This window comes from Haemaphysalis longicornis, unplaced genomic scaffold, assembly GCF_048455015.1.
Source record: "Haemaphysalis longicornis isolate Haplotype H1 unplaced genomic scaffold, Haemaphysalis longicornis Haplotype H1 scaffold_10, whole genome shotgun sequence".
In the NCBI taxonomy this organism is placed as follows: domain Eukaryota; kingdom Metazoa; phylum Arthropoda; class Arachnida; order Ixodida; family Ixodidae; genus Haemaphysalis; species Haemaphysalis longicornis.
Window position 1 is genome coordinate 58,253,529 of NW_027526204.1, and position 72,089 is coordinate 58,325,617.

The 72,089-nt window shown below is 45.9% G+C and overlaps 1 protein-coding gene across 2 annotated transcripts; it reads right to left on the reverse strand.

Moving 5' to 3' along the window:
- Nucleotides 1-14,577: 14,577 nt before the first annotated feature.
- On the reverse strand, nt 14,578-55,997 carry LOC144157747 (chorion peroxidase-like). Of its 2 annotated transcripts, XM_077688520.1 has the most exons (11): nt 55,809-55,997; nt 53,600-53,740; nt 41,310-41,411; nt 39,591-39,701; nt 37,187-37,322; nt 27,969-28,178; nt 25,459-25,593; nt 21,509-21,727; nt 18,233-18,402; nt 15,663-15,774; nt 14,578-15,109 (listed from the first exon to the last, which is right to left on the reverse strand). In XM_077688520.1, the coding sequence occupies exons 1-11, from the start codon at nt 55,891-55,893 to the stop codon at nt 15,019-15,021; spliced, it is 1,512 nt and encodes a 503-aa protein (XP_077544646.1). In that variant the 5' UTR covers nt 55,894-55,997; the 3' UTR covers nt 14,578-15,018. The 2 variants fall into 2 exon arrangements, with proteins under 2 accessions (XP_077544646.1, XP_077544645.1); XM_077688519.1 differs by lacking the exon at nt 18,233-18,402.
- Nucleotides 55,998-72,089: the final 16,092 nt, after the last annotated feature.

Sequence of the window (72,089 nt, forward strand, 5' to 3'; positions counted from 1 at the left end):
TTCAGTCAGCCACTATCTCGTCGATTGTGCAAAAACAGTTCCCCTTGTCCCCGATTAGCACACGTCGTTCGCCTCCACTAAAACCTCCGTATTTGGGTCAGGCACTATACAATACTGAAGCGGTGAAAATTTTATAGGGCTAGTGGAGTTCGTCGGCAATAGCATGCTGGACATTTTGCGGCAGTGAATCTGGCCTTCAAGCAGCGGGTGCTGTATGCTCTGCATATGGCATCTTCCTTCCCCTACTACCTTTTCACGAAGCATGGAGGGGAAGCCTGTGCTGATGAGTGAACTTATGTTCATCGACAAGTTTTGTGACGTTCGTGGGGATGCCCTGCCTGTACAGAAATCCGGTGCGTGGTTCTTCTGGGCGCTGATCATCAGTGCTGTGCTCCTGCTGCCTTGTGGACCAGCAGTGTGTGCCATTCCCGGTTTGAAAGTGGCGTTCCCATGCATTCTCGTAGGCAAGGCACGATCGGTGACCCTCTCGTGTTCTAGTGGGATACTTTAAGGTATTTTTGCACGGTGCACGCTCATGGGAGTTTTCCGTACGCGTGTGGACGGGCATGTGGACGGCGTGGCCATGCGGGTAAGAACTGACCGAGCAGCTATGAATAGACAGAAAACAAACCAATATGGGGGGTATGTATTTTTGCGTTCTAAAAAGTGGCTTTTTCAGAAAAAAAAGTGTGTTTGGGGTGTAACACCTGCTCATTTTTTTATTGGCCTCAAACTTGCCATAGCGGTGCTGGAGCGGGTGTTGTTCCCCAAGTTATTCTTAAGCAAAATGGAGAAACGAGATAGTTGGTGAACATCCATGAGTCAAACTTAAGCGCAAACAGACACAGGGACGAGAAAGGGGAAAAACACCAGCGCTTACTATCAACTGAAAGATTTATTAAAATTGAAAGCAGATATATACCTTGCCAAGAGCCAACCATGAGGCACGTCTGACCGTCGCACATACGTACGGCGGTACATGAGGAGAACCGCCCCCTTTCCTTCTCTTCTTTTTCTTTCTTTTATCCTCTGAAAGAAAGAAAAAGAAAGGAAAACAAACTTTTCATTCCGGTGTGGATAAAAGAAAGAAATAGAAGCGAAGAAAATGGGCGGTTGTCCTCATGTACCACCGTACGCATCTGCGACGGTTAGACGTGCCTGATTGTTGGGTCTTGGAAAGGTATATATCTGCTTTCGACTTTAATAAATCTTTCAGTTGATAGTAAGCGCTGGTGTTGTTCCCTTTTCTCGTCCCTGTGTCTGTTTGCGCACCTTCGCTCATGCAGGTTATATATTTTTTTATTTTTGGAAGAGTGGAACATGAAAAATGAATTGAAGAATTGGTACTCTCTGTTAGGCGCTTAGGTTTTGCAACAAGTACGATTGCGGATTTCTCTAGGTGTAATATTCTGGACATGTAAAGCCGTTACAGTTCTGTAGTTGGATTGAAATGGCCTCGCAATACATTCTTCGTGTCGAAGCATTATTTCATTTTAGAAGGGCTGCTAAATAAACTGCCTCAGAAAGAAATAAAAATATTCTCTTTTAGTAGCCTAAGAAACGCTAATGTTTCTAATAAGCCAGACGTTTCACTCCTCGTGCTTGAAAAATCGGCACTGCTGAATGGCATGGTAACGCCCTTCACGAACTCCGGCGCTCATCGGTTGGGTACGTCGATTTTGCTGGAGCATTTGCAATGGTGAATTCGATGTTTTGTATTTTGCGGAGCTTCTTTACTGGCAAATATCAGCAGGCCTGACGTAAACTGTGGCTGGCGCAAATACACTCTGACTAGTTCATTAGGCATAATATTTACCCTAACGAGGCAAAGAATACGACACAGAGAGTATTTTTCACCCACCTAATGACTATCCCAAGAGCTCCCAATCAAAGGAGATCCACTATTTTTTTCATGCTGAAGAATACAAAAATTGTAGATCAAGAGAACATTTGACATCCTGTATATGAAGTAAGTTTTCTGTATCAGCTTTAAAAAAGCTCGGAGGTAGGAGCGACGCATACACGGTTACAGTATCGTGTGCGCGACGGTAACGGGAAGAGACTGCAACGTTTTATGATCCCAAAACAGAATAAAAACTGATGCCCATTCGCCTGCCTTCCAAATGAGTCACACGATGATCCGGTACCAAAGTACGCAGGTACAAATGAAGGCGACCTGTCAGGGCTCAGTGACGTGAGCTTGACGCCGGGCATGGTGGAAAACCCATATACCATATAAATGTCGTGAAAACAATTTCCGTTTGTAGAGGGCAGCCGTAGTCACTTATTTTATTTTGAACTCATAAAACCCGCAATGCACACGCCTGTGGTGAGCCTGAAAATTGAGGAGTTTGAATAGAGCGTATTTACCAGCTCTGATGCCGCCATGACGGCTTCATGCCCTATGACTTTTCTATCAAGAAACCCTTAGTTGTATTAGTTACCGTTGTACTCAAAAATAAACAAATTAATAACTGAATTGCTTTATATAGCAATAACCACAACAAACTTCAATATTCTACAAATATACATTTATTTTTCGAAATTATCATCACACGGCGGCTGAACAGTGAAAACACATATATACTGATAATACAGCCATTATATTGTATAAGAGGCGTAGGGGTACCACGGCAAAAATAATAAGTGAGCAAGTAAAAGGGACTATTACAAAATGTATGCCACAACTTTTAAGCTATCAATTGTAATTTTCCCGCCAAGCGCTCCAAGCTATGGAGGAAGCCTTCAGAGTAGATGATAAGCCTCAAGGTATTTCTACTAAGAAGTTCTTCATTTTGCTCAACATCTGTGTTTGTCAGTGAAATTACCTCCGATTGCTCATAAACATGTATTTTCCCACATATCCATAGAAGTTCAGGAACAACTGATATCGCTGGTGTAACAATATGGACAGCTAGTTGTCATGTGTATTCAAGAATCGATACGAGATTTGTTCAAAGCTCTTTAGTGGACGAAAGCTGAAGCAATGCTTCAGCCAATTGTTTTCGTTGTAAAATGTGTGCACCAGCCACCTGGCAAGAACCCCTAGTAGCTATAACCCTAAGACATCCCTGTTATATTCCTTTCCCCAACAAACTGGTTATATCACAGTGCAAGTATCTACAAATGTTTGGCTGCAGAAATTTAAAACATATCTTGACTGAACCCCCCCCATTGAGAGGTTTATTAACAATATGCGCAAACGTTAGCACATTCTGAACTATAGCTTGCCAACACGTTCGTAATGCATAGCGATCTGTAATCTACCTTTAAACACTCAAAGTGCATGCGAGGTGGTGGCGTCCAAATAAATGCGACACAGAAGGAATATCACTTCGTCATGGCTTAGATTTTTGGTGTCCTCCACAGGGTAATGCGTCAGGTCTCGCAATTAAATTTTGAACTCTTCAAGGAAAGCATACGCTAGAGCAATGAAAGCAAAATACTTTTGATGATAAGCTGTTGGCCACAACGCTTGTATTCATGTGCGCTTGCGTTTCCAGGGAGTGTACCAAGCACTAAAATGTCCGCGAAGGGAAATTGTGGTATAAAGAAAAGGAGAATCTGATAAGCGTTCATACCACGAGGCGTTCCCGTGTGCATGCTCTCATGTACTCCGAGGAGGGGAGACCCTAATGGGGAAACGTCCGCGAAAAGTAACCGTGGTAGAGGGAATTGACGGTTTTTATTATGCCCGTACTTTCATAACGCCAGCATAAACGCGAATAACAAAGAGCCAGCCATCGACTCCAGTACTCTACATGCGAAGGGAGTCTGCAGTGGACTCTGAAGGAAATCTTAAATGGAATCTGATAGGATGAATAAAGCAGATATCAAGGACAAGCAAGCTTTACGCCAAACCGAGTGTTTTCCCGCGATTTAGTGAATATCCAAGAATTCTCTTTTGAAGGGATCTCCAGATTTTTTCCTTCCCCTAACTGTCCTCGCAATCTGATGTAAAAATACGATTTTAGATACTAATGAGGCAATACGTTTACTATATTATCACTGAAATAGCAAGCAGATTGGTCAGACAACACGTGGTTCACTATCGTTTGCACAATACTACGGATATTACGGTACAACATTTCAAACTTCTGAAGAGGAGAAAAACTACGGAACGTCACACAGTCCGCTTCCTTTCACCTGAGCCCGTTACACGCTGATCCGGTGATAAAGTACGTACATGCAGTTAAACGGGCACTGTCAGAGTTGAATGAAATGTGCTTGACGTCCCGGTATTTTCAAAACATATATATCATAGAAAGGTCCTCAAAACAATTTTCGTCTGCACACGGCCGCTGCAGTCTCTTATTTCGTACTGACGTTACACAATCCACTAAGTTTACCTTGTGGCGGTCAGCATGTGATGCGGGGAGTTTGAATATAGAACATTTCCAGCCCCCTGGTCAAGAAACCTGTTTCCTTCATTACGACTTTGTCTGTGAAGACGACCTTGCCGCTGTGTTTCTTGATGGGTGGCTCAAAAATGTAAACAAATAACTCAATCGTTTTATAAAAAATATCAGAACTAATGTAAATGTTTATATGGTGAAATATATTTTATAACCACTACGTAAAATGACCCTGTACAGAATTAAAACACAGAATTATTCGCATGAAAACGGCTGAAATGTTTCCAACACTTACCAAACATCGCAGTTTTACATCGGGCTAAAAGTACAGCTCAAATTAGACACAAAAGAAAAAATAATTTGCGGGGAAAAGCACTCGTCTGACAAACTTCTATATTTCGTTAAATAACGCAAGTGTGAACCCTCCCTCTCAACTCTCCTATTAACCAGCTGAGCAATCATACCCCAATGTCGGAAGAATGGGGGCGGAGTAATAGTTTGCGGACAGGTAAAGCGCCAAAAATCACTGGGAAACAAAAAAAACGGAAACAGCACAGTCCGTAGCCCGCTACTTTTATCATTAAAGTCATGCACATTCAATGACTATAATCACAAGAAACATGTCTGGTGTCTTGATGAAGTAACCCGAAGAAAAAGCATTACGATATTTTACACTTCCTACGGTCACATCAGAGCCAACTAGAAGATAACATGGCGTGAGCAGTATATGGAGTATTTCGAAAAAATGTTCGCGTCGAATTGTCAGCAAGCGAAAAACTCGCGGCTATCTCACAGGACAGGGAGCCGTAGAAGAATCAGAACAAAGAGTAGAGTTCGGGAGGAGATCATCCTTCGCAACTCTGGAGACGCTGCACGCCACCTCGGCGTGTTCCTGTGACTCCCGCCACCGCCGTTATGTGTTCCAGAAGCTCGCCTCCAGAGAGTGCAGAGCGGCGGGATGGAAGAACCGGAACGAGCGACAGTGGTGCAAAAACCATGTTAAATGCAGCCACTGTAACTGCTAACGCGAACGAACGTGACCGTTAGATTGAAGCCCAAATCAAAGTTGACACGCTGCATGAAGCACGTGGGACAAACGCCGCGTAGGCCCCTCCTAGAGAATGAGCACGGCGGGTGCATCCATTCGAAGGCTAATCTTACCATGTAGAGAAGCGAGACGCTCACGCATTCCTAAAGACCCGCCAATGGTCGCCTACCTTTTTCTGAGAGATCAAACGGCTATCAGTACACTCACTACCGTGTGGTGGGTGTAGAAGTTTGATTCGATAAAAAACCATTCGGCTTGGCAGTGATTCCCTGTGCTTTGCTCATTGTATTTCCAAGCGTTATTTGGAAGCGTTCTGTTTGCTTGATGCATTTGGTAGCCCACAGCACATGCTGCAACGTTTAGGGAATATGCATGCTCGTGGTCTCAATAAAATGACGGTTTGAGTTAAGCGGCGTAAAGTTCAGGATTTTAATACAGTGTTCGCATTTTGTGCACATCTACACTGGCGCGACCACTATGACAAATCTTCTTTTTTGGAATCGATGGATCCTCTGGCATTCGCATACAAAACCAATCAGAAGTACTTTTGGTCTCTAGAGGCTAGAAACAGCCGATACATCTTTATTATATCTTTCCACAAGGTTTATGCGTTAGTATGTCAACGGAGAAATGAAAAGATCGGTTTAGCACACCAATGACATATATTAGAAACCATTTGAGGTTTTATGGCACAAATATCGAAGTGATCGCAGTGTCAGTAAGCCTAACACTCGAAATATAACTTTTTTTAGCGTTTAGGGCGGCCCTGGAGTCATAACTTCTTCTTTAATACTTTCCGAACATTGATTGCGGTGCAGAAAATTTCTCCATGAGGAGTCGATTTTTCTAGCTCCTTGCAAAAACTGTGTAACGCGTAAATCCTATTTAGTGCTCCTTTAGGCTAAAGCTGATCGAGTTAGATCGACCATCCGAGAAGTCATGAAAATGCGAGGCTACAAAGGAGGCTTGGTATAAGCGATGAGTTTTGTACCTGTGTGAGCGGTGAACTTTGCTTCAAGAACTCATTGCCCTTTACATTGTATTTGTAATATGTTAACTGTAAAACGAAGCCACGTCCGCTTAAAAGGGGCTGCTCGGAGATATCATAAAAAGGAGACCGGCCTATCGTAGAGTACAGCCTCCCCGGCAAAAGCTGGGGGCGACTCCAGCACGACCCTGTTTGAGTCTGGGGGGCCCGATGTTTGCTGAACCGATTTGATAAAGCCTGTTCCGTGTATATTTGTAGCGCTTTGAACGCACATATTGAACCTCGGTGATGTTGCAACCGCAGGTGTGCGTTTGTTGGGGCTCATAGAGTCTGGTGTCCTGCTCTAATTCCACACGCTGTTTCTCTACTTTCGTGTCAAATCCGAGCTCCTGTAAGAGGCTTTCTATTAGGGACAAATACAGAGATGGAAGGAGCTGCGGGAAAAAATTGGCGCTTTTCTGCAGCTGTAAACAAAACGTAGAAATGGCCGCGGAATTTCTGCCAGGCTTTTTTTTTGTTCGTTTACAGCGTAATCTTTCTCCCGTGTTCTTTTGTTCAAAGTCAGCGAATAAGCTCTCCCGCTAATTTTTACGTCCGACTTTGCAAAGGCTTGTAATAAAATGCAGGAGATATCTCGAACTATTTTGACATTCCGGGATGTGTATGCCTTTTTTCAAAATATTTTGTGCTTACTTACTGTGCCAATTGTACATTCACTGTATTACTGTGGTATGGTAGCAAAGAACTTGCTGCATACCCTAAACTGAGCCGAAGTTAACGTGTAGCTTTATTTTGTGAGGGTAATGCGGTAAGCTTAACGACACACAACTGCATATTTTATTTTCCCGGAACACAATTGACCACGAAACTTCAAAGAAACGCAGAATATTGTTTGAGTTTTTATAAGAACCAGTAACTTCCAGTTCAAAATTGCACAGTGATTACGTATAAGCGACTGTTTGTGGCTAAATTTGTAACTTTTTGCTTAACGCCATTGTGTTAAATCGCGGGAAAGTTTTGTTTACGAAACTATAAATCAGAAGCCCACGTAAAGTTGCCCTTATCACCTCGTGTTCCCGTAATGATGTTTGAAATAGATCACTACCAGACGCCAAGTACATCCCGCAGTGGACTAATAACTCAGCCAGCGTTCAATAATAGCGTTCATACTACCCTTCTTTTGAAGAAGATGAAAGTTCCAAGATTGAAGTAATGATGTAACGAAGAAGTGCATAACCAATGCTATGTATGTATTAGTACGGGCGCGTTATTATATTAGTTTAACTACAAGGGGGCTTTAGAAGAATAAAGGAGTGTTTCCGTAGAGCAGCTGCTTGTTCCTGGTTGTCAAGACAGGTAGCCGGAGTCTAGCTGCCCATGGTAATCTAGATAAGCCCAAACGTGAGTGTGCCATTACGGTCCCTGCTTTATTGTCAAACGTGCTGGCCCGTGCCGTGACATATGAAGCCCGTGAATCGTTTCTTTTATTGCCTCTTGCTTCGGCTGCAAGATTAGGGATACTTAGGCTGCTCTTTTTTGTTACGCCGGGAGTACTATCCCGCGTTAGTAGAAGGAAGCAAAAATAAAAGAACCGTTTCAAGCCCCGGCCGTCTGAATACCATCACAAGAGCAAGCGGTTTTCGACAAGCGCAGTCTGGCAGGATCATGCTTGCGCACGTACTCAAGTGAACAACCGTGTTTCGTATCTGGGGCTGTGGTTTTCAAAATAACTGCCCATCAATTTCTCTCAGAATTGTGAAACAAGAAACGTGCCCAGTTTTTGTAGGCGCCTTGTATTTACTTCCAGGTCTCACACTAGCTCCCATAAACTTCCTTTGTCAAAGGAAGAATGTCAACAATTAGAGTTTATATACGAAGCACTGGCATCAAAAACGGTCAAGAACGCTTCTACAGATTTAATGACAAGTTCATCACAGTCGTTAACGGCACCAGCTAAGAATATTTTTAAAAACATCACAAAAACTATTCATTCAATGACCGTGAAACTATGCATCCCTGATGCAGAACTAAGCTGCTTCAAACTCCCAGGAGTGCTGGCATTATTATGCTTATATTGATTGCCTTCTCTCTGGATGCGTGTTTTAAGTGCGCGAGAGCTGACGTGAAGCATTGATTATGCCGAAGCAGGGAGGTTTTTCTGGGCCTTTTAATTTACAAAGTTCTTGAGTTGGTGAGTTCGTGAGGGCAGTTTGATGCATCCAGCTTGCCTTGCGAAAAAATGGCAGCCGTTTCTTTCTTACAGAAAGGATGCAGTAAAATTCACAGGCGTTCCAATCTGAAGAAGAAAGCCAGAAAAGCTGCGGCTATGCGGTGTTTCGCTATGGTAAAATATTGCTCTAGCAAATTTATATCTCATCATTATTGGCTCACGTAGGCGTCGTAAAGCGGGCAAGTTGCTGTTTGTCCGGGAGGTATTCGCAGCAACTCGACGAGGTGGAACTTTAAGCGTCGAATACGATGGCTGCACATCCTGCGGGAGCGGGTTTTTATGGTTCTCGCCCTCTTCCGTGCTTCTGTGTGCGCCGGCGTACCATCAATTCCAATATTTTTCAAGGTTTCAAGGTTTCAAGGTTTATTCAGTAAATGTTTGGTTTACAAAATGCGTTAGTGATGTTAGTACAGAAGGAGGTCCCGAAGTAAAAACTGTCAGGGGGACCTCCTGGCTCAAAATTCACACAATACAAAGTTAATATAATGGCAGAACGGAATGCACACGAAGTAATAAAAACCATTAGCATGTCAGGGTAAGGCGAAGAAAATCAATTCTTTAAATAACATTTGATAATTTTGCGAGAGTTTGAGGCACAAAGATTAGGAAGTATACAATACTACACGAATAAACAAGGAATGCAAATCAAAATGTATATTCAGGTTGCGAACATCAAGAAATCAGGATCACGTGATAGTACAATAACCCATAAATATCTAAGCAATCATCGGTATAAAAAACGCCAAAAATCCGAAGGTAAATTCGGAAAGAAGTATACAACCAAAAGATAAAAGGTACACAGAAAAAACAATTTTAAGAGTCACCTAAGTACATTTCGAGTAGGTATGTTTTCAGACACTTGGAAAAAGTATGTTGAGAAGGCGATGACTTAATTGATACCGGCAAAGAATTCCAGAGTGCTATGGCTGAAAAAAGGGCAGTTTGCTTACCGTAGTTGGTGTTAGCTTTCGGCAGTAATAAGTTATGTTGTTCAGAGAACCGGGTAATATTTGTATTAGTAAGGGAAGATGGGGCGAAAGCACCAGCAACGACACTGTTTTGGCGGGCACGGTAAATTAGGAGACCTAATGTCAGCTGCAAAGAACATGTCAGAGGTAGGACCTTCAGGCTATCATAAATGCCTGTAGCCGAGGCCCTGAAGTGGCTGAAAGTTAATGCACGAACTGCTTGATTTTGTAGACGTTGTAGGCAAGACAAATGGGTGAAGTATGTATTGCCCCATGACGACAAACAGTAAGTGAGATGACTATGAATAAATGCGTGATACAGTGACCGAAGAATATGTGGCTGGAAGTAATGCCGTGTTCTAATTAATACACGTATCCCGAATGCTATATAAGGGGAACGTTCTTCTATAAGGGAACGACACGCTTCCGTCCCAAAAAGAACTTAATTGCACAACTGCTGATAATGGTGCTAGCGCCGTTCTGACCTTCTGAAAGAGGCGTAGGCGGTGGCAACGGGGAGCGGGGAAGCGGTGCGGAGTAAATAGTCACCTCCATTGGAGAAACCAGATATCACAGCTATACACAACAAACGTTTCTGTCACAAATAAGAAAAGCCACCAAAGCACGCCATCTTGAGCTGTTTCTTAAAATTTTTGAAGCAAACGGATGACATCCTCTCCTACAATTTATAGTTACCATGAATATAAAACGTTATATGTTGAAACATGTAAGCCCCTGTCTGAATCCGGACAGTTCAACAAAGTTCATTTGACAATACAGGCCCGCGTTTCTATTTTTTCGAAGAAGGATACGATCTTTGTTAGGCCGCTATTCAGAGCACTCAGCAGGATGAGGTTTTCAAGGGTATCCACGAACAAGCCTTTTGTACTTCTGCAGTTTCGGACGCCGGCAGTTTTTCTAAGCAGCTGCACAGTTTACTGGTCAAATATTTCTTCGTTTTATCCGATAGCGCGCGTGGCTGTAACAGTTTCACTTGCTGTATAAAAGAACAAGGGACATTTACATAAAACGACCCGAACAAAAGTGTCTATTTGGTTCTCGATAGCCGACATTTCGCTATATCAGTGTTCACTAAAACGAGGTTTAACGGTAGTATATTGGGCTAGGCTTATTACCCGGCAGGCTAATTCAATCAGCGACTGAATAACTTCTGCTATGCTAACCCTGTAGGCTTTTTGCAAGAACCGGTGAGAGCGCCCTGTTCACCGCTAAAGCACCGTATGCAAGAAGTAAGTCAGCCGAATCCTTAGTCAAAGCCTTCAAAAACCGTAGTTGGCGACCATGTTCTGTTTGGTGCCACCATAGCTTGCCCTCAGATGCTTGGCTCCCTTAAACTAAATCTACGTCACACATGTCTCTCTCTCACACACACACATATGTTACGCACTCACACTTGCTGACTGGATCTTCAAGACCCCTATGTAGCAGGTGTGGGGATAGCTTATGGGTAGTTAAAATCGAAATTAAATGCAAGGCACTTGACCCAACACTACAGAAACAGTTCTCTGCACTGTACAGATGACACTTTCTATTGCATCAGTTTTTTTAGCAGACGATGAAATGTTTTCTATTAAAAGTTTTGTTAAATGTATAGGACAGATCAAATTTTTACAGCTCCTTTCATATCCCGGGCAACCATCGTGGCCTTACAGGACTGCCATCTTCATTGTGTTTTCTTTCGTGTAAGTTTTCTTCGTACCTATTATCTTATCCTTTTCTTGACATCACTGTCTTTAAATGTGTTTTTCTTTGGCCTTCTTTGCCCTAGCTGCCCTAGCGCTATTGAACACAATCATTATCTGTCGAACGGTCGCCAGCATTGTGGGCGCGAGAAGGGACATGCACACGCACTACCAACAGTTAGGCGGAGCATGTGTGTGACCTGCTAAAGAGGGCGACGTGCTTACCAGCGCCGCCAATTAATGCAGAGACTAGAGACTTGACATCGGACCCTAAAAAATGGTCGTTAAAGCGTACAAAGACGAGGACACAAAGAAGACACCACAAAGCAGTCTTAGTTCTTCTGCTGAGAGTGGGTAAGGTTGTAGCCTCTACATTTTTTACAAGCCCAACACCTTATAGTTGGCAGTGTATCTGCTCGCTACGCCGTAAATTCCGTCGAGAAACGTTAGTATTCTACCGCCTATGCCACGTAAATACTGCTCTTATATTTCCCCCAACTTTCACCCTGTTGTCCTCCCGTCTCGCTCCTGCCACAATAAACACAAGAGAAGTTTGCTCAAGTCAAATAAAGTTTTCAGCATTTTCACTACTCGGGCCATCCAAAGGAACCTTTCGATAATGTTGGACTTTGTGTCCGGCGCAAGCGCTTTTTGTGTTTCTGCATCAAAACAATGTTTTCAACGCTTATTATTTTATTGACACTCGCGGAAATCAAGCAGCCTTATATTTAAAAAAGGAATACTTCGAACACCTCTTCTTTGTTGACATTTTCTTTTAGCTATACCAAATGTTACTATTTCTTTTTTAGCAAAGCAACGTTGACAAGTGTAAAGTGTGCTTCCACATATAGTGGCCTGGACAATTTGTGCCTATGTAGACTTCTCGTGCAGGAATCTGTTTTACTTTTCTTGGCCGGACGGCTGTATCGATGAACGAACGGACAGACAGACCGAAATGGTCGCGTTTAAGTATCCAGACAAAGAGTAACGTCTTTAAAATCCCCGGCTTGGGCTTGCTGGCTGCCGCATGTTAGGCTAACATGCCTTGGTGCATTTGCTGTACATTATCCAGGACTGTCCTTTCCGCTGGGAGTATATGAACCAGTGGATATCATGCCGACAACGACGCTATAGTGACGGTCGTGAATGAGTGGCAATGGCCGTATAACTCACCTTGTCTTTCATATTCGCAGGTCGGAGCGGCCTTTCATTTTCTTCTAAGTTCGCTGAAAATTTCTCACGTAGGTGTGTGACACTTGAATCGGAAACACTTGGCCCACCGCCATTAGTAGCTAAAAGCCCTTAGTGCAACAACTTATGTGTCCAACCATCACATTCGTTTTGGAACCACGTGGCAAAACTCATTATTTCTTCGGTGTCTGCGCATGTCACCATCGTTTGGGCTTAGGGCTTTCGTGAGACGGTGCTTTCCAACACACTTTTTGTACCATGGACGAATATTTAGGTGCACCATGTAGAAACAAAAGGTTGTCCAATATTCTTGCTATCCATCACGCTTTTCTTGAAAACATTTTACTTCGAAACAGTATATATCTAACCCACTTTCTCAGAGGTTTTCATTCGGAGAAGCCGCTTTACCTGGCGCAGCTGCGGCGCTCTCTGCGCGTCCACCGACCCCTCTTTTGCAACTGCTGTTCCCCTCGCCACCCCCTATGCCACCTTACAAGTTTCGCAATCCGCTGGTAACGACCGGAAGGCCCTTTCCGCTACCAGAGTAACTTGGCCGCTTGAAACGCTGACGGGAGTCCATAATTTTTCTTGAGCATAGAAGTCTTTCCGCGCGACATTTTTCACGGTGCATTTCACGCCTACGCATCCGCCCATCACCGGTTTCTGGCTTATGTGTGCACGGGTTGGGACTGGAAGGAGGGAGGCATGCATGCACAGCTAGGCTTCATGCCACTACCAATGACATGCCCGCTGTGCTGCTGGGAGATTTAAAAGTGGAAGCCTCACGGCTCAATGTGAGCTGTCAGCTGTTATCCGTTGTCGAGCGGTTACAGTTGGTGGGTTACAGATACAGTAAGATGGCTACGACGCTGGAGGGAAATGGACAGCCATATGTTTGTCCGCTAGAGAAAAGCTCTCGAGTCCTGCAGGATTTAACTTCCTATGAGACGGACGCATGTCATCCGCCCGGAAGAACAGCTAGAGTAGAAGGAGCATATGACGGCGCACAAGCGCAAACGGGAGTGGAAACAACGGAACGCCGCTACAGTCGCCGTTCCCTCCACAAATTACAGCTCCTCGAGTAGCTGCGAATCCCTCCCAGATGAACAGACACTTGCTCGCTTGCGACACAGATGTGAGTTAATATTTCTTGCTCAGATTGAAGACCTTTCAGAGCGACATTTTTTTATGGTTCCTTTCACCGCTCAGCACACGCATTATTTCGATTGCCGGTTTGTGCCTGCACGGGTTGGGAATGGAGAGAATGTTTGGGGAAGGGTGGCGTGCGCGCGCAGCCATAGGTTTTAAGGCATGACTAATAACATGTCCATTGTGTTGTCGGGAGGATTAATCGTGCAGGTCAAATGCCCAATGCAAACTGTTTGGTGACCTGAGTGGTCGAGAGGATTGGGTTGGTATGTTACACCGAAAGTAAGATCTCTAAAATGCGAAGGGAAACAGACCACCACACGTTTGTCCACTAAAACAAAGCTCGACTCCTTCCATGTTTCTTGGGCGTAATTAGATAGAAGGCATGCTTAACCGCAAATTTCCAACAAACCTGGTGTACTTCGGCATACCGTGGACTGCTTCCAGCTTTGCAGGTCATCTTCAGAGAGTGGAATGGCACTAATTTTTGTATGACCATTAATTTTTAAGAGAAAAATGTTGCGCAGTTTTAGGTATTAGTTGCGTGTAACCGACAGACTCCATAAGTTTTTATACAGTTTGCCAAACTCCATTGCTTTGATTGAATGTCGCAACGCACAATGCCGTTGACTTTATACAGTCTCGCGGGGCAATCGTTGACTACGCCGCTGTTTGTTTTATTTTCCATCCAGAAATTCACTCAGTCGTGTGTTGTTTTAAGTAGAAATTTCTAAAATTCTTTTCTGACAAAGAGAAAAATAAATGCATCCGTGGTTTCGCCCATATTGGCTAGACTTACGACAGCCAGTGTAAGCACCGACAGCGCCGTTCCTAAATGAGTCCTATCAAAACACCGTGCTTCACTGCCCGCGCTTTGACAAAGTACGAGGTTACCGCACATTGAAGCATTATCCATCACCAGCAATTTTCTTTGCAGGGGTCGCATCGAAACAATACGCTTTAATTTATCTTCCTAATTCATGCAATCAGCCCGACTTTATTGCCAAACCAACAGCATGACTATTATGTCGAGACATATTTTTGGCTCAATCTTCATGTCGCTTGTTTATTTTTGCATAACGCCGTGAAAAAAATGTGGCAAAAGCAGTGTGCATGGTGCTGAGAGCGTTACATACCGGAATATAAAATGGTATATGTTCTCTATAATCATGTTCAACTGTACAGGTCTCAATACGTGAAAACGCCTTGAGAATGCACTTCCCTGGACAAGTGCTGCTTGCTTGAGATTTTTATGATCTTGGTGATATTCATCTACACTGTTGGCAATCCCCGAATTCTTTCGCAGCACCTAAACCTCGGTGGAAACTCCATTAAATCCTGTCTTTAGCTTTACGAGTAGTGGTGCAGTGCCCCACACCATAACGCTCAGTCGTATTTATCTTCTCGTTGGTCATTGTCCTCTAGCCATTTACTCAAGTCGATATCAGGAAGCTCCTCGCACGTCACGGTGTCGGCCCTGAAAAATATATTAAGAAAAGGGGATGATTACAGGAAATAAGGAAATCTTTCGCGGGTGACAGTGTGCAAAAAAGGCTGTCAATTTATTTAGGGCGCATTGGGAATCCGCTTAGAAAAAAGATTAAGATTTATTTACCTGTCATTTACGCCACCAATGCGGTAACATCATAGTACTTCAACATGCAGTCTCGCCTAGACTCATCGCATATCTAGTTTTGTCTTTTTTCTATAGTTCAGGTACACCCCAAACAGGCGGTAAAGTTTGAAGGGGTGTACTGATTGTGAGAGCGCAAAACAAAGTTCACATCGTTATTGTTGCCCTAAAAATATATGTTGATGGTATGACTTCCCATGTACAAGCGAAGTTTTGTATTCAGCCACTATGATTTCGGAACTACCGAAATTTATGCTTAATCACCGGACTGCTCAACCACCGCAAGCATTGCACTGTTACGCTTGACCCGAAAAACCTAGCTGTACCGTCTGCAAGCATGATTGGTCAGGTAAACAACGTCCAGTTGACCGCACAAGCAAAGTAAGCCTTCGCTCACTCGTTCTGAGGTCGAAGGAAGGCGTTCCGGCTGATCGGCGCAGCGTCGACGCCGTGAACATTTTCGCAGAGCATCTTCGTCAATGTCGTCTGCCTGATCGTTGCCAGTTGCTCTGCGCCACGTAAAACAAATAGCGCTCAAAAAGTTTGTTAAGTCAATCTTTCCGTTCAGTGTTTAGGTAGCACGAAAAGCCAGAATCTTTTCCATTCGTTTTTAGGGTGATTAAGACTGTTTCCAAGTAAACTTGAATTCTGCTTCTAAACTATTCGGACCAATTTATTACAGTTTGATCCAAGCGCTTGTAAAATTTGTAACTCTTCCTTACTCTTTTTAGGAAACTGAACACTATAACTCCCAAGCAAAGATTTCGGGCTGCTTTGGAAGGACACAAATGAAGCTATAAGCCGAACGAACTGAAGTTCAAATTGTTTATTAGGCATTACCGCTTCATTACTTACAAGAAGGCTAAACAAATTATGTAACGCACAACATTCCCAAATCACCTTTTGAAACACAGCCGGCAAGGGTATACTAGTCCTTTCCCGTTTTTGGACACAAAAATAATTCCGGTAAAAACAACCTGCATAAAGAGTAGACAGCTCTATCAATCCTAAAAAGCCCCACCCCCCGACATCAAGGGTAGCTCCTGAGTAGTAAAGTCACATTCCAGAGTTTTACGCGGAGAGCTGTTTTAAAACGAACCTGTTTTCATGTTTCATACTGCATTGCTCTAAGTACGTAGACGAATAGCCCCTTCTACGTCCTTTTGAGCTTTTTCATGTGCTATTCCCGTTAGAGGTTAACTTTAGGTGATCGCGGTGACCATTAAAAAAAGGAGCTTTAGTAGATTTTCAGCGGGTTCAAATACCTTCTCCGATTAAAAAAACACACATTTTGGGAGATTTTATGACTTGTACTGCTTATTTCACAAAGGCATGCGGAATGGTACAGAACCGCGTTTAGAAATTTTTATTCGTAAACTGCGGCACACACTCATCAAACATGCCCCCGAATGTAGCGATCCAAAAATCAACTGCGCGAGTTCTGGTCGACTCAAACTGGATGATGAAAGACAGTTTAAAGGGGCATGTAACGCAAATAAGCTCATGGTTTGTGTCTCATGAACATATTTCAGGCGGTGAATGACAATGACAAATATTCAACGCTGGGCTATTGAGAAAACACCGCTGTGCAATAATTTTTTCTATACTGACTGATAACCAGACATTACTTAGCTGATCCTTGTACTTGTTTTCATTTATTGATTTTTTGCTTGCTGCTTTACCGAAGATTCAAGGTTTTTTTTGTTTGTTAGTAAGGGAAACGTTTGCTGTCGTTTTGAATAGAAACGTAATCCCAATGTGATGCGCAAAGCATTCCAAAGGCTTTTCGGAAACCCCTATACTGAGGAGAAATATTTCGACATAATGATAGGGACGAAGATTTGATGTTCAGAAGTACATGTTTCTGTAAAAGATGGGGCATATAAAACAGGTTATATACGGACTACATGGCAGAATACTTGGGCGTAAAAATAACAGGTGTATCGTTGGGATTCTGATACAGCGCAAGAAACGCTAGCCCCACGGTACACGCCATTAGTGGTTTTGAAAAATTGTCACGAAAGTGCTTTATATCTGCGTTCTGCAAATCTGAAATAAAAATTGGCCGAATCGGTAACCTTTGTGCTTGGCAAAAAAATCCCAATCCTTTAATACCACTTCACTGTTTTGCAATGTTATTATGCAACCATTCTGCTCTTCGTAATAGGTTGTCACTCGTAAATAATAGGGCGCTGCGTTTGAGATAGCAAAAATGCGCGCTTCCGTAAGTGTAGTTAGAAATTAGGGATCTTACTTTTGGGGCGCATTATTATGGATTTTATATTTTAACCAGACTGTCACAACAGAGTGGATGGGTGTGCCTGCATTACACTATTAATGCTTTCAATACTTTAAATTTTACTTTAGGCTCAGTTCTGACCTCTTTTTTTCCACCTTAGGGTTTCTCAACAATTCAGTGGAGGCGACTCAACATTTTATGCATGACGTTTATGTACCCGTATTACCTCATCAGGGTATTTCAAGTACAAAAGAGTAAAAAAAAATTACATCATTACAAACTATGCAGCATACGTGCGATACAAAAAGTTCACTTCTTAACAAACCACGACCACAAATCCATGCATTTCAACAAACTGTTATCAGTCGACCATTGCCACACTCGTGGCGCTTTCATATTCATATCATATCATTCATATTCATCTTGAACGCGATTAGAGCCACGCCGCTGCTTTCTTTAGAAATGGCAGGGAGGGATTTGACTCCCATCACAAAATGGTGTCTCCGTTGCTCAGTAAAATGTTCGTGATGAGAAAACACGTTAGCCAGGTGTAAAATAACGTATATTTTCTACAGGGACCACTACAAAGCCGACAGTCGAAAATCAGCACCTATCAAGAAATGCAAAAAACAAGGACCAAACGCCGTTCGGGGAACGGAAGTTCTGCGGCTATGGTTAAATGCACTTGAGCTAATTAGGAAAAGAAGATTATTAAAAAAATGACTTGCCATCAGTAAAAGACCCCGACTGGTTGGCATGCTCGTAGTAGAACCTGTCGGCAAACTTGAAATACCGAAACTGACGAGCCACGCCACATGCAAAAGTCGCACCCAACTGCGCCCCTTCAATCTTCGGCTCAGAAAGGGCGCCAGAGAAGTAGTCGATGTCCCGAACATCCCTGTTGAGAGGAGCCCAGGATTAGGAGTAGTAGCATGTATAGCTTATTCTGACCACCACGATTTATATCGATTGATTGATTGTAGGGTTTAACGCGCACACGCTTCACAGGCGATGAGGCGCGCCGATGTGGAGTGCTCCGAAATAAATTTAACGACCTGGGTATCTTAACATGCGCCGCAATTTCGAACACACAGGCGTTTTTGCTTTTCGCCTCCATCAGAAAAGCGGCCGCCGCGGCCTGTAATCGAACCCGCGTCCTCGTGCTCAGAAGCACAATGCCTGAGCCACTAAGCCACGGCTGCGAGTTTGACCAACACGAATATTTTCAAGGGCTCCGGATAACCTTCGCAAGCTTTCGTCTGCAGGAACGTCGATACATAACGCTAGCACTAAATAAAGTAACATAACCGCTGCTACAAAAGGCCCTGCAATCATAATATTTACAATGTCTAAGCAAATTGCTAAACGTAAAGCTTGTAGGGACGCAGCCCCTACGAGCGTCCGCGTAAGGTGATGATGGTGCGGTGAGCGCGCCACGAATGATGATAGTGACGTCAGTGCGCCATGTGCCCGTGCGTGCGCGTGCGACAACAGTGAGCCGCAACAAACACGTGAAGTGCGCGTAAAACGAGGAATATGCGCACAACCAATACAGTGGCTTAAAAGCGCCGCTGACAAGAGTAGTGGGGGAGTTAGTGGGGGAGTTGCACGACGGAGCCCGGCCGTGGCGGATCGCCGGGATGGGGCCGGAACGAGGCCGTGAACTGCAACCATGGCCCTCGGCAATCCGGGACTAAACAGCGAATCTGGTGAGCGTGGACAAAGGACCTTTGTGAGTGTTGGGGGAGCGCCGTCTTATTTTTTGCACAGTGGAGGCACCTGGCTTTCTTAAGTCGCGATGCTCCCATGACTATTCGATTCTATGCGGATGTTTTTGCCGCATGTCTTTCTGTTGCACTGAATAAACCGGTGATTTCTGTTCCTTGTGTGTCGGCGGCGCTTCGTCGAGCAGGGTAAAGCTCACACCCTTCACACTGGAAGGAGGGTCCTTCAAGCTGAAGAAAACATAGTGCCCTTATAAAACGGTGTGCTTATCTTCTGTGAAGTTTCTTGGTGTGCTAAATACTATCGTTTGATAAAGCTTGAGAAGACTAAAAAGTAAAACAAAAATGCCATTTACATCCACAAACCTTCGTATTATAACTAACATTTTATACCTTCAACACGCTTGCTTAGAGCAATCAACTTCAATCAGGACCCCTTTTAACATTTAGCTGTCTCCTTACGTCTTTAATAATAGACGCATTAAGTTATGAGTATTGTGTCACAAAATCCGCAACTAAGTATACGATTCTAATTACTAAATCCTCTCATGGTATTCAGAACGTATTTGAGGTCCCAAGCTACACAATCACTAGAATATTTACAAATTTTAGCACACACAAAGTTATTGTGGTTTCCTGTCCCTTTTCATTAGAAAGCTCAAATGGAAGAGGATAACTTTTCGCAGCATTACCCGAACAATTTCTAGTGACCTACAGTCCTGAGCGTTAAAATAAGGTGTAGAACAACTGATGTCTCCACAAGGCTTTCATGCTTGACGAAGTGTTTTCATGCAATATTAGTTTTCTGACAGGGCAAAAACCCATTCACGAAACATTTTCTAGACTCGTTAAATTACCTGTAATGTGCCCAGTAAGAGAGGCAGAGGCTGAAAACGAGAGCCTTTAGGAGATTCTGAACAGTCATGAACAAATGAATTGTGAAGTCAAAGATACGAACCAGAACGCACAAATAGCGCAATTTCTTTCCGTACAAATGAAATTGGTGCTACGCGCCGTGGTGGCTGAGTGGCTAAGGCGTTGTGCTGCTGAGCACGAGGTCGCGGGTTCGATTACCGGACGCGGGGGTTTGTCTTCTTATGGAGGTGAAAAACAAAAACAGCCGTGTGTACGAGATTTCAACGCACGTTAAATTTCCCCAGGTGGTTAAAATTAATCCATAGCCCTTCACTACGACCCGCCTCATCACCGGCGTTGCGTCGGCGCGTTAAACCCTAAAATGAATCAGTGAAATTGTTGCATACCGGTATCACAGCAACAAAGATAGGAAAGGCGTCTTTCCAAATATACCGCTAGCGAGCCGCTCTTTTCTATTCACTATCCATATTCTTTGATTTTGCGTGTTCACAATCGAATTTTTCCGTTCTCAGTTTATTTTCCATGGCTGCACAAGAGCGCTTGCACCAAAATTTTGTTGCTGTGGCGGCAGGGAAAAACTCCACAAAGCATTTTATACAGACACGGTTTAAAGAGAAGCTTCCGAAACTTCACTGGGGCGTGATTCGTGTGAGCAAAACGCACTGCTGGATAGCGAACATTAAACGACGACGACAAAATAAAATGCAATATTGTCAACTTCAAACACACCGCATGATAGTAATGATGACGATGATAAAATACGTTATCTAAGTATGATTGGACTTCGATTTGGACTGAGCTAAATTCACTTTGATTGTTACTTTGGGAGTTTAAATTCCTATGACCTTTTTAAGAGCGAATTTTGAACTTTGGTTTTTACGCAGGTTCAATAGGAGAAAGCTTTGTTTCTAAACCATCGTTCTCTTAAGCAAATGGTTTGATTTTGCTGCAATCGTGATACACTTTGATACACGGATGTTTGCAGGAGTTATTGAGGGAATGGTATGTAAGCAGGTTAAACTGTCAGGAGAGCTAACGTTAACAATTCGTAGTCTGCGTAATCACTGCTCATTGTAAAGTTCTATCTTCCACGTAAGGAAGTCATTAGACAATTTGACTTGCACTTAAAAAGCACAGCGCAACGTTGCTGATTGGATCGTCGACGTGAAAGAGACGAGTGGTTGCTAGAAAACTTTAGCTTCAGCGGTAAATGCTAAGCAATGTTATGCTCAGCGTCATTGAAATGTAGCCCAGCCTTATAACCAAAAATATTTGCGCAATCACTTTATATCGCAAACGAGGGAACTGTAAAAATATTTTGCTTCTTGTCTCCTTTCTACATACGATTTCTGTGACGAGCCCGTGAATATGATTGCAGAAATTCTTACAATGAAGCATTCTTACTCGTACAGTTCCTCGTACAGCGCTGCCACCTCTTCGGGCATGACCTGCTTGAGTTCTGCGAAGTCGGATATTGTGATGTTCCTGCAGTTTCGAACCCAGTCCACATAGGGTCGCACACCGTGGTCACGTCCCCTTTGCATGTCAACGGCGAATAGGTCGCCCCCGAACGGAGTGGGTGGCATCCGGAACGTGTATCGCGTCACCGCGTGGTCTCCAAACCTGCGTAAGGTAACAAGAGCATTCTAAAAGGCAATTCGCTATGTGGTGCGTTGCATAGGTGGATGAAGACTCATAGTGACAAATAAACAAAATTGAAACCACTAGTTTTATTAAACGATCGAAAGTTTCCCAGAAAATACGCTTTATATTGTCCAGCGTAGGAGAACAGAAATCACCTCAAAACTGGGTTTAGAAAAAACGTAAACCTTTCAAAGGAAAGACTGTAGCTCCACACATCATGTTTGGGCACTGCTACCAAAGCCTGCGACAGCTTAAGATAGTATGGTTTTGAGTTGCGACTAAAGAATTTATAGAATTATGACATGAAACTCTTAACGGCATTTTGATTTCTATGTACTCTTTTTATTGGGCCATTTTCGTTATGGGTCAATGTTGTCATCCAACTGGTTTTCCGTTCCCTACGCTCTAATTGTATTGGCTAAATCGGGCAGCAGGACCTGCTAAAAAATGGTATATCAATAAATAATTGCGGGTAGAGACGCAAGCCCTTTCTAGCAGGAGATTCTAGTGCTGAGGAACATGCATGTTTGTGAATTCCCAAAGAAAGCGATGTTCGTTTGTTTGGCGGTCTCTTGGCGGCAGCATCATTTAAACACTTGCACACAGGGTGGAGGAAGTTGTGAGTTCAACAAATGCGCCAGCGTATTTCATCCGACAGCGGTAGCAATTTTTCATTTTAGTTACTTTGTTAGGGGCTCATGTCCCCTCCTGTCGCAACAAATGGTGATATGAATGCATCGAAAAGTTCCCTCCAGCTCCGCGGAACGTTACCTGAGGCACCGTTTCGCACGGGGGGTAGGGACCGCATGGTGACCTATAGGGAGATAATCGACCATTACAGATTAGGGAGGGCCAGATATCCCGCAGCTCATCGCACCTTGGGAAAGTGGCAGTCAGTAGCATGGCGTCTACTTCAGTCCTACACTTTTCCGAACCCGGTGACGTACAGTCATTGTTACCCCGGTCTATACGAAAATAAGTGTAAATTATGTTCAGCAAGGGCCGACCTTGAACACATTTTATGGGCCTGCCCCCTTAAGGTGAACACCACACCTCAAGCACTAGACATCACATCCTCAGAGCAGTGGGAGACCGTGCTGCTCAGTTCAGACCCGGGCGTTCAACTCCGGGCCGTCCAGATGGCCGAAGACGCCGCCAGGGAGCAAGGACTCCTGGCCGCCGTCTGAGGGGGGAAGAATGAAGGGGACTCCCATCTCACTTCTTCCCTTACCCCCGTCTCGGGCTCAATAAAGTTATGCACTCACTCACTCCCTACAGTGCTGTATGACCAATAGCCAGTGATCTTTTGTAAATGTTTTTACATGTTTTTAGTGATCCGGAAGTTACCGGCGAGCTAAACTGAGCGCCCGTGACAGATGGCATTTTTAGTAGTGCTATGTGTTCCCGTGAAAAATACCATCACCGGATACCAAGCATAATACCCTAGAAAGGAAAACCATGTGATAACACATCCAGGATAAAAAGACCCGTACTTCGCCATAGACAGAGGAACTTAAAAAAGAAAGTGCTACAAAGGACGCTGAAAATCGATTCATCGTGTGTCATCAAAGTTGAAAAAATAAAGAAATCTGATGATTGACGGTTAAAGTGACGGGACAATTTATAAAACAATAATAATAGAACGGAGTGTAAAGGGCAAAAACAAATTTGATGATGGCAGAGGTAAAATGTAAATACTCAATCAAAACTGGCAATCTGATGAACAGGACGTAGAAACGGGCGCCGCCAAAGGTTCTTTGCACCCGGGTACGCTGAGAAGGTTAGGCTTGGAAAGTAATTCAAAGCATATCTTGGCTCGGAAAGTTTCAGAAGCAAGAAATGATGGGGGTGTCGAACTTCATAAGGGAAGAGAGGGAATATAATGGCCATAGAACGAACGAATAACTTTTATGTTCCGGAAATAATTATCATATTCTCGTAGAAAACATTGTAAAACATTCTCCCAATGCCCGAGGTCTTTAAAACCCCGCAGTATTCGAAAACGCCAATTTATTTCTGATTTAGAAGCACGCTGGCGCCCAATAGCTTGATCAGAAAGAATCCGTGGGTTGCTCACCGTTCTGAAAAAGATTTCAACCAGCGTAATCGGAAACCAAATAATCAACAACATAAATTTCTAGGAACAGGGAAGACTCTCCGAGTTTATCATACTCTAATCAGCCAATATTTCATATTGTAATCCGCACACCCAAATAGAAATTCCTTGTTAACTCGAACGTGGATATCTCGATATATAATTTTAGCCAGAACTTTTTCTCGCATTGCATTCACCCCCCTTAGGTAGTATATTTCACACCCCAAACCTCTTTCTCTAGAAACGTTTCTTCGGGAGACCACGAATATCTCGAACTTTTCCCAGAGAGGAAACGAGGAAAAGTCCTCTGCGGGGAGCTGATAAGCTATCCGTCCAAACACTTAGCACCCACTACAAACCGAACGCAGCCGCCGTGAACGGCAAACTTACGCGGAGTACGCCTTGTACGCGGCTGATGTCTTTTGCCAGAATGCTGTCCGACGGCTACATAATCGAAGCGGCTGTGGATGACGCAGCTGACCATGTGGACAACCGGGAGCCTCGATAAGTGCACGCAGTGGTAGAAACAAGAAATATGCTTCGCCTGCTTCGCAACGCGGTAGAATGTCGCGGTGGAAAGGTATGATTGACGCGATGCAATCAGCAGCTCCAGAACTCTTTTCTAGGACAACATGCAAACCCGGAACAGAAAAGAATCATGCAGCACTTTCTTCTGCAATAATAAAATTTGTTTTTATGTGAATTACTTCGCCTTTACTGCGAAATTGTCCCCTGTGCAGTGGAGTTTTCGTCACCAGCGCGACTTGCTATACCAATGACGTGGCCACAAACTTTCGGCATTGAGCTTAACTCGAAACTCCACTTATCTGGAAATTCGCAGTGAATTTTATGACTTCGAGGTGACGAGGGATTACTATATATAGCAAAACACGATAACAAACCGTTTTACCTGCTATTTAAAGTTACACACATTCGACTCACTAACCCCCCCCCCCCCCCCGCAACATAGAAACCATTGGGAGACCAGGGGTGTGAGGAGACTGACGCAAGGCTTTTAAACAGATGCACGAACTAGTAAGTTTGCTATAATTGTTCACACAAGTATTCAAAAGTTCCCAATGTGGATGGGCCTCATAGAAGAGCACACGAAGCCTTTAATTAAAATCGCGCTCTATCCAGAGAGCATATTGAGGAAGCAAGATTTGCAGAAGTTGGCGGTACGCATTACTGTAGAGTTCCTTGGCCATTTTAGATTAGCAGATGTAAGTTGTTTTTCAATCCAAGGAAGGCAAGAATAAAATAAACAAATAATCCTACTTACAATGTTCGGTGTGAAGTTTAGGTGTTTCAGCGACGCAACTGCTCATGGACTACAAAACCCACCCTGACGGAGGGGTACAGAATTTCTTTGCCATATAGGATCCTTATCAGAATTTCAGAATTCATTTCATCAACCCATACCGCAACTGGTGTATCAATGCACAAACGGTTTTTCCTCATTTACCTGGGAATTTCCGAAATTGGTGCGACATTTATTGCGAAATTTAGTAAGCAGGACTCCCGGAAACACAGCTTGTCCCATATAAAACAAACAGTGGATAAAAGCTCTTACATATATTATATTTAAACATGGTGCTTCCGGGCCCATTTATACCTGTTGAAAGGTTTCAGAGGCTGTTGAATAGATCCTCGAAGCACGCTGTCAAGAGGCCTGTAGGTGTCGTTTAATGGCTGAAAGTAGTCGTCGATCAGTTCGATGGAGGTTAAGTTGGTGCCGTCTTCGTCAACCCTGATGGGAGAGAAAAAGCTTTGAAGGGCATGGCCAAAGAGGGGTCATATTTTTAAGTCAGTGCAGTGCATGTGAATCTAGGCTCAGCTATTCTAAAATGTATTCAAGCCCTCACTCATTAGGGGTAACCACAGTTTAGAGCATTCAATGAAGACTTCCTAAATAAATTCAACCTTGTTGGCCAGAATCAGATAACAGGTTAAAAACTTGGGCATCAAGCATTGTAGCGGCTTTAAGTTGTGCAAGAAAGCCTCAAGTTCGCCTCGCAAACCTTTACAACTAACGCCTTTCGCGGTATTTACCCTGGGTTTATTACTGCAACATTTCTTTCCTATTCAAGTAAAGCAAATAGTTGTGAGGACGTGGTGGGGCAGAGTAAAGGCGCCCAAAGCAGCAAACTTGGTCATCTCTCAGGGAGGCGAAACTCGGAATACCAGCCAAACTTTGCCTTATATGAGCGGTTGGCAACACGCCCTCTTTAGGTCTGTCAAGCACGACTTCTAGAGTGCTTGGCTTTGTTTCGTATCTATCTTAAACAAACTATTTACGGTATCAGCGTAAAACAGAGTACTTAATTTAAATGTTCGCTGAGGATCATCTTTGAAGCTATGTTGCGTATGTCTAAAAATATTACAAAAAAAAACGGAATACTAATAGGCCTAACGGATGGCGTGGTTTGCTTCCTTAAAGCCGTGCATGTCGTGATTGCTCAGCTCTTGGCGTTACAATGCTTAGTCGGAAAGGGCTCTCTACAGTGTAACACTTCGCCAGAGGAAGCCTAGGATTCGGTATGGCCAAGGTTTGAGTGAGCGTGTTGTGGCTCTCCTTACAAAATGTTCATAACATCTTTCAGCACAGAAACATATTTTTCATGCCATCAGTAAATAAAATATCACGCTCGTATAATACCATCTATGTTTCCGAACTATATATGCGCAGGTAAAAAAGCATATATGGCTTGGCAAGAAAACGTATCTCTAGATACCGATTGTTACACCTTTGACCAGAACCGTTCCTCCGAACGCGGCGTCGCGCTCATCAACGTTTTCCTCCGCGTTTTCTTTTTAATTGAAGCTTAAATCATATGTCTCTCGATGTTTTTGTTGTAGGCTCTGGCACTTTATTGGGGGAACGCTCGCCCAGTTTTGAGGAAAGTTTTTTATACCCCCTTCCGATTGTTTATTGTAATGTGGCAACTAATCATTTCAAAGAACACATTGCAATTGTGTTAGGTAAAAATTCTGTGGAAAGTGCTAAAGAAAGACAAAATAGTGCGGACATGCTTCCGCGAGAATATTTTCTGATCATTCGCAGAAATGCAAGTGGGAGTAGTAAGCTCAGACATAATGTACCAAACCAGAAAATCACATTAGACGTTTTATAGCTAAATGAGTTACATAATTGTGTTATTTAATTACTTAGAGGGTCCGTTTCCGGCCTCCAGATTCTTTTTATTGCTCTCAAAGACCTGTATTTGACCTTTTCAACAATTTTCTTGCAGGGGCACCAATGAGTAAAGCTAATTGATACGGTTAGAGATGGGCACGTAAAAAATGTAAGCGCGAGGTTGTAATCAAGAGCATTCCCCAAAAAAGAGCTCTTAACAATACCCTGCTATCTCACACAAGAAGGCGAAAGTGTGCTCTTCTGTTCCAAGAGAAAGGGACGACGTGGAAGCGCATTGTAACCCACGTTATCTGTAGAAAGCTGCATAGCACAGGCACTGCCCAGGATGCTCCATGCACATGACGCACGAAACTAGACAATGACCTTGTGCCCATTGAGCTCGAAATGACCGCTGATGTATTCTGGCAATGGCGGTCGTGTGAAGCTCTATGGGTTCAATAAAATTTTTATTTTTGTTGCGTCACGCGTGTAGAGCATCGGAGGCAATGCATAAGATGCAGCTTTCTGCAGGTAACGCGGGAACCCGCTTCTGCGGGTTTCTTTTCTCCCCTCCCACCCCTCGAGAAGCGGGAGGCAGCGCTGTGCAGCTTGGACGCTGAAGACCAGCGGCAGTTGCTGGACCGGGCACCCATAACAGCAGCCGTAGCAGAAGCCCTGGAATGAGGGCTATCCCCCTTGCGATCGTGCACCTCCTGTCACAAGAAATAATTGTTTTACCGGTGCCACCAGCACCGCCACCTGCAAACGACCGTTTACTCTGCATGATGATGTCTCCTAGGTTTGCACTTGCAACAAGGCAATCTTGGAATGCATATAAAGCGAAAAACGTTTTGAACACGAAGGGCAAAACTCAGTCCTTTTGGTATCACGATTTGAAAGCGAAAATTTCGTTCGTTCAATAGACGACGAAAATTTCCATTGCAGCTCAGGTTAGCACAGCTAGCAGGCAGCACAGACAGAACCCTGACCTCCAAAAATGGTGGTCTACGTTCGCGTGCGCGTATCGAAAGTGGGCGGCCGCGAACTCGTTGTGCAGCGTGCCATCGAGAGTCTCGTCGTAGGTAGTGCGGCCAGTCTCCATCACCCAGAGGTCATAGTCGTGCATGGCCTTCGGACCCAGCTGCCAAGGAAGCCACTCGGCGTAGACGATGTGCTGGTAGCGACCCTCCTGAATGCGCCTGCGCCCCGATACACCGAGAGGGAAAAACCGTTAAATAACTAAACTCCGTGACGGGAGCGCCGCCAAGGCAGACTTCCAAGAACCCAGTACAACTGCTCGTCTCGTTATTGCAGAACTCCTGTGTTCTCTTTCCAAGTTTGTTTAAAAACACACTCCGCGTTTTATGAGTTCTCTATATTAACCTTCTTGAATAAAAATATCTTTCATTTTATTGGCTGAAAACACAATACTAAGTGCCATTATCATCATTGCTTCAAATAAAACAAGGCTTCGCGTAGGTATTTACCATAGCTGCATAATGAGAGATTAACATAGTTTGTGAACAACACTCACAAAAGAGGGTACAGTCGAGTTTACTTATAACGATACTGTTTATAACAATATATCAGATGTAACGACGAACAGCTATGGCACCATCCGCTTTTGTGAGTTTTTCATGCGAAAATAAACCGCTTATTGCAATGCTCCAGCGCCGCGATATCGGAAATAACGATTAAATCCGGTTACAACAAGCACCGAAAATGCCAGCTGCCGTCGGCTCTGCACGCCAACCACGCCGACAGCATGCGCCATGATGCGCCTTGCATCCCGTCCATCCCTCAGAAAACGAGTCAACTGCGCCGCTTGTGAGGAAGCGGGAGGCGGAGGGGAACAGTTTTCCTTCGAAAAACCCTTCTGATGCCGTCGCTTTGGCCCCGTCCTGCTGCTTTGAATTTGACTGGGTGCCTCTTCCACTACATCCGTTTTTCCGTGCATAAGACGTCAGGGCCGATGTTTTGAAAACGTCTGAGTGCCTCACTGAAGAGGCCATCGTTGCGCAGATACTTGCTGCGGACAGCGGTGGCAGGGACAACTCCGGCAACGCAGTTGCACAGCCTTCTCGGGTAGCACCTTCGCAGGAGGCCCAACGCATGATAGTCTCTCAGGGAATTCGTTTCCACCAAGTACTCTTCGCTAAGCTAGGTGAAGCACCTATAGATTCTCTTGAAAAAGGTGTGCGCCATCTTAAAATGCAGCAACCAAAGCTGACCGAGCGTGGCTTCTTTTCTACAAATAGGTAGCAGTGCAACCTTGCTTGCCTGCAAATTAAATGTTTCGGTCTCTGCTCCGTCTTTTTACTTAGCAACCCGCGTATAACAACCATCGGCTATAACGATGGGATTTCCTTGGCACTTCGATATTGTTATAAGTGGACTACACTGTATAAGAGGGAATCACAAGAAATGAGGCTGAGTTGCATTTACTCATTTATTGAAAAACACGGTAATATATTGCCGCGAACCATACATTGGGTTTGTTTATTTGTGTTTTGCTTTTACCGCCCGGCTGCTCCGGTCTGAGTTATCTCGGCGCCAAGGGAAGCGCGTGTTCCATTCTTTCTTTCTGTGCCGCATGTGTTATCTGTTGTGATAGGGAGAGCATTCCGATCTAACGTGAACAGCCCAGAATAATCTTCTTGGATCTACTATGTTCTCGATGCGAATCGACGTTTCGAGAACCACGCGCGCCGAAAGATAAAAAGCCTGCAGTGCGGACGCCGGGGCATTCGATTCGACGACACTCGCCTGTGCAAGTCACTTTGTTGACCGCTGCTTCGCCGCCTCTGTATTCTTTTGAGTTGTTAGAGGAGCACAAGTTCGCTCCAATAAACGTATTTCTCATTCACGACAACTGCTTCGTCCTTGTCTTCGTGACATCTGGTGGAGGTGCGGGGTACGCACCCTTCATGCCCACTACAACCTCTGGAAGCCGCCAAGCCAGTCCAACAAGAGCCAGCCTCCGCGTGCAAGATTGACCACCCGAGTTCGGTCTACTACCGGAGAAGACGAAAAAGAAAGACGTCGCAACCAGCACCATGCTCAACCAAGCCAATCCTCCTGTCGTTCTGCAGCAGCCACGGGAACCGCCATCATTCCGAGGAGCCCCCGCAGAAGACCCGGAAGAATGGTTGGAAAAACTGGAGCGCGTCCGGAAATTCAACAGGTGGGACGACGCAGAAACGTTCCGGCACGTTTTCTTTTACTTGGAAGATTCGGCTCGCACTTGGTTCGAGAACCACGAGAGCTCCTTGGCAAACTGGGCTCAGTTCAAAAGAAGTTCACTAAGACCTTCACTACCGTGGTCAGAAAAGAACGCGCAGCGCTTTTACTCGAAACTCGAACGCAGCACCCCAACGAAGGGGTAGTTATCTTTGTTGAGGAAATGAAGAGGTTGTTTCGACGTGCGGATCTGGAGATGACAGAAGAAAAGAAACTAAGGTTTCTCATGCGAGGGGTAAAGCAGGAACTTTTTGCTTGCCTTGTCCGCAATCCTCCCAAGACGGTGGCCGAATTCGCGTCTGAGGCGGCCGCGATGGAGAAGACGCTGGAAGTTCGAACGAGGCAGTACGATCGCCCGGTCAACGTGATGGTTTCCGAGACGATCGGTGCCGGGGCTTCAAGCTCCGACACACTGCGTGAGACCATCCGAGCAGTGGTCAGGGAGGAGCTTCGGAAGCTTTTTCCGACGACGCCGCAACCTCAAGTGGCTTCTCTGACTGACGTCATCCACGAAGAGGTTCAACACGCTTTGGGCACTTCTATGCCATCCGAGGCACCCCGCGAGCCACAGGCGATGACCTATTCTGCGGCTGTTCGTCGACCCCGCCCTGCTCCAACCCGTCTACAAGAAGCTCCACCGTACCGCCGTCCACTCTCGCCGCCGTCACCACTCTCGCCGCCGTCGACCGTACCGCCGTACACAGCCCAAACCCAGACGCCGAGGAAGACTGACGTTTGGCGAACGCCAGATCATCGTCCGCTGTGCTACCATTGCGGGGAGGCCGATCACATCTATCGTCGCTGCCCGTACAGGAGACTCGGACTGCGTGGTTTCTCCGTCGACGCCCCACGCCCCCGACCCGGCCAGCGCCCTACTGAGATCGACGAATACCTGTCCAACACCAACCGAGGACCAGCCCGCTCACACCGATCGCCATCGCCCTACCCATACCAGTCGCCTAACCGCCGTAGCAATGCTGATTTCGCACGTGGAAGGTCCCCCAGCCCACGCGGGGGAAACTAAAAAGCAGCAACTTCTGGAGGTGAAGTTGCTCTACGGCGAAATACTGGAAACCCTCCAACGACGCAAGGACGCGCCGAAAACAGTGATTCACGACATGCCCTCATCCCGACGACCCGACCCAGCCCTGACGAGACTCCTGAACACGACGACAGCTACACGGCGCGACGCGTACCCGACCTGACCGAGACGTCCGTTGAGAAGACGACGACAACGACGATGCACAGTGCCCGACCGTCAACACGTACAAGCAGAGATACGACGCCCCGACGAACCCGGAACTCGAGGAAGACTGCATCTGACGTCAAGGTGTCCATCGACGGCTTTGACGTAGTCGCCCTCGTACACACGGGAGCTGACTATTGGTAATGAGCGGACCATTTGCGTCTAAACTGAAGAAAGTTATGACCAGATGGGACGGTCCGCATATACGCACAGCAGGAGGCCACCTCGTGACGCCAAGTGGAACGTGCACATCGCGCGTCACCATAGACGGCACGACGTACCCTGCCGCGTTCGTCATCTTGCCTAACTGCTCCCGCAACGTAATTCTCGGAATGGACTTTTTGACGGACAACGGCGCAATAATTGATCTGCAGACCAAGTCGATAACTTTTTCCTCCGATCACTCCATGACGCCGGAACCGAACCCCGAACACCGTGCAGCTGTAAGGATAGCCGATGATCATGTCACCCTGCCACCCCGCGCAAGTTTGATGATCACCGTCTACTGTGAAGGTGCTGCTCCTGACGTTGACGCTATCGTGGAGAGTGACCAAAGGTTGCTTCTCGACCGCGGTTTGTCTGTCGCAAGAGGCATTGCGCGCTTCAAGGAACACCAATCCCACATTTTCGTTACTAATTTCACCGAGGAGTACCAGCATTTAAACAAGGGCGCGGCAATTGCATTCCTCGAAGAAACGCAAGAAGCAAGTGACGTGATCGCGGTCGCCGACTTTGAACGCACCCCCGTAGAAACCTTCAAGCTCCCGCAGCCCTTCGACGTGAATCCGGCGCTACCGCAAGAACAACGGAACAAATTATTGGGTTTGCTGCGTCGCTATAGCGAATGTTTTTCGTCGAGCGCAAAACTACGTCAGACCCCTGTAGCGAAGCACCGAATAATAACCGAAGATGGAGCCCGACCTACACGACAGTCACCGTAGCGCGTCTCTTCACACGAACGGGAAGCCATCCGGACTCAAGTCGACGACATGCTCAGCGACGACATTAAACAGCCATCGAAAAGCCCCTGGGCTGCGCCCGTCGTACTCGTAAAGAAAAAAGACGGCACATTAAGGTTTTGTGTTGACTACCGGCGACTGAACAAAATCACGAAAAAGGACGTGTACCCCCTCCCCCGTATCGACGACGCCCTCGACCACCTCTGCCACGCGAAGTACTTCTCATCGATGGACCTGAAGACCGGCTACTGGCAAATTGAAGTGGACGAGAGAGACCGAGAGAAGACTGCATTTATAACCCCAGACGGCCTATACGAGTTCAAGGTGATGCCGTTTGGGCTGTGCACAGCGCCAGCGACGTTTCAAAGAGTCATGGAGACTGTGCTAGCTGGCCTTAAGTGGCACACCTGCCTCGTATACCTCGACGATGTAGTGGTATTCGCCCGGACTTTCGACGAACACCTTGCAAGGTTGGAGTCTGTACTCGAGGCCATTCGTATTTCGGGGTTGACGCTGAAGCCTGAAAAGTGCCGTTTCGCATACGAGGAACTCAAGTTCTTGGGCCACGTCGTCAACGCCGCGGGAGTCCTACCTGACCCGGCAAAAACTTCAGCTATCGCGAACTTCCTTAGGCCGAAAGACAAGAAGGGCGTGCGAAGATTTCTCGGGCTGTGCGCATACTACCGCCGCTTCGTCGCAAACTTCGCACGCCTTGCAGAGCCACTCACGCGCTTGACGAAAGACAGCACCCCTTTCAGCTGGGAAAACGACCAAGAAAAAGCATTCTGCGAGCTGCAAAAACGCCTGCAAAGCCCGCCCGTGCTCGCTCATTTCGACGAAAATGCCGAAACGGAAATGCACACGGACGCCAGTGATATAGGCTTGGGTGCCGTCCTTGTCCAAAAGCAAAGCGGCTGCGAAAGGGTAATCGCCTATGCCCGCCGTGGTCTGTCGAAGGAGGAGAAAAACTATTCTGCCTCTGAGAAAGAGTGCCTGGCTATGATATGGGCGATTTCAAAATTTCGCCCATACGTGTATGGAAGGCCATTCAAGGTTGTAACAGACCACCATGCGCTGTGTTGGCTCGCCAATTTGAAGGACCCCTCTGGCCGTCTTGGGCGGTGGAGCTTGCGCCTGCAGGAGTTCGACGTTACAGTCGTTTATAAATCCGGCAGGAAACACTCCGACGCCGACTGCCTGTCCCGCGCCCCCGTCGACCCACCACCACAAGACTCTGATGAAGGCAGCGCGTTCTTCGGGATCGTGGCGGAGAGCGACCTAGCCGCCCAGCAGCGTGCCGACCCCGACTTACGCGTCATAAGCGAGTACCTCGAGGGATGCAACGTTGCCGTTCCTAGGACCTTCAAACGCAGCTTACCAGCATTCAGCCTGAGAAACTCCGTCCTCGTGAAGAAGAATTTCAGCCACGGAACAAGAGCGAATTACCTTCTCGTCATCCCCGCGGACCTTCGTGACGAAATTTTGGAAGCGTGCCACGACGACCCGTCTTCCGGACATCTCGGCACAGCCCGCACTATTGGAAAAATCAAGGCGAGGTACTACTGGCCCGGCCTTACCTCTGACGTCACCCACTACGTCCGGAGCTGCCGTGACTGCCAGCGACGAAAAACGCCGCCGACAAGACCCGCCGGACTTCTGCAACCAATCGCCGTCCCATCGAGACCATTTCAACAGATTGGAATGGACCTTTTAGGCCCGTTCCCTACGTCACGATCACAGAACAAGGGGATTGTCGTAGCGACAGACTACATGACGCGCTACGCAGAGACCGCCGCTCTTCCGAGGGAGACTGCACAAGAAGTGGCAAAGTTCTTTATAAGCCAAGTTGTGCTGCGACATGGAGCCCCGGAAGTCCTAATCACAGACCGCGGAACGGCATTCACTGCGGAGCTGATGCAAGGAGTAATACGCTACAGCAACACGGATCACCGAAGAACGACGGCGTACCACCCCCAAACGAACGGACTAACAGAACGTCTGAACAAGACAATCGCAGATATGCTGTCAATGTACGTTGACGTTGAACATAAGACTTGGGACGAAGTGCTCCCGTATGTCACGTTTGCGTACAACACGGCTATGCAGGAGACGACGCAGCTGACGCCGTTCGAGCTTGTCTACGGTAGAAGGCCGACTACGATGCTCGACGCCATGCTTCCGCACGTAGAAGACGACGACCTCAACGCCGACGTCCACGGATATCTTCAACGTCCGGAGGAGGCCCGCCAGCTCGCTCGAGTTTGTATAACGGAGCAGCAGCTGGTGGATGCCGGCCGCTACAACCTCCGACGCCAAGACGCCGAGTACCAACCAGGAGATCGTGTGTGGGTTTGGACTCCCATCCGACGACGCGGACTCAGTGAGAAGCTCCTGCGACGCTATTTCGGACCCTACCAGATTCTACGACGTGTTGGCCAACTTACCTACGAAGTGATCCCTGATGGTGACTCCGGCACATCACGACAACGCAGGCGGCCTGAAGTCGTCCACGTGGTTCGCCTAAAACCTTTCTACGGACGATGACGAACTTTTATTTTCATTTGTTCAGACTGTCGCTTATATTAGCATCGGGTCGATGCACTCTTAGAGGGGGGGTAATGCCGCGAACCATACATTGGGTTTGTTTATTTGTGTTTTGCTTTTACCGCCCGGCTGCGCCGGTCTGCGTTATCTCGGCGCCAAGGGAAGCGCGTGTTCCATTCTTTCTTTCTGTGCCGCATGTGTTATCTGTTGTGACAGGGAGAGCATTCCGATCTAACGTGAACAGCCCAGAATAATCTTCTTGGATCTACTATGTTCTCGATGCGAATCGACGTTTCGAGAACCACGCGCGCCGAAAGATAAAAAGCCTGCAGTGCGGACGCCGGGGCATTCGATTCGACGACACTCGCCTGTGCAAGTCACTTTGTTGACCGCTGCTTCGCCGCCTCTGTATTCTTTTGAGTTGTTAGAGGAGCACAAGTTCGCTCCAATAAACGTATTTCTCATTCAAGACAACTGCTTCGTCCTTGTCTTCGTGACAATATGATGGCCAAACATCATGTTCAAGGGTTCCCTCACCCATTAATAAAAGTGTTTCTAGGGTTTATGGCCTTTCAAAGTGAATATACCCAGGTAAACGAACATGTGGCAAACTGAGGGGATGATTTTTTAAATAGAAAAAAAAATAATAAATTAGTTCCATTTAGCGTAAACAGTGTCAAATGCAGATCCGTCATCCGCCAAAAAGGCTGTGCGCCCTCCCTTGACTAGTTTCAGTACCAGCCAGGCGTTGCTACCGGAAGTAGTGAAAAAAGGGTGCAGCAGCCCCTGAAAATGCCCACAAAAAACGCTTGATTGACTTTGGGATATTTAAGGCAATTAATGCACTAAATCAGGGTATTTTACTGTTTATTATCGTGAAATATTTTGCGGCCTAGCAACGCCACCCTCCGTAGCAACAGCGCAGTGCAAAGATCAACCCCCAAAATTTTGCTTGCGAATAACATTCGTCTGTGTAGCGGAATTCGATTAACATATGCTTCGTAACCCCGACTTCGATTCCGACTAGGCGCAGCGGTGACCTTTTCAAAGCCTCTGCTTAGGTGTGTGAGGGTGCGAGACTGCGTTGGCCAGAAACGCTTACCCGGAAACGAGATACAACAAGCCTCACCCTTAAATTTCTCTGCACTCAAAAACACACTAAGACAAAACCCATTCTGCGCCACACTGCATAAGTAGTGGAGTGGCTTTTGAGGTCTTGTTTTTCTCGCCTTTAATGCAGGTCTCCTTTTGTTTGTCGACTGTGCCTCTGACAATGCGCACAGCCTCCAAAAAGTCCTTTCACGATTTTATCAAGGAACCTATCTCATGAGTTTTAAACATGGGATATGTGCATGTTTATTTCTAAACCAGTAGGCGCTAGTTGGCATCATTTCGTCTCTTTCTTCTTTTCTCCATATTAAGTGAGCGCTATAACCACAAAGATCTCTGACTGTGGCTTTTTCTAAAGGAAGGGCCCAGTAAAAAGACAGAGACCTACCATTGCTGTAGCATCAGTACTGTTCTCCGCATGCAAAAGCCAAATAGTAAAGCTGCCTCAAAATCTTAAATATGCAAAACACAACACTGAAAGAGACACCTGCTTTAACTGTATTTACCATAAATGTATTTACCTGATGGAAGTCAAATACGTTATTTGTGTGGCGCAGCCCATTCTCTATCCGAAACACTACCCTAAAAAGCGCACCTACTGCCAGCAAAAACCTTTCTTTTACATTTACGTTCTTCAGAGAGAGGCTCTGCGTCACAGCATAGGTAATTTTTCAAAGTACAATTTATGTTACCGGAGCATAGAAGTAGCACGTCGAATGTTCACTTGTTAGATGGTCAACACAGAAGGCACAGAAAAATATTTTCTTTCGCGGGAAGTAAGGAGCATTGCTGCCTCCTCAAATACCGCCAGTAGTGCACCTTACAGTGACGCGCGTCAAGAAACTGCGGCAGAAAGGAGCGTTTCAGAAACAACAAAAAACTCCTACCAATTCAAACCGGAATGACAACATGTGTCCAGGGTTATGATGTATTTACTTCGCGAATCCTCCGCCAACAAAATTCCAAGTATGTTATATTCCATTGAGAGTTTTTCTTGCTTATTAGCCTACGAAAGGGAGGTCAAGTTGTGTTCGACGACACAAATTTTCCGCCATTTTTTCAGACCAAAATAAACTGCGGCGTAATGTTCAGAAGCCACAGTTCTTACTTGGTGACTTGGAAGAGCATCTCGTCGTTCCAGTGAGGGTTGATGTAAGCCAGCTTTTTCGCGATGCGGTTGTGTTCTCTTACCCATAGCATTGTCAGGGCAAGCATGCCTTTCTGCTGATTGACGCGGCTGTCACCTTGTCAAAGAAATGAATAAAAAACTGTGGTTCATTCCTCTGTCGTAGGGGTTAGTAAAGCGCGAAATGGAAATTTGCAGCGAAATCTAAAGCTGCGCATGATATACGGGTAGGCGGCTGTCTTATAGGTGTGCTTGCCAAGCGACGTCCTACTGGCGGGTTGCTTCAGCAAAGGTGTATTAGCGTCATTTCCGGGACGGATGTGACGTCAGTGAAATTTAAATGCATCCCCGCACAAAACACTTTCGTGTTAAAATATAAAACACAAAATCGAACAACCCTAACTATAACGTACTCTTTAGTACTAAAGGTTGCTTCCTCGCAAAAAGACCCTCCTGCGCAGGTGAGCCCCCTTTACAGGTCGCTTGCTTCGTTGTACTGCCGTCATTTCCGTGAGTGATATGACGTAAGGGAAATTTTCGTGAATCCTGGAATAAATGACTTTCGTGTTAGTATATGTAATGGCGTCCGCCATGTTTTTTTCTGTTCCTTGCCCTACTTAGAGAAATGACGTGTGTTCCCCTTGGTGGACCGTTCTCAGCTTATCTCGTGTTTGTTCAACCAATACATATCATTAAGTGTATAAACTCATGAATGTTACTTTTGATGCTTACTTCACAATCGCTTCCTCCATTTTATTTGTTTCAAATGAAAAGCAATATTGAATATCACTTTTATCTAGCGTATCACAAACTTGCCATTACTTCTACAAACGCAAGACGCTGCATGTGGAAGTATATTTATTACAAAACGTATGTGAACGAATATTTCTTTAATGCGAAATTTCCCATTTCCAACCGCAGTCAAAATGGTCTAAGAATTTCAGTACCACCATAGTGCCAACACATATTGAAATGCTTCGTGACACTAAAGCACAGGCTTTATTATTCAGTATAAATTGTGGGCACTTTTAACCCCTTATGTCGCAGGCCAGCTTTGTCAAATAAATATCGCTCCTTCAAGCACCGTCTGCGAGTTTTGATTAGTTCATCCGCGCAAGTTCAAGGGCTTTCCTAGCCATTTCGAGCAAGGGCTCTTGTAATGGGCATCCTGGAAATATTGTCTCAAAGGCATAATTACACACGTAGGACTCCCACGCTTTTACACATTTACACACTTACACTTCAGAATACTGGAGTTCTGTCTTTACGTTAGACATCAACTGGGGTTTTAAATCCAAGCCTCCATTTCTTCTAAAATACACCTAATCTAATAGTACTGCTGTATCATGCATGTGTTTCTAAAATTTCCCGCTAGGCAGGTAGTCAGAAGATTATTATGCTACAGTTGCTCGTGTTTGGGAGAGTTCATTTTCGTTTTTATAACTTGCGCGTTCTGGGAGATGGCTTAAATAAGAACACAGACGATACTTTATAGGCCAAGAAACGAAGTAACAGTCATTCCCGTCTTCTTCCAAAGTAGAATAGTACTTTGTATAATCGTATCCTCACAGCATTTTAACGGTTACATCTATACCCTAAATAAGCACTCTGCATATGTACTTGAACATTTTCTTCGCATTATTTTTGCACAAGTCTTCACTGTCGTCACTCAGAGTACTTAAGGGCGGCTCTTCTCTTGTTGAAAAGGCCGATTTTTACACACTGCGATGCCTTTGACGCTAAGTATGCCGATTATTAGCCACAAACATTTGGACGAGGGCTGCCAAAGCTCATGCACAATTCAATCATAGAGACAGCAAATGAATGCCAAAAATTGTTGTATTCGGATTATATCTTGGACAGTAGTGGTGATGCGACTTTCCTCGCATCCAGCTCTTTGGGCGTCCGAGTATCTTAAAAAGCTGTTGAACAGAATCCCCTTGATTTCTACCCAAAGCCTTTTGTAAGGCTTCTTTACAATAATGATTTCTGTATTCTCCTAAAAGCGTCCGAAAAGTCACAGCGAGATGGTGTTTATTCCTAGAGCGTCGCTTCCCTTTCCCTGGTAGGCGGTAATTCCAGTGTCTGGATTTAAAACAACGTGTCAAAAGGGTAAATACCCATACAACAGTAGTAGTGGAACCACCACCGTGCAAATAAAAGAAGACTGTTTTGCGGTCTCTCGACAACCAGCATCAGAGGACCATCGCCTCGCCTGTGACCGGCTAGCGTCGCAAGTACGCTGCTGATCATCAGAATGCGTTTAATAAGTGACTGCACGAGCATTTGCGGAGGCAGATAACTTCACTTGGTGCAACGTCCCACCCCATTATAAACAACTTCCACCCGTAAGTATTCTTTAAGGAAAAGGAAAGAAAGGTGTTACCTGCCCGCGCACAAAGTGCGTCCTCTTCGGGAAGGCTGCAGTCGTCTGCATAAGGCAGCAGGCTGTTCGGCAGGTACTCGAGGCCCCCAATCTCTCGACTCAGCAACAGGCCTGTGTTCAGGAAACTCTTTTTTGAAACGCTTAGTGATTTTTGGAGGCAATTTTGCGTTAAGCTTTTTTAATGTCTTGCCCCTTATTTTTATTTAGATGCGGATAAGTTGGTGCAAACAGCTTCTGTTGAAGTCTATAGGCCACCGGGTACTGTCGACCATGAAAGTTATTTTGTGAACCACTTCTGTTTTAAAGCACCTTTTAAATTTATCTGCCCACTTGTCGCGAGTATATATGTAAGTCGTGCCATGTAGACTTAGTCAAACAAAGCTGCATTGAAATGCCTGATAACTGGTGCACGGATTTATTTTAACCTTTCCCGTGTCTTGCAAGGATAGAAGCAATGAAATGAATATCAGGCTAGCGTAACGTAACATTTCTTCGGTACATTTTGGAAAGTAGGCATGCGTACTGTGGCTAAACGATGAGGACCATGCAGTATATTAGGTTGCCACCTGAGTGCACTTTAAATTTAAAGCACAATGTTGATGGTAATTTGACAGCAAAACATCAAAATTGCTAATGTAAGCAAGTGCCACATCCTTAATTGAGGTGGTTGTGGTTAAATGAGGCTATCTGGTTAAATGAGGATTTTTGTGAATAGGAGAGCAGTGCACTAACAACTAACTAAGAGCCAAGATAACTAAGAGATAAGTTTTAGGCAAGATAACTAAGAGCGCCGGCAGATATGGCTAAGCGAAGAAACAAAATAAAAAAAACAAATTTTTTGCTATTCTATGCCCAATTACCTTTATTACTTGTGAAAAGTGGGCTGTACTAGGTTTAAAGATTTTTTTTTTTGTGGCCGACGGCCATAAACAGGATTTCGAAGTCATATTTGCTTTCTAAGACCAACAACGTTCAAATCAAGGCAATAAAATAGCAGAGACACCAGGTGAAAGTAATAAATTGGACATGGCAGTCCGAATTTGAACACCCGCTTACTCCATTCGGAGGCTACTGTCCTTGTGGTTACAAAATGCGTCGATATGTCACCGCCGCACCTATTCATTTCCTAATCATCAAGACAAAGTTACCCCTTGGGAATTTAGCATCCCATACGTTTTAGTCTGCCCTGGCAATGCATTGAAGAAAATAATGTTATGCATCCTTGTGGTCTTTTTAAAAGAAACGAAAGTGCGCTATGCTAATGTGATTGGGGGCCATAAAAAGGGAAAGCCAAACTTCACGATATTTGAATTCGTATCGCAAAATGTTCTAATGTTACAAATGGTAAATTAGGTGACCTTGCTTCTCTCGGATAGCGCAGTTTGCGAGTGCACTTCTAATATTTTTTTAGTTTTAGCGCCCAACCGTCTGCGCCTCCACCTCCCAAGCATGGTTTTATTTATTCACTCACACCCAAACTACGCCTCACAAAATTTACGTCGAGGCAATGTGCCAGAACATTCTCCAAAACAAAATGCCACGAGTATCAAAAATAATGTGTTAACAACGATTCAACGAAGCGTAGAAATAAATTGGATGTCCTCCAGAAACCGAAGGCCATATGGCATCAAACGCCATGGGTTAACAGCAACTGAACAGCAACCACAGATTCATTCGAATTACCACTAATAAATCATGCAAAATATATCTAGGAATTACCATCCTTAAATTTCCGCAGTGATGTAGAAGCGTCATCGTTAGGGCCGTACACCAAAGAAAGGTCGGCGTAAGAAGTTTGTTGGTTCATCTGGTCGACTGCACCTGCGCACAAAAAATTAACTCGCATTACTGAATAAAGGCACTGCTACCATTTCAGTGTTGGCGAGTTCAAAGCACATTTAAATCCACATTGACCACTGTTCTGTCAAAAACCACAAACGGTAATACGCTCTTCGAAAGTGAGTTCACGCAATTTTCTTACGCGGTATCTCGCTGCCACTGTCTGGACACTATAACTGTGCGTGCAGTTGCTGTTTACTTTTATTAAACTTTTTGCGCTCAGCACCCAACAGAGCTGCAGCAGTGCTATCAGGCGTGACGTAGTGAATACCTGTAGATTAATTGCATTCCCTGGTGATCTTCACTGTGTACCGAATTGTCCGAACACTGTTGTTTATGCTTTTCGCCTCCTTCACAGAACTAGTGGCCACGGCTGCGTTTGCACCCCCGTTGTGGGGATAAGTAGCTCAATGCTTTCCCAGAGGGCTAGCGCTACGTGCGTCAACAAAAGCAGTCAAAGCGAACCACATAATACAGAACGATGAACGTAGGTGGCTTAGCGCATCCTCATAACCACCATTTCGCCGCATTGCCTAAGGCATGCAGCAATACCCACTTATCAACGCTAAGTAATCGCTATAAACTTACCGACAAACGAAGTTGGTAAAAGATGTGAAAGGTGCTTTGAACGAAGCGAATTACTTCGCTATTGGCCGATGATGTGACTCTGAGAACCGAGGGCTGAACGGTTTTTTAATACATCCCAAAAAGTAGTTGTTCTTTGGTGTACCCTGCGCATACTTTGTCTAAACTCGGTCATAGAACAACGTGGTAGCAACACCAGCAACGTTTTTGCCCATTTGTTTCGGTGGGACAGCGTACGCAGGCAACGATTTTACTCCTCTTCACTTTTAAATCTGTCGCACCCTTTTTATTGCACTACCCGATGGAGCCAGTGCTGTCCCGACAAGCACCGTCATTAGACGCAGAAGAGAGCGGAGACCTCAAAAATTGTCAATTTGTCTGCTTGATCTTTCCGATAAAAACCACTTTGGCACCGCCATTGTAAACTGTTTCATGAGGGCGCAGAATAAGTGCGAAGAAAGTCGCTTCAGAAGGCATCAACGCATGATCGCAATAGTTCGAAAAGGATAAAATAACATGTTTCGATCTCAAATTAAAGGGTCAATTTCGATCAAAAAGGGGGCCTTTTAAGAACATAAGGTACTACAAATACACCAAAGTGATTTTAAAGAGAAAACACAATATTGGTTTATTTCAACGTCAACATGTCCACCAAAAATATCACTTTTAGGGAAAACATCCAATTATTTAATAATTCTATACATACGAAGTTGGGGCGACGCTCGCTCCTCGTTTTCTGCGGCAGTTTTGACTTTTCAGTGACCTTTTTGTACAAATAGTGGCTGGAGACTAAAGCCGTCACCAAGAACAGGAGTGCAGAATTTTAAAAGTTCTTCCTGTTGCGTTTCATTGTACCACTTGGACGATAACATGAAGTTACACACTGATTATTTATAAGGTGTATTTTTCGTCTCTTGACGGTGTTGCGCGAATGTTGGAAGTTGTGTAATATTTGTTATACTTTTCATCAAGACGTCCTACATTGCCTAAAGAGAGCTCAGTGAGATAGGAATTTTTACTTTTGCGTGTAAACATGGTTACATAGGGCATCTATGGCCTCCTTAAGTTTCAAATGCGGCCGCAAGAGTAATGTGACTCTTCGTCACGTGACGAATGGTGAGGTGTCTTGACCTGCTTGGAGAGAGTGACGCAGAAAAGCCGTTTACGGCTTTAACAAAACACAATTAATGCTCACTTGCAAAAACCAAAAGCAATCAATTAATAAACTGTACAAAACCGGTTACCATTCAACCTCCTAACTAAATATCACAAAATACAATTCCAAAGTATCTACAATAAGGTTCTACATCATAAGTTCAAATCTACCCATTCCACGACCTTCTAGGCGATCTCTCTACCACTACAACTCCCTAGTTCTGTCCTGCGACTGCGTCCCTATTCGACTGGCCTACCCCGGTCGTCGGTGCGGACGTGTCGCACCCGTTGTGTGGCCGCAACTCGGTGGTAGCCGTCGTCGTCTCTTTTTGATGCCGACGTTCCATGGGCGTGGTCGTTCCTTGGAAGGCGTGGGCTCCGCGCGTCCCGCCGTGTTTCCCCAGTGTCTATCCCCTGGTAGCCACTGCCTTTGGGGGTACCCAGGTAGGTCTCGGCCCGAACGTAGCCCTTCGGGGCCGTCGAAGCGAAGGTCAACAGAGCGCGTATGCTTACAGCAGGTGCCCGATCACCGCCGCCACTAGGGCCACGAATACGCAGGTTCGTAGTGCGACTAGGGCGCTGCAGCCGATGCGAGGTCGGCCCGCTCCCGCCCAGGCTTGGTAGGCATAGTCGTTGGCCCGGCCGCGTCTCCCTAGCTCGTTCCTTGAAGCCCACGTGTTCCTTCTGGCTTCTGGTTCCTTTCCTTCGCCCTTCTTCTTGTGCGTCCAGCTTTTAACCCCTCTGGCCACTATCACAGCACACTCTAATTGGCTGACGGCCTTTTCTTGACCATATTTGGTAATCACGCCACTCGTATCTTGCGCGGCGTTCTCGGATTGGCTGTCCCGTGCACTACAATATTTGGCCATGGTGCTGCGGTGTTTCGGCGCGGCGTTCGTTCATTGGTGCGGTCAGGGCACGCACTTCAAATTCCTGTTTCTTTTGTTTTTATGGAGTTTGGATGCATCTCTTCTGAGGGGGCGCCCTTGACAAAAATCACACTATTTGCAAGAATTACCCTAAAACCGCCGTTACTAAACGGGCGAGTGAGTTTTCTAAAGCGTTAGTAATTAGGTTTCTTTGAAATTTTTATTCCTCGATAATTGTAACTTACGTGGGGGTCGGTTTTATTCGAAGCCGTCTCTCATATGGAGGGAACATTGTTGTACTCGTGGTTGGAGATAACACGCAGTGATATAAATCTTTGCAGTTGAAATAACCAATTTTGAGGCTTTAGGGGGTAAAGTTGCGCGAGGCCCTCCGATTTTATTTTGTAGTTGAGGCATGTTTACTTTTTGCTCTGTCAGCAAACACGAAAGGCGCTTTCCAGCGGGGAGTGAACCGTGACGCGTCGTTGTCTGTTTCTAAAACCATAGTAGCTTATTCTGCAGCACACACCTGTATTCATAGAACCATCGTTATCATTTTAATCATTCTAGTTAGGTGCACTGATGGACCAAGGTGTCCCCCTTAAACTTCCCAACTCAATCGTGCACCGCCTGAACACATTCTTCGAGCACACCTTCTTTTTTCCTTCAACGACCGAATCACTGCTCTTGTACTTCGAGTGTCCCTTTTAGTTAGCCGTTATGTTATTCTGCAGCAACACCGACATTGACAATTCCCAATTGCGTGCTCAACCAACTCCACTTCTTGGTCTTCATTTGATCTAGGCCTAGAGAGTTTTTTGCCCTACAGTTTTATTTAATTCAAAGCGTTTCTCGCGTCCTATAGCGATGGAGATCTTTTTTTTAATGGCCCTTCGGGAACCGGGGGGTCGCAGCGAAGCGCCACTGAAAGTGTGCCAGCGTGGCAGCCTTTCGGAATCGAACTGCCCGTGCCGTGCTGATCACCAATCACGCGCCGCTCGTTTCTTTATTCTCGTCTTTCATAGGTGGCGCCAAGGCGCCGGCTAAGAGCGCCAACCAGAGGGCGCATTCAGTGCCCCCCGCTCAGACGGAATGTCGAACGTCACGCGACGGTGAGGCAGGTGGGCGTTGGTTTTGGGGGCGAGCTATGGAGTGTTTAGGCGTGCGATGTCGGTGCGGAGTTCGTTGGGAGGCGTCTCGAGGTAGGCTGGTTTGAGGCGGTCCAACGAGACGACTTCATCGCGGCCGCCGGATGTCGCAGTCATACAGCTCCGTCTGCTCACCTTCGTGCGCAAGAACCCGCAGCTTTGGTTCACCCAGGTCGAAGCCGTCATCGATCTGCACCGCGTCATCTCGGAGACTACTCGGTATAGCCACTTGCTTTGCAACCTGCCTCCTGAGGTGGCTAATGAAGTGGCAGACGTCATCGGTGCACCTTTGGGCGATGCTCCGTACCAGCGGCTCAAGCAGAGTATTCTGGACCGAACCACGGCGTCCAAAAGCGTGCGCCTCCAGCACCTGCTCACCCACGAAGAGCTTGGATATCACCGCCCTTCCCAGCTGCTCAACACCATGCGACAGCTCGTGGGCGCGAGCAATGTGGACTCGAACGGTGCGCTTTTGAAGGAGCTCTTTCTGCAGCGCTTGCCACAGTCCACTGGCATCGTTTTAGCTGCTGAAGGGGACTTGACCCTCGACCACGCCGCCGAGCTTGCTGATACAGTTCACGACTTGACTTCTCCCTCAGTCGCCACACACTGGCTTCGACAGCAGAGTCATCGGCCATTTCCCGCTTAGAGACTCGGATCGATCACCTCGGCGCTCGAGGTGATCGATCTGAGTCTCGAAGCGGGAAATGGCCGATGACCCTGCTGTCGAAGCCAGGGTGGCGACTGAAGGAGAAGTCACCACCCTGGCTTCAACAGCAGAGTTCGCGGACGCCGTGGTTCGGTCCAGAATACTCTGCTTGAGCCGCTGGTACGCAGCATCGCCCAAAGGTGCACAGATGACGTCTGCCACTTCATTAGCCACCTCAGGAGGCAGGTTGCAAAGCAAGTGGCTATACCGAGTAGTCTCCGAGATGACGCGGTGCAGATGGAAGACGGCTTCGACCTGGTCGATCCAAACCTGCGGGTTCTTGCGCACCAAGGTGGGCAGACGGAGCTGTATGACTGCGACGTCCGGCGGCCGCGATGAAGCGTCAGGCAAAAGAGGGCCTGAGGACGCAAGGTTGCTGGGGTTGGTCATGTCTTAGTCCGGGTCACCACTGTCGGGAGCCGCGGGTCGCAGCGCGGCGCCACTGAAAGAGTACCAGCGTGGCAGGCTTTCGTAATCGAACTGCCCGTGCCGTGCTGACCACCAAGCACGCGCCGCTCGTTTCTTTATTCTCGTCTTTGTAGAGGCTGTAGCGCCAACCAGAGGGTGCTACAGCCTCTTTGGCCCCAACCTATTTTGAGGTGCTTACAATGTTCCAAGATTTCTGGCCTAAATGTGATCACCAGATTCCCCATTGGTTAGAAGCCTTTCTTTTTGGTGACAAAGGTACATACTGTTCATCACTTAAGAGTGCTTCCCGAGTGGCCCAATTTTTTCCCACCTTGTCTTGAATTACTCGTGGAGCCTCGAAAACTAAGCCGGTCGATTCAGCACTCTTTCTTCACCTCAACTCGCCACAGTAAAAATGTGGATATAACTTTACGCGGATTTCGTTATCTCATCAATCTTTGTCGGACTGTGTCGAACCGCAAAAATACCAGTTCCGTCACGGTTCCGCTTCGGCCGCATTCATTTCTTTTTGGCTTAGTCCCGGTGCGACTAAATCCCGCACCGAGCCTGTTCGAGAAGTTGAATTATCAGCTCAGGGTAAAAACAACAGAGCAGTTTAAAACGAAAATAAAAAACTGTACAAAAAAAGTTCGAAATTTTGCTGTTTCTCATTAACAGTGGTGAAAAGATCAAGCAATCTTTGAAAACTTGGGCAAGAGATAAAAGGAAAAAATGAAGAACTGGCAATCTCGAATTACTTTCCCGCCCAAACCTTACGTTGTCTTGGGGACTACATAAAGGCACCGCCAAGAAATAAGACGATGGGATATATTTTGTGCCCTTTCCTATTTTGTTGCCATCAAACTGCTGTATAAAATCGCCCCTCACGATAAGAAGCGAGCTCTAGAAATATTCATTCGTACTGGCGAGCCCAAATACCAACCTTTAGTACCAACTTTTAATATTAACCGGCGCGTAGCATCAGAAATATATCCTACAGGAAAAACGTAAATGTTTTCAATGAATTCGAATTTGGTCACCAAGAACAATTTGTTAGCTGACACCATAGGTCGGCGTACTCACTCGGGAGTACACTCATTTGTACTCATTTGTACTCAAACTCACGAGTGAGTACGATGATGAGTGATCACACACCCAGAAAAAAACAGTGAGTACGATGACGAGTGAGTACAGGGGTAAGTCCACTACTCGTGAGTACTGTACTCATGAGCGCACTACTCATGAGTATGAGTACTCATAAGTACAGTATTCATGAGTATGAGTACTCATGAGTTTGAGTACTCATGAGTATGAGTACTCACGAGTACACAGTACTCATGAGTACACAGTACTCATGAGTACGCAGCACTCATGAGTACAATACTCATGAATACTGTTTTTGCGAGTGCTTGCACTCTTGAGTATATGCACTCCTGGGTACAGTAGTGCAAACAGTAGTGCAAACAAGAAAACGGACGACAAAAGCTGCCACCCGAAGACACGCAGAAAAACGCAGTTTACTGCCACGGCTGCACCGTTAAGCCCCGAGCTCCCCTGAGCCCGACCCGGCCTGAGAACAAGAGGAGACGCCAGACGCAACGCGAGTGCTTACGTTCCGTTTCGCTTTCTCACATGTACTTGCCTTCGCGCAGTAAGTCGCCCAACGACAGTGCACCGCGTCAGACGTTTTCTTCCTCTGTCCTGATCTATATGTAACATGTGTTTTTCTAATAAATTAAAGAATTTATTTTTTCTACTTAGTTTTTCATTCGAGGTACGACCTAGCTAACAGTGCAGATAAGTTGATTATTCGTGAGTAATACAAATTGAGTACTCATGAGTACAGATTGAGTACTCATGAGTGCAGAATGAGTAGTACTCATGAGTGCAGAATTAGTAGTACTCATGAGTAGTACTCATGAGTACAGAGTGAGTACTCATGAGTACAGATTCAGTACTCATGAGTACAGATTGAGTACGAATACTCGTGAGGACAAATGAGTTTGAGTACAAGTGAGTACGATTACAAATGAATATTTGATGAGTGAGTACGAGTGATTTTGTGAACAGACGAACCTTTTGAGCCTGAGTTTGATTGAATATAGCGTGAATGAAAAAAATTGTGATTGAGTTTGAGTGAGTTCTTTCTGTTTTGCCGACCTATGGCTGACACGTCCGCGAGGGTGTAACCCACAATAGTATTAAATGTAAGCTTTAGTTACGCACAATAATTGAATTATTGCTCTTTTAACTGGAATACATTTTGCGATAGGTACCACCGGAGTTTTCGTTGGTAAAATATGATATTGCTCCTCCCGATCCACTGCTGTCGTTATTTCCGCTAGATTGCGAAATATTATAACATATTAAGCCATCGCAAATTGAAACTCTTCCTTGGCTATTGTACCATCAGATGAACTATTTTGGGGGAGACGCTCTCAAATTCGTCGACAGCAGTACACCCCTCCGAAACGAGTAGCAGTAGAAATAACGTAGCGATTCGGGCAGTCAGTAAAAGTGTGCCCCCGAAAACAGTTCAGAGTTCAAAGCTTCAGAACAACAGCAGAAAAGTCCAGTGCTGGGCAAATGGGACACTGTGGTAGCCGTCTGCCTTTCATGTATGCGTTGTATTTTTTAGAGAGGTTTTACTCATGACGAAATCATTGTGCCTTCAAGGTCCTGGAAGGCAGTTTTTTGAAACCGGAATAATTGTGCATCATAAGTTAACACTTTTCTCTGCACTTTGAAATATTAAGTCTACCTCCTAAAAACGCACACTTGCCCGCCGTACCGTCCCGGAAAACCGACACTTATACCGCAAACCACGGAACTCGCGTCCTTTGCATTCATGACCGGTTTGGTTGAGAAAGATCAGACAAAGAAAATGATAGGTATATAGCAATATCCACCTTGTGGTGTTTTGCTTATTCAATTTTGCTTATATAGCGTTTAATAATTTCGAACCACGTGTGGTGCCTTTTATTTTAGAATTTTGCGGTGGAAATACACTTTTCAAATATATGGGCGCGTTTGGTGCCCCAATGGAACACCTCTGCTTGGAGGCGCAGCGTATATAGCATAGTGGCAGAGTAAGGTAAACCACTTAGGCCTATTCACCGTGCGTCAGAATGTCGACACCTACACGTTTTCGTTTTCCGCCTACATTAAAAAAACGGCCGCATGAACGGAGATCAAACCCGCACCTTTTCGTTCAGTGACAAACAGCTAAGCCATTGAGCAAAATCTGCGGTAAAACTTGTCAATCATCTATACTATCCTGGTGTGCGACCCTTTGAAACAAACTATGTAGGGGAAAACGTTGCACACATCGGCTGTGGACCTGCGCTGTTGCATAGTGGAGCCTCTTGCAGCCTTATTACTCCTTTAAAGTCGCAGTGAGGGAAGGGCCAAGTCCTTTCATACCACCTGCAAGCTTCCGAGAATAGCATTTCTTCTGCTCAGCCTTGCACTAGACTCGCGGCGACAGCACCAATATACTATTGCTATGTTGGTGCGCATTCCTCTTTGATGAGAGAACAAGGAGAGCATCGACAGTGTTTTGGTTGGTCTGGAGGGAAAAGTGCATCATTGAGTACGAGGTGGATGGTACAGGGAAAAGGCCTGATTGGCATTAACTGACTCACTCAAAAGCAGCACTACAACTTTTGCAGCGTGGAATCCCCACGAAAAAGGACTGTCAGCGTTCCTTACGGCTTGTGCAAGAACTTAGCAGCGAGAATTTCAATGTGCGGTTTCAATGGATTCCTTCCCATGTTGGCGTCAAGGGCAATGAGACCGCTGATCAGATGCCACGTAGTGCGCTGCAATTTGCACCGACAGAGTAAGTTTCCCCCAGTCACTGGAACGACTTCAGGCGAATAGGGGCCGAACATTTCAAGTCTCTGGGAAATCCCTATCACCAGCCTTGCGTCACAAAAGGGCTTACAAGATCCGAGGAAACATTGTTGTACCGCATCCGAACGGGCTCAGCGAAGACCACAGCATTGCTATTCAAGGTGGGCCTCTTGCGATCGCCTCTGTGTTCGTCATGTGCACTGATAGGGGATGTACACCACTACGTATTGTGTTGCCCAGAGCATGATGTCGAGCGGACTGCTATGCTCTCAGCGATTCGAAAGCTGGCAGCCCCACACAGCACTCTGGACCACATCGTCTTTCCAAGGGGACATTGGATGCTGCGAAGAGACGTGTCACGCCTTCTCCTAAGCTTCCTTGAGATGGAGCTGGAAAACGTGTGGTAAAAGGCTGTGGTAAAGGTAAAAGGCTAAACGACTACCTTTGGCTAATTAGGACGAGCTTGGGCGGAGCAATGGCCGGCATATCCAGCCAGGCTAACGCCACCTGATCCCACAACAACCACCACCACAAAAACAACCACAGGTGGTCAAACCGTTTTCCTGTAAACCGGTAACCTTTATCCATTTTTTTCGGATCTGTACCGTTTCGGGTTCAGCATGCTCAAAAAATTTAGGTTTGGGTTTGTGTTGACTTCCAGCAAAAATAATGGTGTGGTTCCGCTTGTCGGTTCGGGTTCGGTTCCGGTTCAGCACCCTGGTTTGTCCTTGCTTTACAAGTTCCATGTTACTTTACATTCACGCTGTTCTGCTAAAAGCAATCTTATTCGTTTTCATTAGGCGCTCGTTTTTGGCTAATGTTTCTATAATAAAAGCCAAGTCCTTGGCGCAAAGGTTAGGTTTGTTGCTTGATGAACCGATTGCTACCCTTCCTCGAATTTTATTCGCTCTTTTATGATTGTTGCATACTCTTGGGCTTTTAAAACGCTTCATAGTTTCTTAAAACAAACTACTTGCTTTTTAGTTTGCCTGCCTCCTACCGCTACTGCCGACTCAAGAATTTGTGTGTTAAGGGTTTGTTCTACTACTTGTACGTCATGGCCATCTTCAGTAGCGACACACTATAAATTTCCTTAGAGGCTCTTTGTCCCAACATTGGTGCCCTATCCCTAAATGCAGAGTTTGTTTGCCATTGTATTACTGGTTTCGACAGTGCCACGTTGATGTCTAGCCCGATTCTCCTACCTCTAATGCTATGATCAGTGCTCTTATTTTCCCTGGCAGCTCAAAAGCCTGCACAATAACTGAAGAGACACTTATAATGAACCACTTCCATAAAATAGCAACATTTATTTGGCACTTTTTTTCTTTGCTGGCCTCCCACCAGTAAACTAAGCCAACTTTTATCGTCACACATAATCATAGTGTACTTTCCTATATTAGTTTCACCTCCGAAACTTATAAAAATCTGCTTTCTATTCCTGTGTTTGCGCAATAACATGGTCAATGTTCTTTTTTGTTTTAAACTCGTATTTATACTACAGTAATCTCTCGTTGTAAGAAAGTCAGTGGGACGGCCAAAATTTTCATAATAAGCAGTGTTTCGACATAAGCTACAACTCGAGAAAAGCTAAATCATTTGAGCTTTAATTACGTCACAGGTGCGAGGAATCAAAGCACAATATAATCAGCGAAGCAAAACTTTTGTCAGTTGCAAAAATGGCTGGTAGCTTTGGCTGTTTCAAGTTCTTGCTGGGGGTGAGCCACCCCTGCTCCAATTTAGCGAAGCATTGAAAGACGCTGCGGTCGCCACACATAAAAGTGGCAGTGGCAGTGGCCGCTTTTATTGGGGGCGTGCGGGCGTCGCAGATCGCTACGAGAGTTTCGCGCTGGAAAATGGCCGCAAACGCAGTGGCTCGAGTTTCAGGTTGTGTTTGTTGAGGTACAAAACGATTAACCGCTCATTGTCGCTACACAGCGCTATCACAAAATCCACCCGATTTTGCACTACGGGCTTAGCATGATCACTGCGAAATTTTTTCCGGCCGTAAAGTTTGCGACAGAAGAGTTTTTTGGTCCCCTGTTGTCGATGACAGTGCTGATTCTATGGAACGAGTGTGGGTGTTCGCGCACCATTTCGTCTATGCCATTGACCAATGTCTAAGAACAAAATTTAATGGCCCTACCACGCATTGGGATCGCCTGTCTGAATTCAGATGGGGCGAATCGAGCATGACCGGCTCGAGACAATCACCGGGGAAACACCAGCTTGCGTTGACCCGCCATGTTGACAGCCTGACGCCTCCGCTCTCCTCTTCGCTCTAAGCGGGTCGAGCTCTTTGTGCGCCTCGTGTAACGCGGCCTAAAATGCATGTGTTTGGGTGGAAACAGAAGACAATTCGAATAAAGCGATATATCTTGTAAAGAGATTTCGTTATAACGAGGAATTACTGCAGTTACTCGGCCCATACCAGACCAGGAAAAAATCTTGGAAATGAGTAGGGCTTTAGAACACGGTGGGGCGCGTTGTGGCGTTGGGACGATTAGGTAAGGCTGTTCGGCATCCAGAAGGAAGGCGACCAATGCACGTACTGTCTGCTCCTACTCCCGTCACGTTCTGTCAATGGCGCAAAACCACTCCCGTTACTGTAGGGGTCTGAGTAGCCGGCCACAGGAGGGGAGGTCTCATTGGCCTCCAAGATACTGATCAGTGGACCACGTCCAGACATGTTGAACTGTCGCCAGTGTACCAAGCGTGGTGCGCTTCTATTGATCACATTTATTTGCATAATGTGTAGTGTAAGTGTAGAGTGCCCGCCCTGCGCCTGGAGTACGATAACTGGATGCTAGTACGATAAGCTTTGAGATTTCTTGCCGGCAATTCAAATAATTTAATACATACGTTTCTCTGAACAACTATTTCAAGGTTTGCCACTGCACGGTTACCTATCTCCTTCTCGCGCTTATTGCGCTGAAGAATGCAATCAATATTACTTACCGGCCTTTCATCTTATTGTAGGCTGCTTTAGCGTCGTTTCCGAAGTCAACGACAACCTTTTCTCCGCAGCTAAACGCTTGTCTGTATACGTACACCTTTTACTCCCATCTTCGATTTTATTTTATCACATTGGTGACGAAACATTAAAAAGCCGGCAGAATTGACCCAAGTTCCCTCTATTTTTTGAACATCAAGAATCTTACCACAAACTTTTTTTCTTTCCTACTGCCGTCGATAACAAAAAAAATGTCAACAGCTCGTCAACTTAGTCCTTATTTTTGATAACTTCGCTTACACATAAAAATCTAAGTATCTTAAGCTCCTTCAAAGAAGGAGCGTTGCTACAATTACCATTCCAAACAAGCCGCAAAGACATACAACTGCTTTCTCAATATCAGTCCCCGAAGTAACACGTGACTGCACTGCTTGGCGCAGGGACTGCCAGAGCACATGTGCACAATTACGTCAGAGTAGGTACTGTACCTTGAGAGCACTGAGAGCAAGGGACTGTCCGACGGAATCCAATCCGGGTGAGGTTGTACTGCGGGTAGAATTCATCGTTCTCCGGCACATCAATTGGTAAGCAATTATCTCCTTCATGACATGTGGGGTTCGACCCAGGTCCTGCATGATCGGAAATACTCTGATGCACACGCTGTCCACCATACCGTCAACATCACGTATACTACGCTTCTTCCGCCTGACATGCTTCTCTCTAAAGATACCATTTGCGGAAGTTATATCTTTGCTTCTTCTGAAACCGAGAAAACAAGTGGCATTGAGCTCTCATATGCTGATACGACTTTTCTAGCGTGGCCGTAGAGACATTCTGCTTGAATAAGAAAAGGCAGCGTTTCGTGCGGGAATTGATTTACACAGAGCAGGACAAGTGAACGGAGTTGTGGAACCACTGGACGTTTGTCTGAGGCTTTACCTTAATTTGCACACAGCAGCGTGGTGCGCAAATAAGAGAAGGTGTTGCTGTCAGGACAAAACTTCGGTCCCTTGGGCGCCCTGCCTCCAAACAGAAAAACTGCCATAGAAGTCTGGTGCCTTGGCGCTTGGTTATTTTTGGAGATTTATATGAATGTATTTTTCTTCTCCACTGTGACAGCTCCATCCGACTACCGAATATCTGGCCCAGATTCGATCACATTGCATTGTTTGGTTCGTATTGCCGGGTCTCGAGCACTTCTGCACGTGTGGCGGTTTTCGTACGCTATATTTATTTACACGCACTCGTACAAGGTCTCAGAAAACTTTGAAGGCAACCGGTAAGTGTGTGGTCACATGCATTTGTGACGGCTCTATGTACGATGCAACACGGGTCCTGCTTGATTGAGGGCGCTGAACAAAAACTGTTGTTGATTCCTCTGTCACAGGAATTAGTAAAACACGAAAGCGAAATGTGCAGCGAAATCTGCAGCTGAGCATGCTTTCCGGGTCGGCGGTTTTCTGCTGGGTGTGCATGGGGAGCGACGTCCTGCTGTAGTGGCGTAGTGGCGTCATTTCCGTGTAGTGGCGTCAAAGGTGTAGTGGCGTCATTTCCGTGGCGGATATGACGTCAGGGAAATCTTGGGGTATCGCGGCATAAAACACTTTCATGTTACAATATACAACCGAGACCGAACAACCCTAATTATAACGTACTCTTTTGTACTAAAGGTTGCTGACCCGCAAGAAGCCCCTGTGTGCAGGGGTTCACCCTTTTCAGGCTGCTTGCTTCATGGTACTGGCGTCACTTCCGTGACCGATATGGCGCCACTCAGGTGTTTGTGTATCCGGCAATAAAACACTTTCGCGCTAAAATTATGGTCGTCTTTTTCTTCGTACGGAGCTAACCTAAAAACTAAGAGCGAGCTTGAGACACACAAGCAAGTCGGAGAACCACTCGGTCCTCCTGCCACGAGGAACCAGGACGGATGAGGTAGATTTCCGTGCAGGTAGAGGACCAAAGCTGCAAATATCTGCAATCGGCTTTCTTTCAAAGCGCGTCCTCTTCGATCATTTTGCAACGGGACATTACTGTAAGAACCACGGCTCTAATGGCCACGGTGAGAATTGTTTTTCAGGTCAAAACACACGACCGGAGCGGACGAACGATTACCGCTACTCAACGAGAGCACCCTGTTACTGCAAACCCGTTATTTTAGCAATCGACGCTTTCGCTTAGCTTAGAAGTACATGCAGAAGCGTTGCCAAAACATTTTTAAAAAAAAAACAACTCTCCAAAAACACGTTTTTTAGAATGAATAGCCCTCCAAACTACGATAAGGAAATATATTTGCTTCTGTGACAGTATTACGAGAATCTCTTAGAGGCGTACCATACAAAAATTATTTGAGATTGATAATATTCAGTGGCAATTTAGCTACAACTTTCGCTGATATTTTTTTAAAAACAGGTTTTAACACTACTAAAAAAACCAAAGGTGGCACAACGCCCCATATAATTACTTCCTATATCCACCGGGCGAAAATAAAGGTTGTCATTATGTGTTTCAAGCAAATACGAGGTTGTTTTCTTATTCTTTGCAAAATTCGATATTCTTTTAACTCAGAAAACCCGAGCCAAATGACACATTTTGGAATTATTATTCTTATACGTTCAAATCACAAACAATGAGACAAGGCTATATTCCGCCAAATAGGTTCCGCTAAATTGTTCTGTACAACGCCTTCGGCATTCTCACCAAGATCGGGCTGCAGGGGCGCCAGCTTAACACCGGTCAGCAGTGATACGTCATGCGCGATAAACTGGCCGAACAACACCGCCATATTTGTAAAGCGTGGATCAACGCTCCTGTTTTGGTAGTGCACCGTCGTCGACACAAGCCGGGTATTCGGTAGCGGCTTCCCAGTCACGGAAACACGGGGAGCTGAAACACCTGCACCCGGTCCCACAGGAAGAAATGCACGTATGAAAGTGCTTGAAACAAAGCCAGCTAGTTTTGCCTACTTTGTGCTTACTTGACTTCTCTGCCTTTCTGTCCTATACTATTGTTGCTACCTGGGACCAAAAGAGTATCTCTAATCTCTGCTGCCCCCACACTTATCTAAAGACAAGGATGATCTTGTGGCTCGCAACGATGGCGATGCAGGTGGCGTTAAGGCAATCTGCTCCGATGCTGTGTCGTCAAATTCGCTGCAGTGTATCAGCGCTGGTAACATTGCTTTAGATGGTGGCTACTGGTTTCGTCGCATTATATATTGCGCCCACTGCGTTTGTGCCAACCATGAACCTACTCCTTTTCCATCACTGCTTTTACGAATATGTCGACATGAAAAATTCTGCAATATTTCTATTCGCAGCTTTAGTATATCCCACTCCTAAGGCTTTTTTTTCTCGAGCAAATAACACGAGATTGTGACAACCGTTTTAAACAACTTGCTAAAAAAGCTTCCAGCTTGCGCTGATGAATGCATAGACGTACTAAGAAAAAAGTTCATGCGTTTTTGCAGTCGCCCAATTCCATAGGGGCGATTTCCCGTGATAGCCGGGTGAACTTTTCAAACATTGTACTCCCACACAAGGGCCGAGCGCCAGGACGGGGAGCCGCTTGTACCTATTTTACTGGTAGGTGCCGGGCGCCACCATGGCACACGGATGGACGTTCCACAGCCACGGTGGACGTTCAACTCGCAAACGCCTGTGGCAGGACATGCCGCCAGACTCTTTCACCCCTGGCAATGGCGCAATGCGGCATGATGGCCGGGGTCTTCGCAAGATGGACAAGGGTCAAGCGCCCCTCGCAAAGGTAAAGGCAGCTTTCCAAACGTGCATACCGGCACTTCCTGCAGGTACGTCCTACAAAGTTTGCATACTGGTACGTTCTACCGGTATGTCAACCGGTAAGCATACCGGTACGTCCTTCACAGATTGCTTTCTAAATAAAAAAATTAAAGCAAAATTTAAAGTACTTTCCACATTGTGCAATGCGGTGCACCAAGTCGTTTCTTTTGAAATTGGACGTCAATACAAAAACAGGCAAAGAGTCACTTTCCCCTGGTTTCATTTATGGCGCCGATTTCTGGCCATTTTTTAAGAAAACACTACTTAGTCTATTTTAATAAAACAAAACGGATTCACTTCAATTGTGTGACGAGTGCAAAGTGACTCCAACATGATTGTCAAGCTACTCACAATCACTGTACGCCGGAGGAAGCTCCCTTCTAAGGCACGAGTTAACCATTCCCCAGTGTGGGTGACCGAAGTTGTTGCAGCTTCCGTCCAACTCTCGGAAGGGCTTTTTCGGGTCGCACTTGGGTGGAACGTGACACGCTAGGGAGGCATTCATGAGTCGAAGAGGGTAGCCGAGTGTTCCTGATGCTGGGTTGACTCCTTGGCTGATAAACGACTCGCAGCATGGATCACATATAAGCAACAAAACAGTAAGAGCTCCCAGCATGCAATGTGAGAAAGAATATTTGATTATACAAAATTTTCCCGAAGGAGGATAGGAAGCTCACTCGCGAATTTACGTAAGCCAGAGTAGGAGACAAGCACGCACATCAGATGCAGAGTAATGAATATAGGTTGGTTTGTGATTTACACAAAGCGTTTGTAACACAAACCAAGATTTTATTACCACCGATATCATCTTGCACCTTTCAAATTATTTGCTGTGGGCGTGCTGTGATATTGGCCATCACTACAGGATGAACGATATTGACGACCCCCTTCCTCGAAGGGAAGTTCGAGCTTTTTCGGTATTCAGGGCATAGCCCGTCTCTGTGAGCATATCAAGCAGAACTTACCTTTAACCGCATGTTCCACCACCTAGCCCGACCTCAAGCTTTACTTCTCTAAGGCACAATTGCACTTTCTTTAATTTTTGGCATGGAATTGAAAGGTGTCTTTAGGATGTACTGAGCGAAACGTGCCCAAACTACTTGCCACTTCTTTCGGTTCGTGAGCAGCCAAGAAGGACTGCAGATCTTCTAAACGATAAGGTCTTGTGAACGGCGAAAAAGGCTTCAGTATATTTAAGGCGTAAAATTTCTGAGCTTCAGTAAAAACAACAAAACTCGCACTCAGTGTCAGCAACCTTCAGTTAAAGGTTCCAGAGCCATGCTTTTGTCATACTACGCCCAGTGCCGCGTAAAATGGAGTTGCATAAACTTGAACCCTTAAGGACTGCGGAGGAGTAACTAAACCTTCTTGCACAAAGACGCCAATGTTTTTCGTATGCACCTTGAAAGCGGCAGGTGCTGCGAAGAAAAGCACCTGCAAATACGTTATCAGCGTGGCGACTTCGCAGCCTCTTACTGCCGCACCGAATCCAGTTTTGTACGTGGCGTTCACCAAATATCTGTCCTTCATTAAACCCTTTATTTCATTGTAAAGCAAACTAGCATAATTGAATTTTGGCGTTTCAGCTACCAGATACATTGTATTTGCAGCCGCCTTTGAAATACGTACTGTAATTTACGCAGCTTTGTGATCAGCCCGAATGTGAACTATAATCACAAAAGATACTCTTGCACAGCACAATTTGCTACCACCTGACTTTGACAGTTTGAGGTACGCTGTTTATTAATGTTTGCTGAACCATGCATATATCGACCAAGGGAAGCCACCCGCGCATTCATGGGTGTTGGTAACACCTAGGGCGCAACCAAAACGTGGTTTACTCTCTTCGGAATGCCACTTAAGTTTTCTTGCACATCACACGAATGTACCGTAAAATAATCCATGGGATCAGTTGTTCCCCCCTTTGGCTGAATAAAAGAAACGTAATCCATGGCTGCATTACCTGCCTTACTAAAATATGCCGTCGGATGCACTCGAAACTCAATAATTTTAATTTCGAGAACAGTGCCTAGGCTTTTCGGCAAGCATACAGGTATTCAGAAACACGTAGACTTACCTTGGCGCCTGAAGTAGGCCAGTATCCACGCGAGCGAACGGACACAAGGATGGCGACGGAGTACGTTCTACGCCACATAAGAATAAAAATTCACAAGCTCTGACGCTGCCTCACTGTTGCTTCGCGGATTTCAATCGAGAGCTACAAAATCCAACCGCCAATTATGCGTCTCTAAGTGGTCAGGAGTTACCTTATTGAAGTTATGTTAACTTCTGTTTGTTGAAGTGTATTTTTTGTAATGAAGGAGGAAGCTGAGACCCAAACGTCTGTGACTTCAAGCTCTCCTATCTACATTCAATTTACAAGCGTGCAATGACTCAAAAAAGGCAGGGATGTCACAGCCACAGCTAAACAGTACAACATGAAAAGATAAATGCACCGAGAAACTTCATCAGGCAGCGGAACATGGCCTAGCGTCGCCAGCAGTTCTCCTAAGGCGCATACAACTGCACTTTCATGTGCTGGTTAACAGAAAAGGTTTTCGTGGAATTTCACCACCTGCCTGCAATACACCAGATTTCTCAAGGACTTGCTCCGCACCACAACCTTTTCTCTTAAATAAGTACTGTGGTTCTTCGGCCTCCCCCAGTCGTCGTCCGTTACCAGTGGCTAAGCCAGTGATACTCCAAAGCGTTAGGCCCTGAAGAACAGCGAAATGACTCTAACCAAGAGCACACCAATTTTTGCATTTGATCGAGGAATATATTTAAAAAAATTTAGTGACCTCTAATTCACCACGAACACCTAGCTGACGAACGTCCTAATTGAATGGGAATGCGACATGATCCAGCCGCTTACATCGCGGTTTCGTTAAAATCAAGCAAAGTCGCATAATGGGGACATCTTCTACTACCACTTCTTCGGTATTTAATTGAACTTCTTCGGTGTTTAAAGGCACACGATATCACCGCTCGTATAAATTAAGGGCCAAGACAACTTCCCCTTTCGTAACTCTCAAGGGTGTTTTTGTTACCTTTACTTCCACCCGTGCATACCCAACATATCACTAAATCTTGCGGGACGGCACTCAGCTAGAATGGCGGGCAGACCAGGCTTATGTCCAGGCAGTTACGGTTGCACCACGTGCCATGAAGTCTTCCTAGCGGTACAGTCTCCTGGGATTTCCTCAGTGCGCCAACCGCGAAAAAGACGTCTTGGGTACTTATCGTATCAATCCAATATACCAAAAACGGTCCTACATCGAACCGTATATTTTTCGGTTCTTGACCGCGACAAACCAACGCCCATGCCTTCCCCCTTCCGCGAACGTTGCAGTAACCTAAACACTAGGACCTGTGCGACCCCTCTCAACAGTCCCACGTATTTGTACAGGAGGAATATCTAACAGCGTCCAGCCTTTCCGCTGATCTAGATGTAAGGACAGGCTTGTCACTATGCTGTGCATGGTGCAGAATACCATGAGAGCCCGCATGTTCAAGACCACCGCCAGACCCAAGCTCTACCTAACGCTGGCGCCCCAGCACGAGTGTCAAGGTGAGCTGGACAAAGCAGTTCCCTTCTCTTCCTTGCATCCACATCTCCTCTGGAAAGGGGCTCATATTTACCCAAGGGCAACCAATGCCGGATGGTCTGGAGTTTATCACAACTACGGATACAGTTTACATCCGTGGTACGAGGGGCTAGCTTACTTGTACGATCTACCTTAGCTGCGCAAAAGAGCCTCACAGCACTACACGGACATCATCACGGAAAGCAACGAAGTACGCATTACAGCTATTTCCACCTAGGACTCGCGTTCTCCCCTTTTAAACCCACTATAGAAAGTTAAAATTAGAAACTCCATAGCAATTCCCTGCCTCTCCTCCCGTGAACACACGGCGAAAGAGATTGCTGAAACTCAAGAGGCGTCTTGTCAGACGCCAACGCTAGAACGAAGAGCCAGACACGCGTGTCGTTAACACGCAAGTAGGCAAAAAAAAGCTTCATTCATACCTTTTTGAGCCCTCCTTACACATTCAGCGCGTATTACTACAAAGCAATATGAAATTTTAGACGAATCCGTCAATGGAGGTTGATGTAGGTCAATATAGAGGCCTGCTTCCGCCCGTTCAAAAATATACGCAGATGATGACGACAACAAAGTTTATAGTTTGAGCTCTGAAGCAGCCCGTAAAGGGGTTTTAATAAATCGTAATTTCACGAGTGTTTTTGCTAGAGTACGTATTCTGTTGTGTTCTTGCTTACATTTGAATTCTCGTCGCCATTCAAGAGAGCATTGCCGTACCTTTTTGTGTGAGGTAGTCTTTATGACAGACTTGGAGCTGGAGACTACAGCGCCGCTTTTGGCAGGTTGGATCAAATTCCGCCAGCAATCAGCGTTTCCAGCTTTTGGGGAAGCCGCCAGCAATTTAGGCGGTTCGGCCGGTGTGTAAGAAAGCGACTTTCCTGCACGGCGGTTCTTTGTGGGGGTTAATGTCAAACGCCGACATCCGCACACTAGCTAAGCTGAGTTTGTGATCGTTTACTAGGTGTCCATAAGGCTGCGAGCCTGTGCAAGGCAAGGAGTGCCTTCTTCAGGTCGAAACGCTTCTCCGGCACCGCGGCAAGCTTCTGCCCAAACGGTGTCCAAAGAGCGTTCTTGAATCAGACCACACCGCAGCAAATAAAACTTTTCGCCTCCCTCCAGCGCAGGACTATTTCTGAAAATTGCTTCTGAAACGCGTTAAAGTGGGTGATAGTGGGGTAAAAGATTGCGCTGGGGATCGTCGTCAGCGCAACCAACCAACTGCAGCGATGCTAGGCCTTTTCTGCGCGACCTGGCATCGCAGGGAGCTGTTCGGCGTGACTGCGGCGCATGCAAAAACACCAACGGGCCGCTAGTCGCTTTTGGTAATTTTCAACCATTGTCGTGAGCAAGCATATTTTTATTGGGGCCCCCTATCTGGCATTCAAACGCTCGTTTTCTATACTCTAAAAGTGACAACGCTAGCACGGCCGACGTGAAATGCAGTGCCTCGAAACCAGCACTAGGAGGTGCATGCTCGCCGGCTGCTAAAACAGCGTGAAGTACCGCCGAACAAAGGCGTTATCTGGCATATCTGGCAAAGACGTTATCTGGCATCGCGAGGACCCAGACTTGCTTCGGGCCCTTGCGCCCGAAGCGAGTCAGGGCCCTTTAGCTCAGAGATGTGCTCGGAGAGTTCTAAGTTGTCTTACTTCGAGCTTACGAGCTTGTAGCATCCACAGTACCTCGAGGCACGATACTGCAAAAACTCTAAAGCTCATTGCTTTCGCAATCATATTTAGACCCCTTTAGGGAGATTCTAAAAATGTTTTTTGTGCCAATGGTGTACTTTAGCTATCTACAATTTTGCGCGGCGGATATCTAAAGAATCCCAGCGGTAATTCGGACAACGATAAAGGCGCGTGTGGCAAATTCGGGTTCGTTTCAATCTCGTACCCACGTAAGAAGCTTTTGGCAATAACAATTGAACTTTATTTCACGTCTCATAACAAACGTTTCATGTCCATGACGGTGACGTGGAAATAACCGAGTCAACAAGTGACCGACAGTGTTACCAAAAAGCAAATGATGTAAAATATGCTGGCTACGTCTATTTGAAGGAACGCCTCTAATATGACGTTAGGTTCCCACGACAGCCCGTGCGATATCCTAGAGCGAATGACAGACCTTGGGCCATGAAGTGCGTGCACAATTCTTCCTATGGTTAACGGGGAGAAACAGCCACTGCACCAAGAATCACGTCCAGAAGTAAGGTAAGTGGGGAACAGCGGAGGGCACCACTTGGCACACTACATTCGTGCTGAGAGTATTGCACATGCTAAAGTCAGGCTTCGAAGCCACCACGCAGCTATAACGGAGCTGCGTGGCGGGGGCGCTTATCACTGCAGCCGCTACATCTGCACTCCCATCTAAGGCGGGTCATGTGCAATACACTAGTCTAACAACAGGAGGTAATGACGTGTTTGGGATGCGGTATATTTTTTCTGCAGAAATTATAACTGTATCAGTACTGAGTTCGCAACTCTCAGTGCTAGGCTCACTTGTTCGTATCATTAAGTTTTTCTCTCTCTTGAAGACATGACCTTTTTCGCAACACTATGTATGGGCTTCGCCCACATCTACCCACTCAGGACGTACTCATTCAAACTAAAGAAGACATTCTTGACCGGCTTCCCAAGAAACATAAGTGCTGAATCCTGGCTCTAGACATAAAAGCTGCTTTTCGATAACATCCGTCACCACGCTATACTTCAGAGCCTTTCATCCATTGATTGTGGGAAGAAAGTGTACAATTAGGTCGCAGCCTTCCTCGCGAAACGCACCGGGACCATTGGAATTGGACAATTGAGGTCTACCCCTTTCAGTCATTCAGGGTCAGTCAGGGGACAGTCAGTCAGGGGTCAGTCATCTCGCCAATTTTGTTCAACATTGCCATGAAGGACCTCCCATCATTATTGCAAGATGCTCCCCACCTTTGTGACGCCATCCACGCAGATGATCTCACCTTTTGGACCCCTACGTATTCCATGGGAGAGCAACAAGAAGCACTTCAAGCCACTATAGACAAGGTGCAATGATACCTTCGAGAACTAGGTCTTAAATGTGCCCCAGGGAAATTGGCACTTGGGAAACTTGGTGGTGGCACCCCGAAACAAAACAAGTCCGCCGTCCCAGACTCGGACCTATTCATAAATGAGCAAACCGTCCTAATTGTGCCGCAATTGAGAATTCTTGGACTTGTCCCCAAAAATGGCTCTGGGCTCCACATAATCGCTCCCCTCCAGAAGACTGTCAACCAGCTGACACACACGATTCTGTGCGTCACACATCGACTATATGGCCTCAAAGAACCTGACACGATCAAAATATTACAAGCAGTACGTATAAGTAGAATCACCTATGGAACACCGTACTTGGCCCTTGAAACGAATGAAAAAGCCAGATTAAATATATATATCCGCCAAGCCTACGAGACTGCCTTCGGACTGCCCTCGAAGACATTGACATCTACATTATTACAATTAGGCGTACATAACAGTTGGGAGGAATTACAAGAAGCGCACCAGACTTCTAGGATAGAGCGCCTGAAGAAAACAACGACGGGGCGTGCAACTCTTCACCGATTAGGTTATACGACTCCACCTGTTAAAGATCAGAAAACAAGCATACCTTTGAAGATTCGACAGCACATACGCCTCACCCCAATAGCAAGAAATATGCATTTGGAGCACAGCAAGGCCAGAAGAATCGGCAGAGCACGAGCCATGTCCGCAACTAGGCAACCAACCTAAATACCTGTTATGAGGACGCATAAATCACATCCTGCACAGTCATTACCACATCAATTGATACTGCTGAAGAAGCAGTGCTGGCCCGCGCCATCATCACTGCCCAATTTCCAATCACCATACTTACGACTCTCCGGCAGCGTGCAGAAATTACTTACAAGGTCGAATTTCTAAAACGACAATTCGTCTTCTTTTAACAAGACCGAGCATTCCCGAAATTCATAATATTTGGGTGGCAGGAGAGAAATCCCTTGAGGGGAATGAGGCGGCTGACGTCGCTTCCCGCGATTACATACACCGGGCGGTTTCTCTTACGGGGCACTCACCACCTCTTCCACCTTGGCGGACTACCGACCTCTTCCACCTTGACGGACTACCGACCGATATCTTGGCGGACTACCGACACAAACGGCAAATGTTCTCAATTCCACACCACCAACTCACAAGGGATGAAATAACAACGTTCAGACGACTTCAAACTAACATGCATCCACGCCGTAACCTTCTTCATGGCATTTACCCGACAGAATATCAAGCCACCTGCAACTACTGCCCAACGCCCGGTACCCTATACCATCAAGTGTGGGAGTGCCAAAACACACCGGACCTGCAACCAATCCCCCGCCCCTCCATATAAAAGTGGACGGGGCGGTGGACCAGCAAGGACACTACCTTCCAGCTTGACCTGGTGCAAAGGGGCCGCGCAGCCAGGCGTAGCCAGGGGATCCTGGAATAGGGATCCTCTCCGCCGGGTGGGGGCCCTAAAAACTGCACCTGATGCTGTTAATAAAGATTTGATTCATTTCTTCATTCCTTCTTTGTCTCTCTAAGAGTTTTGCAGAAAAAATAGGTTCTCACAATGTGAACTAGACAGGTTCACAAAACTAAGGTTACTAACGCAAAAACTTTGCTTTCAATATTTTTTAATCAAATACCCTAAAGGCCCCGGAAGGCATTACTTAGGGGGGAGGTTAGAAAATGTTGAATGCATTTCAATTCAAGAGCAAAGACAGTCAATAGCGGGCATGTAACAAAAAAAGACAGAAAAAAACGAAAAAAGAGTAAATGTAAAAAGAAATACAAAGCAAGAGCCATAGTACATAGTTCATCGCTCTGGTAATTTCTGCGATCTATTGCTTGTATTCCTTGGCGGGGCACGCATGCAGGCAACCGTGTGACTACCCCGTCACTGGTTACGTCGGGCTCTGCGGTGATGGCGGTACTTGTCTGTGCTAAGCACATGAGTGTGTTGCACGTTACAAACTTTATTTCACCGAACGCAAAGTAATGCCTCGAGTCCAATGTGTGTGCGATTAATAACATCTCTGTTGCCCCACCGTTGAGAATCGGGTTGACACGGAGCACACGATGCGCGCCGGTGTCTTTTTTCTTCGGCGTGCGGGTGCAGTGGCCCAAGCTGCGCGATGTCCGTGGCGCATCGGCCATGTCTGAGGCCGTTTCCAGTGTTGCCATACGTAGAAATTGACAGCTAAACTTTTCAACGAATACCACTTTTACATAAAAACTCTTGAAATGGCTTACAAACAATTCGTGAGTATGAGTTGTGGCAATGTCTTCTAGCAATCGATTCCAATGAAAGATGGCCAAAAACAGCGGAGATTGACGAAGAAAACTAGTACGGGAAAGCAGGGGGAGGACCTTGAAAACCTTGCAAGGGTGTTGTAGATGTGGAAAAATGCAATGTGCAGGCTTGATATACGATGCAGCAAATGACGACGGACTATGATCGAGCCGGTGGAAGTGCGATAGTAATGCTAGTAGCCTTCGTTTTTCAAGAGAGGGCAGCTGTACCAAATCTTTAATGATAATCTTTTATTGATAACTGATAATCTTTTATCACTTTTGTGCTAGCGCTGTTCCATCCTGCTCTCATATGAGTGAAATAAAACATTGCAGGTGATTTCGAGCACTCGACTAATTTAAACCTGCCATACCTCGCTGTTTATAGGTTTTTAATGCTGCACGAATTACCGTTGTAGCGCGCGTAGCTACGCAGCGCCAATTTTACACGAGCGCCACGAACGATATGGAGTGGTGAATGTGACAAAATATCGCCGCCGCACGTTGCCCAGACCCTACACATAAAAGTAATACCGCAGTCGTCAGATATTAGGCACGTTTTGCTTATACATACAGCGGGAAGTAAAAACTAACCTTGCCTGGCAGCACCTGTCAACGTCCGAGGCTGCTGCATGGGAGAGTTTTTATCATAACTAAAATCCGAAAAATCGGCAACGTTGCTGGAGTCATCACTGCTGCTGGGGTAAAATAAATCAGCAGCAGAAGTGGCCCATGTCATTGAAACCGCTGCTAGCCTTTACAGAGCGCGCATTGAAACAGGACGCCATTTCCACCGATCTCGCTGCTACGTTAGGTATAAATTTCACTCGCTACGCCATCTACCCATGCTAAATGTAAACGAACAGCAACGAAACCCAAAAAGGGGTTTCCAATGAACACGCCAGATGGGAGCAGTTGTCCCAATAGTGCCGTTTTTAGTTTTTGCGGGAGGTTTGAAAATCATAGTTAACCTGTGAACGACGCCCTATGGTGTGGTCACGAAAGAGGTAATGAGCCTTGCCTAAATAACTCTCTTTACGTGCGGGCGGCGCCACACATTTGCGCTATTCCGAGCACTGAATACTTCTGTAAAACTTCAATGCTTGCAGCCCATACTGGTGATCTTCTCACTTTAATTTATACCGCCTTCTTGGGAACTTTCTTTTTTGAACAGGTAAATTTCGTCCAGAAAGTACTGCTATTTTTATTAATACATTTGTAAGACAAGGTGCTTCACGGTAATGAAATATCGTAATAAAACTTCTTGTTCAGCTTTGTGTTTGTTCGTCCAACCGATAACAACTACGGGCCCCACCAAAAAAAAAGTGAATAGCCGTATTGTCAGCAACTGACACGCAAACAGACAACGTCAGACAAAAGATGAAAATGGTTAAAACCAAATATATTTTTTTGTGTGTGCTCTAATTTCCTGTCGGCTTACAACTACAACAAGTGAGGACTATTCGGCATTTCGCGGTGACTTAAATTCTCGAAAGACATTGAGTTGGCCTTGCCCGCGTCAAAAGATTGGGTTTTTGGGCATACAGAAACCAATCCACCAGGTAGTCTTGCGCGTCGAGTCGCCGCGTTGAAAACTGCTAATACACTATATTATATCATTCCGTTTTGTAAAAATTTATGTACATTAGATTGCCAGGTGAATAGAAATAGTGGCATGAATCTTGAAAATCTTGTTGCGACATTAGTGGCCATACGTCGTAAAGCTTTTTGCAACTTTTATATAGGTATTTAATAACAAGCACCCAATTAATTAGTGCTGGCCAAATTTAGGGTGCGGATCTATTCTCGCTTTTTCTGTTATTGCTTTCTGCAGCATATATCACAGTCAACAATCCGAATAAGTAACGGATCATCTGGGAAACCTACGAAATACTACAAGTATCAAAGGCTAATAACTAGAACAATTGTGCTCATACCGATTCTTGGAACAATTACCGCTGGTTTCAGACCAAACATTATTCCAACACGATTATTTGCGTCAAAGTTATTGAAGGGGCACAAATGTAGAGGTGCCGTGAAATTTTGCATCCCGCAAGAATCACGCACGAAAAGGCAATTTTAATTCCTACCTGCGCAAATAAACTCCCTCTCACTAGGAAATCGATCCGATAAAGTTCTTACAAGCGCAACACGACGATAACCGCCCTGTTGATGTTCCCCTCGTGTCTTCAAACCAGGGACTGAAATTAAAGAACAGAGCCGCTCACCCAACCCGTCATAAAAAACGAGCGAATTAAATTGCGCCTAGAACCAAAAATACTTCGAAAACGTTATATATGCAAACATTTTTTACGTTCTGTTTTGGAAGAGTATGAAAGTACCTACTGGCATCAAGTAACATCATACAGGATTACACACGTCTAAGGAAGTGCGATTTCTATAAAAATCTGCCACCTCCCCTCGCGGGAACCCCTGTGTAGATGCGACGCATAGGGGGTTTATGTTGCAGCGTTGGACAGCGGAGGAACGGCGGTGGAACGATGGAGCGGAGCGGCGCAGGCACCGCGTGTTATAGCGCGCATAATGGTGAGGGGACGCGCCGGCGCCAGTGCGTCTGCCGCGGATATGACGCAACACAATCCACTTTAATCCAATCTAATCCAAATTCAATCCAAGCGAAGCCAAGCCAAGCCAAGCCAAGCCAATCCAAGCCAATCCATTCGAATCCAATCCAATGCCACTAGCGAGAGAGTATTCGCGATCGGAGAGGAGAGGGGTGAGAGGCGGAGAGCGCAGCTCACGCGGCGAGGAGAATGGGGGATGGGCGGACGCCGACAACAACGCCGACGCCGGATGCAAGGACAAGGCGAGTGAATGAGATGCAGTCGCATCTGAAAAAAATGGCTGGCGATTACGATACTCCCCAATGCGATATTTTGGCGCAGCAGCAGTGCGCTGAGGCAGCACTCACTCGCGGGTTCCCTCGACGGCAGCGATGATGAGCTTCTGCGTCGGCGGCGCGAAGTGATCCTCGGGCAGGGACCGCGAACTCCCTCTTAAGCGACACGCACATCATAGTCACGCGCGCGCTCCGTTTTCACCGAGGGTCTCACCGTCGAGCGCCTCGTGCGGCCACAAAATGCTGTACCTTCCCTCCCCCAACGCGCAAATTCAGAGAGCGCTGGCTCGCACAGCCACAGCGAACCACCTTCCCCTCCGAATTTCCTAGGACTCTCCTCCTTTGCTTTCTGTTATCGTTAGCTTTTTCGTTCACTCGTCGGTCTTGCCATTGTTCGCTCGGTTACGCCTACAATGCGGCTCAATCAAGATAAATGTTGTGATCGCTTACATCGCGCTGGTGATTTCAGAATAATAAAAATTGGCTCAAATCCACGCTGTGAAGGTGGTTGGGAAGCAAAACTTCAAATGCCACCCTCAACAATTGCCCATGCTACGTGACTTAAATTCAAACACGTGGCTCTACAAAGAGTGAAGCGAGAGATTCTGCCGCCGTTACTTGGAATTCGCGGGGGGCGAAGTCATGAACGCCGCTGTGTCGGCCACGGCCGGGCTAGAGCAGAGGACGCCGTCGCCGTAGCACGGCTGTGCGTCGGCAGAAAAAAAACGGACAGGAGCGTCATCTGAAGGGTGAAACAGCGCAACCTAGGCATCCTGATGTGCAAGCTTGGGGCTACACCACTGCGCGACACAAGCGCAGATTCCAAAACAATTCGGCATGTGAGATTAGTGCTTCCCATTTATACCAATTTAAACGAGTTAGTTTAAAGTTTGAGCATTGTGAAAAAGCTGAGGGAACTTTTACAATCGCTATTTATCAGGACCAGTTGCTCCTTCCGCCTTTTGTAATACTTCTTAAAACATACCCGAATTGGTATTCATCAATTTAGAAAACGGAGTCCCATTCGTGGCAAGCAGTGCGTAAAAGGTAGCGTTTCTACAGCGTCCAGTTGGCTGTATGTGGTCTCTGTATTTTGTTTTCGCGCACTGCAAACCAATCTCTAAATTATGTTTGCGGTGCGACCATTTAATTGCGTCGGGTCCGGGTTACCCAGGAGTTCCTGCCGAACGAGTTAATCAAACCGTGCAAAAAAAGCGCGCAATGAACGCGAAGCTGCGCCAAAACAGGCCCAAAAAAAAACGTCGCTAAAGCAGATGACAAAGCCGTACCGCGGACGCGCTCGCTGGCGAGCAGGCACCTCCGTGCGGGGAACGCTGGGTAAAATCGCCGCGCCATCTACAGTGTGCTCCGTGAGTGAAACCCTCCACGCCCGCCAAGTTGGGAGTTCATTGTCGTGCATGCCGCGAAGTAACCTTTGGCTGGTAGAGGTAGAACGCTTTGCTTTAAAAAAATCTGGATTGTAGTACCTGTTTCTTTATTTGCCCGTTCATCGGGATAAAGATATCAAATATTCACACTGAAACAAATCCCTCAGGCGGATTGCCAACGGGTCTCAGGCGTGCCCAATGACTCATTTCTTACCTTCATCTTCACGGGCGTCGCTTACTTCGCGTGACTGGGATGCTGCCCACGGACTGCGCCAAGCATTCGCGACCCCGCCAAAAGAAAGCAGGATCAAAACAGGAAGAATCCTCAACCTGTGCAGGCATGAGTAAGTCGGCGCTTATTCTCAAGGTTTCCAGGATTAAGTAAAAGCTCGCATACTTTTGGGGGGAAGCAATACCGCGTAAAGCGATCGCTGTTTGTGTGGCGATTTTAGATTATCACGTGTTTGGTTTGGTACGTGTTCTAATAGCTTTGCAAAATAGGCAAATAAATTTGAGTGTGGGCATGAGCAGGTTTTCCCACACTGGTTTTAGCTTTGTGCCTAAGGGCAAAATATATATGATATTAGGGGAATGGGGGCAGTCATACTGAAGAAGTGATAGCGCAAAACACGGATGAAGGAACACAGTTTAACAAAAGGGTGCTAACTTCCCAATAAATTTCTATTTGTAGAAACAAAGGTTTATATACTTGGGAAAGAAAATTTCACGGCGGCTTGGAATCGGATCATGATGATTTTCCTATTGCACTAAAACGGCTACCTCCTTATCGACTAGTAGATTTTTCGCCGGCCCTCGTTAAATGAAAGCTTCCAGTATCTCTCTCTCAAGCTCGTCACTATAGTCGCACGAAACTTCGCATCATTAAGAATCGATTTGGGCTTGCAGCGCTTGCAATGGTCCTCCAGATGTGTCCCAGCATTACTATTAACAGCCCACTTCTGTTCTTTTGCCCTTTCATTATAGCAACGGCCCATTTGCCCAATATAGACACGTTTTCGGTTCAGTGGGATTTCCTAAGCCCCATTCCTCGTACATCGCGTGTACTTGACTGCGTGTTTTTTTAGAGCAAAGGCTTAGCCTCGCCTTTATTTTCATCGGGCATATCTTGGGCAATTTGCACGTTGCACTGAAAACAACAATAACGTTGCCTTTGTGCAACCTTCTTAAGGTTGTGAAGTACCCTGTGCCTATAGGTTATCTCATGCACGCTCTTACTTTTAAGTGGTTTTTTCTTTGTTCACGCCTGCCTTTTTTGTTTCTGAAGAAGGGTATCCCAAACATTACACATCATGTCCGACAGAAATCCGGCTTGGTTGAGCCTTGCTAGTAGATCATTGAAGGTGCTTTCCCTTTGTGATCGCATGACTTGCCTAATGCTTCCCTTGGGCCCGTCAAGGCTACCTATTTTTAAAATAATTTAGAATGGGCGCGCTGTCGCACAAAATTAGCTGCTTCCCTTTAACATGTACATAAACCTTTGCGCCTTAACAGGGCAGCGTTACGTGTTTGAAGGACTGGCTTTATCCACCCGCAGCCAAAGCCAAGCAGGTGTTTGCCTCCTTGTGGCACTTTAATCTCGCCGTTGTAGTCCATCTGAGAATGCAAACTTGTCCCGAATTATTTGACGCCACCCTTCCCAACCGCCCACATTTCAGCCGAGGCACCATCATCATGTTAATAAAGCCTCTTCATATGATAGTTTACTTGGAATTTATTTCCAGTCTGTTGTACTGTGTTCCTCCCTTGCGTCTTTTGCGCTATTGTTTCTTCAGTATGTTCCCCCAACTCGCCCACATCAAGCTCCTGTAGCGGTGTCATACTTTTCCACGCACGTTGCGCTTTCGGGCATATGTGTGAGTGCGTGAGCACCAAAATACATTTTTTGGTTTTGCTGTTACTGGTCATACCTAAATATACCCGCTATGCTAAACACATTTTCGGCCTTCCCCCCTTTGAAGCAATCGTGACGTTTCTATAAAA

Bases quoted from the DNA above. Each gene is read 5' to 3' on its own strand.
- LOC144157747 (XM_077688520.1), bottom strand. From the start codon at position 55,893: ATGGCGGTGTTGTTCGGCCAGTTTATCGCGCATGACGTATCACTGCTG. The intron at 15,775-18,232 runs GCAAGTCATTTT...TACGTGGCGCAG, and splicing joins GTCGGGGTCTTTTACTGATG to AGCAACTGGCAACGATCAGG. The intron at 15,110-15,662 runs GTGAGCGAAGGC...TATATTTTTCAG, and splicing joins TTCCTTCGACCTCAGAACGA to GGCCGACACCGTGACGTGCG.